Source organism: Spea bombifrons, chromosome 12 (assembly GCF_027358695.1).
Source record: "Spea bombifrons isolate aSpeBom1 chromosome 12, aSpeBom1.2.pri, whole genome shotgun sequence".
In the NCBI taxonomy this organism is placed as follows: Eukaryota; Metazoa; Chordata; class Amphibia; order Anura; family Pelobatidae; genus Spea; species Spea bombifrons.
This window is the reverse complement of record NC_071098.1, coordinates 21,572,684-21,644,772: the sequence shown is the minus strand read 5'-3', so window position 1 is coordinate 21,644,772 and position 72,089 is coordinate 21,572,684. Positions and strand designations below refer to the sequence as shown.

Sequence of the window (72,089 nt, the reverse complement as noted above, 5' to 3'; positions counted from 1 at the left end):
AAGTAGTTATGTATCCCAGGCCTTCATTCCTGCCTAAAGTCTTATCTCAAGCTAATATTAACCAACCTATAGTCCTGCCAACATTTTCTCCAAACCCTATGACACCAGAAGAAAGTGACTGGCACTCTCTAGATGTTAAGAGAGCTCTTACCATATATTTGGAGCATACCACTTCCTTTCGTTCATCTGACCATCTGTTCCTTCAGTTCCATGGAAGATCTTCAGGTCAAGCTGTATCTAAATCTACCCTGGCCAGATGGCTTACAGATGCCATCCGGCTGGCATATGACTCCTGTGGTGCGACTATTCCTCCTCAGATTAAGGCTCACTCCACAAGATCCTTCTCTGTCTCTTGGGCCTCCAGGTCTTCAGTCTCTCCGGAGGAGATTTGTAAAGCAGCAACATGGTCCTCAATGAACACTTTCATTAAACATTACAGACTGGACACTTCCTCTGCTTCGGCAGCTGAGTTTGGACGTCAGGTCCTGCACGCTGTTAAGATCCAACTCCCTCCCTTTTTTGGGGGGATCTTGATATATCCCGCCGGTACTGCCACTATACGCCGGGAAAACCAGTAATTTTACTCACCGTAAATTCTCTTTTCCCAAGTATATTGGCAATACGGGTTTCCCTCCCAAATTCTATCTTTTTTAGTGTTTGTCCCGGGGAAGAGAGCAAGCCACTATACTTGGGAAAAGAGAATTTACGGTGAGTAAAATTACTGTTTTTGCTTGCTACCTGTCCTAGACCCTTTTGAATACTTGCCTGGACTTTTCTACCCTCATATGCATGATATGCCTCCTACTCTGCTGCGATGCTGGTGAGATGCTTGCTTTGCTTTTGTAATATAACCTATAACCAAACCTATAACCAAACATTCTGGAAAACCAAAAATATTACTGCTAAATGAAAAGATTTGTATACCTTGTATGAAAAGAGTTCTACACAAGCCCTTGTATTAAAATATATTATTTTATTCTACAAAAAAATATTAATAAAAAACATATAGAATATTTCATAATATAGACAACAGAGGTTTCTAGGAAACTAATCAGAGCATATGGAGGAAATATGGCTATATATATATATATATATATATATATATATATATATATATATATATATATATATATATATAAAGTGTCTCAAGTGCATGTAAACCATCAGAAAGTCATAAAGTGCTGAGTCATTCAAGTATAGTTGTATATTGCTCTCTATAGAGTGGGGGGGGGTGAGCAACCCCTTGAGATAGGAGAACCGAAACGGCGTAGGGGAAGTGAAGGACAATATGGGTAAGGAGCACAATTCTCTTAGGATACTTTTCTGATTATTTGGACTACCTATATACTTATTACTGATGTCGATAGTGATCTATATGTTTACAAAATTTATAGGTGCACTCCACAGTGAGTAACATCAATTATATTTAAACCCTTCGTGACAAAAGCTGATTTTACTTTTTGTACCCTTGTGACAATGGCCGTTTTAACATTTCTGCGCTGCTCGTGTTTAGCTGTAATTTTCTTCTTTCCCGTTTACTGAACCCACACACATTAGATATTGTTTTTTTCAGGACAAGAAGGGCTTTCTTTAGATGACATTGTTTTGATTGTATCATATTATTTACTATTAAAAAAAAAAGAAAATATGGTGAAACATTTAGAAAAAAATGACTGTTTCTAACTTTTAGTTGAAAAATCTTTTACTCATCTATAAACGGTAATGAAAAAACCTGCTAAATAGATTCTACTATTTGTCCTGAGTTTAGAAATACCCAATGTTTTTATGTCTTTTTGCTTTTTTCTAAACATTATGGGGCAATAAGTACAGGTAGCGTTTTGCTATTTCAAAGCCATTTTTTCCAAATCTGGTAATTCTTCCCCCCATGTGCCATTTCGGGTATCTTTGAACCCGGCCAATGCAATTTACCCCATCAAGTCATATATTTTTGAAAACTAGACAGCCCAGGGTATTCCAAATGCTAGTATTTTAACCCTTTCCAAGCACTTATTCTACCATCAGCCTTTGTCAAACTTTATGGTAGTAATTTTTTTGCATTTGTTTTTTCACACACATTTTACTTCAGGTATGAATAAACAGGTTCTGGTATATGTCACTATCATAAAACACCCCAATATGTGTTTAACAACATCTCCTGAATACAGCGATACCTCACATGAATGATTTTGCCTGGCTGTTTGGGGGCAAAAGGGCCACATTTGGGGTATGCACATTTTTCAATGTTGAACTTTGGCATTTGGGGATCCACTGCCCATGCCCTATTTGGTACATCTTTGAGTGGGGCCATTTCAGTGTGCCCAATAAACCCATATATTTTTGAAAACTAGACACCCCAGGGTATTTCAAATGCTAGTATTTGAACTCTTTCCATGCACCATATCTACCACCAGTCTTTGTCAAACTTCATGGTAGTCATTTTTTTGCATTTGTTTTGCCACACACATTTTACTTCAGGTATGAATTAAAAAGTTCTCGTATATGTCACTATCACAACACACCCCAATATGTGTTCAGCAACATCTCCTGAGCGCAGTGATACCCCACATGAATGATTTTGCCTGGTTGTTTGGGGGCAAAAAGGCCACATTTGGGGCATGCACATTTTTCAGTGTTGAACTTTGGCATTTGGGGATCCACTGCCCATGCCCTATTTGGTACATCTTTGAGCCGGGCCATTTCAGTGTGCCCAACAAAACCATATATTTTTGAAAACTAGACACCCCAAGGTATTTTAAATGCTGGTATTTGGTAGATTAAAAATTATTTAAAGGTGTTACCTATCCCAAAGATTAATAAGGACCAATTAATAGTATTAAACAGACCTATTGAAAAAGTAGAAGTGATTAAAGCTATACAAAATCTTAAAAACCAAAAAAGTCCTGGACCAGATGGTTTTAACGGTAAAAATTTGATAGGGAATATTTGCAAAATACTAACAGATATGTTCAATGAAATTAGTATACAAGGGACAGCTCTGGAAGAACTTTTAAGAGCTAATATACTCCCAATTCTAAAGAATAACAAAAATGCAGAGGATGTTACAGGCCAATCTCTCTCATTAATGTAGACATGAAGATCTATGCAGCAATCTGGGCAGAGAGATTAAAACTGGTGATAACAACCATAATCCATCCAGATCAGTAAGGTTTTATTTCCGAAAGACAGGCATACGATAACATTAGGCGTACTATTGACACTCTGGATTTTGTAAATTTAGAAAAAAATACCATTTATGTCTACTAGCACTAGGCCTTCGATCGGGTAAACTGGGACTTTATGTTCCAATCACTATGTGCCTACGGAATTAAAGGTCAGGTTTTGTCAGCAATTTAGGCTTTGTATTCTAACCCTACAGCAAGAACAACTGGTCAAAACATTAAAGCAGGCTGGTTTAATCTAAAAAATGGGACACGACAAGGTTGCCCTCTATCTCCTGTGCTTTATATAATATCTATAGAAATTTTAGCTATAAGAAATAATGAGAAGATCAAAGGGCTCCGATTTCTACAGGAAGAACTAAAAATATGTATGTACGCTGATGACGTCCTCATAACAGTAGAGGACCCTGATAAATCAATCAGGAATTTAATGCTAATGATAAAAAACTACACAGATGTTTCCAATTATAAATTAAATATAGAAAAGTCAGTAATCCTACCATTAAACGTTAAAACACAAATTAAAAAAACAATTCGATAGGATTATAATTTCAGATGGAAAGCATCAGATCTAAACTATCTAGGATTAAAAAGCACAGCAAAAGTATAGGATATGGTAGAAATAAATTTCTATACTCTTCTATCTGAAACTAACCATTCATTGAAAGAATGGAAGAATATGCAATTATCCTGGATAGGAAGAATCAATGCTTATATTTTCCCAAAATGGATGTATTTTTTCAGGCATGTACCCCTAAAAATTCCGAGACCTTGGATTAATATGATACAATTCAGTTTCAATAAATTTATTAATAATGGTAAACGTCTGAGGCTAGGAATAAAATATTTGACAAAACAAACGAATAGAGGAGGTCTAAACTATCCCAGAGTTGAAAGTGTATATGAAGCATGTCTTCTAACTCATATATATACGTCATGCAACTTCAAATTAACAATGATCAACCCTGGTTTATATTAGAAACATTTATGGCAAAAAATGAAAATTTACCTTCTTATATGTGGCGATTTGATAACATGATGGAATGTGAACTAAGGGAAACAAAAAATTACATAATTAGAGATATTTTGGGGAATGGAAAGGATTAAAAAAAAAACTTAATCTTCGAAATAAGATTTTAGATACTGTGGATCTTAATCTCATAGAAAATAATCTACCTAATATGAATCTTAAAAACTGGCAAAGTGCAGGAATTACAGTAGTAAAAGACGTTACATAAGAAGATAAAATAAAATCTTTTAACCAATTAGTTCTAGAATATAATCTATCTAACTCGGAAATATTCACGTATTTAAGAATAAAATCATTTCTAAATAAAGCACGATATAAGGGTAACAGGGACATTCAGGGGAAACTTGAAGGTATATTTAATAAATGCAGTATTAAAAAAGTTATGTCTAAATCCCTTTAAGTGATTAGAAATATAGATGAGATTCCACCAGAATTATTTCTGGCTAGATGGTCAAGAGATTTAAGATCAGAGATTCTATAACAAGATTGGTATATGTAATAAATATAAATCAATTATTAATCAACAAGGACAACAGCTGGCTCCCAACACAATGGGATTCCTCTTGAGTAAACCAGTTTCAAGGAAAGACACTAGGGGCAAAACCCAAATGTCCAGGAACTCCCTATACATCAAAGGGCTATCTCTCTACCAGGTGGGAACAACAAACAGGAGATACAATCTACAATCTCCTACAACAAAAGGGCTGCAGGAGACAATATCAACATTCCAGAGACCCACCCTGAATTTGCCCTGAGGACCATCAACTTCACTGTGGGGGCAACCTTCAATAGCTTGGTCTTGGTCAATAGCGATCTCTACAGGCAGCTGGTGCAGGTACAAGATTGTGCCTTCCTAAGGATGAGTGGACACAAACTCAGAAGATGATTGGCTGGGACTGTTTGGGCATGGTGGCTATAAAGGTGTTGTGTGAGCAACAAAGAGAAGAGAAGAGAGAAACAGAAAGGAAGAAAGAAGGATAACATCAAGGTGACAGGGACACCCCATCCTTACATGCACATATAGAGTCACTAGCATAGTGTAGTTAGAGTCATAGAGCCTTGTATTTCAGACGCTTCTCTGTATACTCATATATATGTATTTGTTATTTTAATAAACTCATTGTTTTAAGCCACTGGTGTAAGTGGAGTTTCATACGACGAGGAATCCGTAGTAGTGAAAGGAAAGCCAGACGGGTGAAGGTTATAAATCCTGGGATTTCTACAGTATACAGCAATAAAGCGGACATACGATATTATACATTCCATAACTCTTAGGGGAAATTATTCTAAACTTATACATCGATGGTATTTGACACCTACAAAGTTAAAAATCATGTACCCTAATGTATCGGATAAATGCTGGAGGTGTAATAAGGAAAAAGGGGATTCCCTTTTGGAAGACACATATGAAATACTGGAAAAAATAGACAATATACGTTTAAAAGAAACATATGAAGACCGCTTTGCTACATATTCTCCCTGGAAATTTTTCTTTAGAAAGAAAAATAATAACAATACATGCATTCGCGGCTACTAAATTATTAATCGCACAATCATGGAAAGAAATTAAACCTATAAGTAAGATACAGCTGGAAAAACAATTAATGTTGCAGCTGCAAATAGAGAAAGGTATGAGTTGGATTAATATATATATGAGGATAAAAAAAACTACAAGAATTATGAAATTTTTCAATTGGGACTAGCCCTTTACTCGGCTTCATAGGTATTGTTTTTTAGTTTTTTTTGAAGCGGTAATCACAGCCAAATAAGACATTGACCCCTTAATGACAATGGATCTCTTAACCCCTTAAGGACAGGGCATATTTTTTCTTTTTGTACCCTTTGCGACGGAGGCTGTTTTAATACTTCGGCGGTGCTTGTGTTCAGGTGTAATTTTCTCCTCACCCATTTAGTGTACCCACACAAGTTATATATTGTTTTTTTTCAGGACAAGATGGGCTTTCATCAGATACCATTATTTTGATCATATCATCTTATTTACTATAAAACAATAATAAAACACGGTGAAAATTTGAAAAAAAAACACCTTTTATGACTTTTATTTGAAAAAATGTTTACTCACCTACAAAAGCAAGTAAAACACTAGCTAAATAGATTCTACTATTTGTCCTGAGTTTAGAAATACCCAATGTTTTTTTTCTTTGCTGTTTTTTGTAAGTTATAGGGCAATAAGTACAAGTAGAGTTTTATGATTTCCAAACCTTTTTTTAACAAATCTGGTTATTCTGCCTCCATCTCCTCTTTGGAACATCCTTGAAGCCCGCTAATTCAAGTTACCCCATCAAACCATATCTTTTTTTAAGCTAGACACCCCAAGGTATTTCAAATGCTTGTATTTTAGACCTTTTCATGCATGAGATTCTACCACCAGCCTTTGCCAAAGGCACATTGGGGAAGTGCACATTTTTCAACTTTGAACTTTAACATCTGGTCCTACTGCCCTCATGTCCTAATTGGGCCATCTTTGAAGCTGGCTAATTCAATTTACCCCATCAAACCATGTATTTTTGAAAACTAGACACCCCAGGGTATTTCAAATGCTGGTATTTTAACCCTTTTAATGCATGAGATTGTACATGCACATGAGATTGTGTGACAAATTGTACTTCAGGAATGAATTCATAGCTCCTGGTATGCGTCACAAACAACACCCCAATATGTGTTCAGCAATGTTTCCCAAGTGCAGTGATGCCCCACATGCATGGGTTTGTCAGGTTTCTGGGGATTTAAAAGGCCACATTTGGGAAGTGCTATTTCAAAACCATTTTTCCACCAAAGCTGGTCATTCTGCTCCATGTGCTATTTCAGGTATTTCGGCCAATTTACCCCATCAAACCAAATATTTTGGAAAACTAGACACCCCAAGGTATTTGAAATGCTGGCATTTTAACCCTTTCCATGCACTAATTTTACCACCAGCCTTTGTCAAACTTTATGGTAGTAAATTTTTATTGTATTTTTTTCACACACGTTGTACTTCAGGTATGAATTTACCGCTCCTGGTATATGTCCCTGTCAAACAACACCCCAATATGCATACCTGGGAACTCTCTGGGTTTGACCCAGAGATTGCCGGGTGAGCGCTGCTCCTCCGGTTCTCTGGGTCAAGACCCAAATCCTATGGATCTCGGGGTCTTGACATGCCCCGCATCCTGGCCTTTTTTTTCCTGTAAATGGGGGTGTCTCCCACTGCCGTCAGCGGGAACGCCACCAATGTCAGCGTCAGCGGAAACGCCGGTGGCTTCCTTGGATGGTGCAAAGCCGCCGATCGTGGCAATGCAGCTGTTTTACAGCAGCCCGTACATGTATGGGCTTTGTCGTCATTACATTGCACTGCAAGCCCGTACATGTACGGGCTTTGTTATTAAGGGTTTAAATAACCTAAATGTACATATTTTCAGAAAGTAGACAACCTAGGGTATTTTACTGGGAGCTTTTATATTTATATACAGCCATTTGGCTTTCATGTTGGTTAGCGTTTTTTCTACGCAAGTGCACAAAAACTAAAACTGTTTTCAGCTTCCACTCCAGATTACAGATTTTTTTTGCTAGGTGTGGTCACTTTTTTCTATTATGTTTAGCAATATCCTCAGAGCACAGCCCCCACAAGCATAGCTTTGGCATCTTGTGGAGGAGTAAGAGCACCAAAACGGCAACGACTACACACGATTGCTCAGAATGTGAATGTGTACCTGAAGGGGACAATGATAGGTTTAGAAAAGGGTGAAAGAGATGGGTGAATAGCCTGACAAAGACAAGACAGCAGTGTAGTGTGTATCTGATGACAAAGAGCTCTGTTCCCTTGGCTACTGAACCAAAGTGTTAGGATTTTATTTGCATATTTTATTTCTCCTTAGCTCATTGTTCTTCTGTGCAAGAAACCTTTGTAAAACAATGCCTTCTTAAAATTTAATGAGCACCTGCATCATGATGTAATCTGTAAATTCTTTACAGATTACATCATGATGCAGGTGCTCATTAAAGAAGGCAAAAGAAGCAGCAATGTCTGTTATCTGTTATCTCGATACATACCGTATTTGCTCGATTATAAGACGACCCTGATTATAAGACGACCCCCCAAAATCTGAATATTAACTTAGGAAAAAAAGAAAAAGCCTGAATATAAGACGACCCCAAAGGAAAAAAGTTTTACCAGTAAATGTTAATTCATGTAAACTATTTTTGTTAATAAAAGCTATGATTGAGAAAAATATTTTTTTTGTTTTTATTTCTTGTATTTTCCAACCTGTCCCCCAGTTACGCACATCTGCCCCCAGGCTTGCCACTCCAATATGGCACTGTGGCCCATGATATGCCTTTTAACCCTCTATATGCCACTGTGCCCCATGGTATGCCTTTTGACCCCCTATGTGCCACTCTGCCTCCAGAAATGCCTTATACCCCTATATCCCATTCTGGCATTTAGGGGGTTAAAATGCATATTATGGGGCAGAGTGGCATATAGGGAGGTATAAGGCATTTCAGGAGGCAGAGTGGCATTAAGGGAGTTAAAAGGCATCGTATAGAGCACTCTGCCTCCAGAAATGCCTTATACCCCTATATGCCACTCTGGCATTTAGGGGGTTAAAAGGCATATTATGGGGCAGAGTGGCATATAGGGAGGTATAAGGCATTTCAGGAGGCAGAGTGCTCTATTAAATGCCCCCTTAACGCCACTCCAGAAATGCCCTATGCCCCCTTTTAACACACACAGACACACCCTATACCCCCATTTAACTAACACACACACACACACACACTCTCTCTACCCCCCCCTCTCTCACCCCCCTTCCCCCTCTCTCACCCCTCTCAGCCCTCTCTTACCGGTGCTTCCAGCCGGGGCAGCGGGTTGACGTCGCCTTCTGCTGCAGCCGGAAGGAGGTGGAGTTGGCAGCGGGGGTTTGTATGCGGGGGTTTGTATGCGTCCATCGCGTATACTTTCCCCGGCTGTCAGAGATCAGAGTTCCCCGCACCGGTGTGCAATCAACAAGTTTGTGCAGACACTTGCAGCTATTGGATAAATGCAGCTATTGGATAAATGCATTGTGTGATGAGGTCTCCCAAAAATTACTGTTTTCTTTTCTGATTTGGTTCGGGATATATGGAGGACAATGTGTTTTTGTATTTCTACTGTTATGAAATGCACAGTTTGCCTTAAGCAAGGTAAATACTAACCGGAATGAATGTTGACAAGGAGACATTTAAGAAAATAAATACAAAGATGTACACACATGTCTGGGGTCGCATAGCTGTTTTCACTGAAAACAAGGAAATTCGTAGTTGTAATAATTGCAAAAGGATTTTCTAAAGACCAATTAGCCTGTTAAACTTTAACCCCTTAACGACCTTTGCCGGTTCAGGACCGTCATGGAAAAACGGTCACTTAATGACCTTTGACGGTCCTGAACCGTCAAAAAATTAAATAAGCTTAGAAAGTGATCAACGATCACTTTCTTCGCTTAAACGGCATTACTGTAATGCCTCGATGTCGAGGCATTCAGCAAGGCCGAGATCGGCATCTCCCCGGGGCGTTTTTAAAAGTGTTTAGGAGGCGATCAACGATCACCTCCTAAACTTAAATGGTGTCGCTGGAATGCCTCGATCAGGAGGCATCCAGCGACACCAAACACTTACCTGAGGATGGACTGTGAACGCTCCGGAGAGCTCTCCAGACCCTCTAGAGAACTCTGGCTCCACTTGCAGGTTGAATACAGGTACTGCATTCAACCATGCAAGTCAATGGAGCCCAGCTTTCTAATCACAATGTGATTAGTAAAATATTCAAAATAAAAAATAAAAAAAAATGTGCTAACATTTAAAAATAATTATGCAGTGATGTCACTAGATGAACCATCCAGTACCAGCAAAATGTGTAAAAAAAATATTAAAAAAGTATTAAAAAAATAAAGTGCTAAAATTTCTCAAAAATCGCAACAAAGAGTTAAAATAAAAGCACTTCAAATACCCACTTCAAATGGCTGATGGGGTAAATTGGAGTGGCCGTGCTCAAAGATAGGGCAAAGGTACAGACTGACCAAAATGGAGAAAAAAAGCGCACTTCCCAAATGTGGCATTTTAAATCTCAAACAACACGACAAACCCATGCATGTCGGGTATCACTGCACTCAGGAGATGTTCCTGAACACACATTGGGTGTTGTTTGACAGTGACATATACCAGAACCTGTATATCTATAACTAAAGTACAATTTGTGTGAAAAAAAAATAAAAAAAATTACTATTACAAAGTTTGACAAAGTGTAGTTGTATAATTGGTGCATGGAAAGGGTTAGAAAACCAGCATTTGGAATACCCTGGGGTGTCTAGTTTTCAAAAATATATGGTTTGAAGGGGTTAAATTTAGTTAACCGGCTTCAAAGATGTTCCAAAGAGGAGATGGAGGCAGACTGACCAGATTTGTTAAAAAAGGTTTGGAAATCATAAAACGCTGCTTGTACTTATTGCCCTATAACTTACAAAAAACAGCAAAAAAACATAAAAACATTGGGTATTTCTAAACTCAGGACAAGTAGTAGAATCTATTTAGCTAGTTTTTTTACTTGCTTTTTTAGGTGAGTAAAAGATTTTTCAAAAAAAAATCATAAAATGTGTTTTTTTTTCAATTTTTCACCATGTTTTTTTTTTTATAGTAAATAAGATGATACGATCAAAATAATGGTATCTGAAGAAAGTCCATCTTGTCCTGAAAAAAACAATATATAACTTATGTGGGTACACTAAATGGGTGAGGAGAAAATTACAGCTGAACACAAGCACCACAAAAGTATTAAAACAGCCTCAGTCCCACAGGGTACAAAAAGAAAAAACGAGCCCGGTCCTTAAGGGGTTAAGCTCGGATGAGCTAACACAACATGCCATAGGAAGACAGGGGTGATGGTTGCTTATAAAGGACCTGTATGCCTATAAACATATTTAATTAAAAATCTGCTGTTCCCAGCTACCTTAGTCATTACAGGGTTAAGAATGTAAATTCTGATGCATTTGATGTTACTTGAATGGACAAAATGTGATTTTCTTTCAATAACAATGAAATTTTTATGTGGCTCCAAAGTTTTGAAAGGTAGTGTATATAGGTTTCCCTCAGTAAGTGTAAGCTGTTTATGCGGTTGCCTCTTTACTCTAACCATAGAAAAACTACAAATATTGGCCCATCATTCCAAGGAGAAGAATATGCCTCAACCCCAGCAAAAGAAAAACCCATGTTAAAGGTCAAGAATACTATTTAATTGCAGCAGTATATTTGCAGCAATTGAGATACATTCTGGTACATTGGTATGACAATTGTATATATGCTGGCCATTGTAAAGTTTTTTTTTGTTTGTGCAAGGGGCTCAAGATCAACTGGAGACCAACACCTGGCCTGCGACCTGCTTATCAAAATGGAAGGGGTGTAAACCAGAGATGGGCTGCCTAAACACCTTCTCCATTCTGGTATTTTGGTGCTTGGTATATATATATATATATATATATTTATACAAATTATTATATATATATATATATATATATATATATATATATATATATATATATATATATATATATATACACACACACACACATTATTCTAAGTAAATTTCCTTCTAAATGTATTGTAGCAGTAAGGCATAAAGTAAATGAAAACAGCTTCTGTTTCTTAAACTATTTTTGCTGTGGTAATCTGATAAGAACCATTCGACCCATCTAGTCTACCCAACAGAGGTTTTGTCTAGGGCCCCTTGGTGTTTGATCTAGTAGGAAACACTGGTCTCTTTTGCTGTATTGTACATAATGGAATAATTGCCATTCTATTACCAGGGGATTTCAACCTTGGGAATTAAAATGAAATGAAAAAGTTGTTTTATTTTCTTAGACTTCTCATATTTACCATGGATTTATGTAATATTACAATCGGCAAACAAAATACAAAATACACTAAACACAGGCTCAACTACTTACATTTTATGATTCAGGAACTCCAGTTAGTAGCTCCTCTTTGTGTACTTTCGTTCTGGACAGTTGCAGTGTGTCAGGGTTGTTAGTTCTTCGTCTTTCCTCATTCTTCCATCTCTTACTTCCTTCTCTGTGGGAAATGTGACGGGAAATTTTGCGTGCTAATCGAGCAAGGGTTCCATCCTTGATGGTATAGTCTTGTTGTAGGTCCTCTAGGGAGATTTCAATGTTACCTGTGTACCAGAAAATCCAACCAATGAGACTCAGGAAGACAAGGATTGCACCGGTATATATCAAAAGGTCACCAAAGTCTTGGCCATTTAGTTGTAATTCTGCAAAGATCCCAACAAGTAGTGACACAACTCCAGCCATGTCCATTAATATAGCAAAAAGGAGGGCTAATCTACAACGATCTAAAGAATTAGGAGCCATTTTTGTGCAGTACTCAGTTCTAGTTCTTCAATCAACTAAAGGTGTGTTCATGCAAGTGTACAAGCTTAAATGCATTGTGTAAAGAAAAGAAAACCAGTCTAACAGGTTTTGGTCTCTAAAAGAAGAGGGGGAGGGATCCATTTCCACAGTGTGTTTAACTATTTCCTAGTTCTCTGGGAACACCATGGAAGGCAGTCCCTAGTGGGGCAGTATCACATAACCTCCTCGCCTTTTCTGCAATTCATATGCCTTTATATATACATGTAATAATAATTATTATTTAACTTAAATATACATTTATCCAAGTGATGGTTAACTTACTTGCATGCTTTTGGCTTCCCTCCGCATAATAAACCAAAGGCAGTCTGCAAGAGTAACCAGGAGTCTCTGTCTGTACAGTGTCCTGTGGAGCTGGAAGGGGCAGGGAAATATGTATCCCCCTACAGATTGGTGTCCTTAGTCACTCTAACTCCATACACTAACACACACACTTACTCTAATTTGTTACACTAAGACTTCCACACTCACTCATGGCTCATGGCTTACACATATAGTCGTGTGAAAAAGAAATGACACCCTTTTTTAATTCTATGATTTTACATCTCTAGACATAATAACAATCATATGTTCCTTAGCTGGTCTAAAAATTAAGTTATTATAACCTCAGGTGAAGAACAACATGACATATTACACCATGTCATGATTTATTCAACAAAAATAAAGCCAAACTGGAGAAGCCATGTGTGAAAAACTAAGTATACCTTTACTGCTTCCATAGGAATTAAGATGCTAGGTAGAAGACAGGTGCTGCTAATCAAATACCCTTAATAAATTGATCATCAGCAAGTGTGATGGTCTCTATAAAAACCAAGTTCTAGCAGTTTGCTGGTCTGGAGCATTCAGCTGTGTGTTATCACAATACCAAGTAGGAAATACATCAGCAATGATCTTAGAGAAGCAATTGTTGCTGCCCATCAATCTGGGGAGGGCTATAAGGCCATTTCAAAACAATTGAAAGTTCATCATTCTACAATAAGAAAGTTTATTTAAAAGTGGAAAACATTCAAGACAGTTGAAAATTTTCCCATGAGTGGACATCTCAATATTTTTTACATATTATCCGATGGTTTAGTACATATTAGTAATAATATCTTCATACTAATTATGAAGTGAAAAAGATAAAACAAAAAGAGATTTGACATATTACATATCGTTGATTCATTCACTCAGGACTTCATTAAAAGGGTACGGAAAATCGGGATCAACTAATAATCCCATGGGAGGTGGGTAAATTAACATAGGTCTCAGCAACCGCTGAACCAGGCGCCCAGATGCTTTTATAAGATTTTTTTTTATTGTTATTTTTAATAAGATAAATGACATTAAGCAAGACAAAATTTGACATAATACGTATGTAATGTCTATATTAATAAAATTGATTATAAGTATTTATTGGCGAGTAAAGAAAAAAAAAACATCATAAATACATAAATAACATATATATATAACATATGTTTTATAAGATTTTAAACGATCATTCTGGGCAAAAAAGACCCATTCCATATTGCATTGCTAATCTGGGCTAAAACCTCTGACCAATTAACCTGAGGATTTCCAATGTCTAGCTATTGAAATCTTTGCTGCGATAAAAATATGAAGAATAAGTGACCTGTGATCAAAGTGAAATAGGAACCTTTGTGGTTAGATATCCTGAAATAAAACAAACACCTGTTTCAATAATAATAATACATGGTTTTTCAACTGCAATAATCTTTTGCAGTCCCACCAGATGTGTAACATGTCGCCCTTAGCAGATGCACATTGTCAACACTGGTTAGATTTAACTTTGTAGGTACCATCTACCATTGGTAAATCACTTTATAATGTAATTCAGTCAATGAAATACAGTGTCAATTCTTCAGAAGTAAGGATATCCCTGACAGCCAGTCATCCCATGACAATGATCTATCAATGGCCATTTCTGGATCGAAGATGATTTATCTGCTACAACTAGATTTATTATTGTAAGAATTAAGATTGTAATATTTTAAGAATCCTGGTAATCTGCTTTTTTTCTAGGTTCCAAGGATGAGATCCTCAACAGCATTTTCAAATAATAGCTCTTTGGAAGCTGTATACCGGTAACTCTTAATCCTCAGATATGTAAACATTTCCCTTTGAGGTAGGTCATATTGTTATTGAAGATTATGGAAAGTCAACAGTTTCACCATATAAAATATGACTTGTAGTGAAATAATTCATGCTTTACTCCAGTTTTCTAAATCAAGTTTGAACTAGGGAGTTAAGTCAACTTGGGAGGTCATCCATTGAGGGAATGTAGAATCATACAGGCCTCATGTAATTTAATAACGTCTGGAAAAGCTGAACCACCAGATTTTATTGGACGTTTCAAAAGTGGGTAAGAAATCCTAGGCTTTGTGCCCATCCAGATAAATTCTGAAAACATTCTCTGAAATTGTTGTAAAAGCATAGTGTGCACTCTCAATGGAGCTTCATTCCAAGCTAATCTATATAATGTTTGTAAGTTGCTCGGAGAAAGATATGCTGTCAGTATTTGAGTTTTATTGAGATTTATCTTAGAATCAGAATGCTTGGAATATATGTTGATGCCTCTTAAAACTGCAGGAATCAATATCATTGGTTTTGATAGCGTTAAGAGGACATCATCTACATAGATGGTAATCTTATTGTTGTGGCCTACTATATCTATTCCATAAATATTCAGATAATTTCTGATCAAATTAGCTAAGAGCTCTATCGAAATGACATACAGAAGTGGAGCTAACCTTGCAGAGAGAAAATCAATTTGACTGAGGCTTAACGACTGAGACTCTTGCCTGTGGATCTAAGTATAGTAACATGATATTTTGTTTAAATGGGCCTATTATTCCAAATTTCAATTTTTTTGCATAAAAAATGCATTCTGTGGACTTTACTGACCAGCATTTCTGTGTGTCTCATGGCATACACCTGGCTACCAAGCCCACAGTCTACATGGACGCTTTTGACGTATGTCCTCTATAACTGGCTGCAGTGGCTCTGGAGACAGTTCCTCCGTACCTCCATGTGGGTGTCCTCCATAAAGAGATGTTGGTATTCAATGTAATTTCCTCTCCATCTGTTCCTGTGTTGCACATCCTGTATATCGTTCCACCCACCCACAGATGGTGGCCTCTTTTGACACAAGTTTACACTCATAATACCATGAATTTCTTCAATAAGAAAAAGACTGACACTCTACCTCCACATCGTGCCTATGACTGCCCTATACACATGCTTAGTATACTCTTTGTCGCTGGCGAAGACTGAAGTTAGACTGAAGAGAATCTGATAAAGGGATTTATTTGTTGCACCACATTTCCTGTCGGGGCTGTATTCTTTTTTGTTGCCATAAGCGTGGTGGTCTCAGACCTTGTATACAGGGGACTCAATTGTATTACCATTAAGAACATGTAACCCTCCCTGAATTATTGAATAGACTGAAGGGCTCCAAGATCTTTACTAAGCATGACCTATGGTGGCTTACAATCTAGTACGCATCGGCCAAAGGAACGAATGGAAGCTTTTAATACCCCTTCTGAATACCATTATGAATATATGGTCATGCTGTTTGCACTATGCTGTCTTCCAATAGTTTGTGAATGATTGCTTCCCGGGACTATCTCCACTAAATCCTTATTTTATACCTCAATGACACTTTGATCCACTCTAGCAATTACATCTACCCGATACCTTGAAGCCTCCGTGTAGCCGTGTAGTATGTGCGCTCCTGTGATGCATGTTCATGACCTCAGATGAACCCAGCTAACCTAAATTGCCACATTTCCAGCATCCACAATGTTTGGCTACCCTTGATTGGTGTAGCATTGTGTAATTGCTCCTGCTCTACTTTAATTGTGACCCGTTGTGACCTGTTTTTGACCCGGCTTGCTTGACCTCAACCTTGGATCATGATTTTGCTGTCTTTTATGTGCTTCTGATTCCGACTTGGCCTGTTTGACCTAGTTCTCGGTTTTTGATTCAGCTAGTTGTTTTGTTTCCCTGGTACCTTGCTGACTACGCCTCGGCTTTTGCCATTATGGTCTGTAACCCTCTGGTGTATTGGCCTGCTCTGCACTACAGGACCCTCTCCTACAATAATATTACACCAAGTTTTTTTTTACCATTGGAGATACCCAGCTACATTTCTCCGCCCTGGTAAAGGAGAGAGGTCTATCATGTGACACAATAGAAGGTATATCGTGTGACACTTCTTCACCGAATGCTGGTCCAAGGAAAAAAATCAGCAAACGACCAATCACATATTCCCTCCCCTCAGAAGGGTTAAAATGTGTTAATGCAAGCTACAGCCACCCTGGGTTATTTTAATATGTATTGCTATGAACAGAATTAAATACTGAGCATCTTTCCATGCCATTATAGATGGTTCCTAGTTCCTTTCATTGAATGTGGATCCACAAAGAGGATAGACTGACCACCAGAACAAGGCCTGTGTGCTTTGCTGGGTGTTTCTTAGATGTAGATTCAGTTATTTATGTAGAATGAGAGAAGAGCTTGAGAAAACTATTTTATGTAAATCTTTCACTGTGTGTGATCATTATTATATTACCGTATTTGTTCGAATACAAGACAAGGTTTTTTCAGAGAAAATACTCTGAAAATACCCCTTGTCTTATATTCAGCGTTGTCTTATAATCAGACCTCAAATAGATTCGTGTTGCTTTTTGTTCCTGCTATGTTATGGCGGGAGTTTTAAAGATTTCCGTTTTGCAGTCATTATTCAACTTGATGGCATTTTTTCTTTTCATCGTTCAGATCCCCTCACGCAAACGTCAAGCATACGTATCTGAGGAAGCCTTAAGGCGAAACTTTTAATACGTGCTGAGGAGATTTTCTCTATTGTCCCATGTGCAGGACAGATTCAACTACAGCAGGACACAGGACGCCGCAAATTTGAATCTGAACCCAAAACCGCAGAGAAAGGAACAAGTGAACCTTTTTACTCTTTACCTACTATCACATTGCGTATTGTATTTACAAAGAAGCTGAACCACAACATCTTGTTTAAGATGCTTCATTATTATCTCTTGATTTTGATGAGATAAAGTCCAGATGAAAGGCAGCACCTTGATTGCGGAAAGGGTGCATTATATGGGCTTGGGGAAGCCCCATCAAATGTAAGAGTCCACTGATCTTTTAAATAATTCTTTTTGAATAATTACATATTGCACTATTTTTTTGTTTCTGTTTTTATATTTTTCACAGCTGAGCGCTACTTCAGAAAATCAAAATCCAGCGAAGACTTTACTCATTATAAATTCATGCTTCACACCTACAACTCTGCCCTCTCTCTCGCCAAACAGCTCTACTTCTCCACTCTCATATCCTCTCTTTCTTCCAACCCACGACGCCTTTTTTCTACTTTCAACTCCCTTCTCTGTCCCTCCACACCCACACCACAAACCTCTCTCACTGCCCAAGATCTTGCTACCTACTTCAAAGAGAAGATCGAGACTATTAGAAAAGACCTCTCTTCCTTACAACTCCCTCGTACACCACTCACCACCACCCTCTCTACTCCTACTATACTAACTGCCTTTTCCCCTACAACCGAAGAAGAGATAGCCACTCTTCTTTCTTCCTCTCATCCAACAACCTGTCCCCTTGACCCCATCCCTTCACACCTCACAAAGTCTCTATGTCCATCCCTTGGTCCATCACTTACCCACCTATTTAATCTTTCTCTATCATCTGGATCGGTACCATCTGCCTTCAAGCATGCGCTAATCACACCAATTCTAAAGAATCCTTCCTCAGACCCCATCTGTTTGACTAACTACCGCCCTATCTCTCTGCTTCCTTTTACCTCTAAGCTGCTTGAACGGATTGTGTACAATCGCCTCACTAACTGTCAGGATTCCACCCTGCTAGCCCGGACCATGCATTATTATTTTGCGTTCTCTCCGGTTGCTACCACTAGTGGCCACCCTCTTCCTCTCTCTGCAGTGCTCAGGATCGGATTACCAGGTCAGCTGGGTCTGATCACCTGAGTAGTACCTGGCCTTTATTAACCTGCCCTGCCCTGTAGTCAGGGCCTTTGCATTGAAGTGCATGGACCGCTCTGCTTTGGCCCTGTACCGTGAGCTACCCGTGTCTTGTTCCTGAGCTACCTGCCTGTACCTGAGCTAACCGCCAGCCCTGCAGTGGGCTTCCTGCCGTCAGCCCACCCAGTGGGCATCCTGCAAAGAGACTTTCTGCTTTTACTTGCTGTGATATCACCTATACCAATACAGTACCTTTCCTCATATTCTGTTGTGCTGTGTGTTATTGCGCCTGTCCGTACCACACCACTTACCATCATGCATCGTGGGGTACAAACAGAACCCCTTGTATCCCCTGCTACTGGGCTCCTACCCGACCTGCTTACCAGGGTCCTGACAGAATGCAAAGGCCATACCAAGGAGTCCGCGGGGATAACCGCAGTTCTGGAAGTACTGGCGGAGTGTCTTCTCCAGATCTGTAAATCTGTACGGACTGTGTTAGAATGTGATAGCACCAAGCCGAAGCCAAAGACTGTGACCACAGGTAAGAAAGCTCCAAAGAAGAGCTTCAAACGTGAGCCACTCACCAAGGAGGAAAAACAGAAAAGACGAGAGGACAATTTATGCTATTATTGTGGAGAGGCTGGTCATAGGATTACGTATTGTCCGTTGAAACCAGCCAAACCATCTCCAACCCACTCAGACAAACCCCGTGCCCAGGAACCTGCATGTGAAGAGAATGCAGCAAAGCCGGAGCACACCCTGTCGCTTCCCCAGTATGGCGATCCAGGGATTAACCAACTCCCAGTACCTGAACTACCTACGCCATCTGAAGTCATGTCAGATGACCTCCAGGCCATGTCTGACGTCCCTGACTGGTCTGACATGGACGAAGCTTCTTCTGAGGCTGCTATAGCGGACACACCTGAGAACGAGAACACCATGGCTGTTGGTGCGGTTGGGACCACCACTCCCATCACTCACAGGAGTAAGAACGGGAAACTCCAAACTGCAAGACGCTCCCTTGGTGCTCCTGGTTATGTCCTAGCAACCGATGGGACAAGCGTGCACAGAAAGGAGCTGAAATATTATGAGCAACATCTGCGTGATCAAACGGCTGGTAGGTGTTCCTCCATTCCTGCCTCTACCCAGTCCAGTCCCGGTATTAGCCAACACCACTCAGAGGGATACAGTGTACAGGGGGCATTCCTATCCCCTGGCGAATGCTTGCCTTATCCGAGTTCTGTACTTACCGGGACGTTTGCATCAGTGCCACCAGTGGCTAAGGTCCGGAACACCCAGGCCAACACACCTGAGGCGCTGTCACCAGACTGTGTAGTGGCGTCCAATGGAACTGTCATTCGCCGTGAGGATCAGCACGTGTTTGAAGAAGCGCTACGTGCCAGAACTAAGATGTCACGTCACAGACGGTGACACAGCTTCTATGCAGTCCTACGAGCACCCAGAGGTTGCTCCTAGCGGCGGGGGTATGTCAGGATTCCACCCTGCTAGCCCGGACCATGCATTATTATTTTGCGTTCTCTCCGGTTGCTACCACTAGTGGCCACCCTCTTCCTCTCTCTGCAGTGCTCAGGATCGGATTACCAGGTCAGCTGGGTCTGATCACCTGAGTAGTACCTGGCCTTTATTAACCTGCCCTGCCCTGTAGTCAGGGCCTTTGCATTGAAGTGCATGGACCGCTCTGCTTTGGCCCTGTACCGTGAGCTACCCGTGTCTTGTTCCTGAGCTACCTGCCTGTACCTGAGCTAACCGCCAGCCCTGCAGTGGGCTTCCTGCCGTCAGCCCACCCAGTGGGCCTCTGTACAAGTCAGCCTTGCCAGTGGGCTTCCTGCCGTCAGCCCACCCAGTGGGCTTCCGTACCAGTCAGCCCCACCCAGTGGGCTTCCTGCCGTCAGCCCACCCAGTGGGCCTCCGTACCAGTCAGCCCTGCCAGTGGGCTTCCTGCCGTCAGCCCACCCAGTGGGCCTCCGTACCAGTCAGCCCACCCAGTGGGCCTCCGTACCAGTCAGCCCTGCCAGTGGGCTTCCTGCCGTCAGCCCACCCAGTGGGCCTCCGTACCAGTCAGCCCTGCCAGTGGGCTTCCTGCCGTCAGCCCACCCAGTGGGCCTCCGTACCAGTCAGCCCTGCCAGTGGGCTTCCTGCCGTCAGCCCACCCAGTGGGCCTCCGTACCAGTCAGCCCTGCCAGTGGGCATCCTGCAAAGAGACTTTCTGCTTTTACTTGCTGTGATATCACCTATACCAATACAGTACCTTTCCTCATATTCTGTTGTGCTGTGTGTTATTGCGCCTGTCCGTACCACACCACTTACCATCATGCATCGTGGGGTACAAACAGAACCCCTTGTATCCCCTGCTACTGGGCTCCTACCCGACCTGCTTACCAGGGTCCTGACACTAACTTCCTCTCCTCTAATTCCCTCCTTGACCCTCTACAGTCTGGTTTCAAACCCCTTCACTCTACGGAAACAGCTCTAACAAAAGTCTCCAATGACTTGCTCTCTGCCAAAGCTAAAGGTCACTACTCTATTCTAATTCTACTGGATCTCTCTGCTGCTTTCGATACTGTTGATCACCACCTTCTTCTTGACCTACTTGCTTCTATGGGCATTCGAGATACAGCTCTCTCCTGGATCTCCTCATATCTGTCTAACCGTTCCTTCTCTGTCAACTTCTCAGGCAACACATCATCGCCCCTTCCTCTTTCGGTTGGTGTCCCCCAAGGTTCAGTCCTTGGTCCTCTGCTGTTCTCTCTTTATACTTCCTCTCTTGGCAAACTAATCAACTCATTTGGCCTCCAGTATCATCTATATGCAGATGATACCCAAATCTACCTGTCTTCTCCTGATCTCTCTCCATCTCTCATGTCCCGGATCACCAGCTGCTTGTCTGCTATTTCTTCATGGATGTCACAACACTACCTGAAACTTAATCTTTCTAAAACGGAACTCATTATCTTCCCTCCCTCCATCTCCACTCCACTACCTGAATTCTCTATCACCATTAACAACACAACTATCTCTCCTACTAACCAGGCCCGATGCCTTGGGGTCATCCTTGACTCAAACCTCTCCTTCATCCCTCACATTCAGTCCCTCGCCAGATCCTGCCGCCTGCACCTAAAAAACATCTCTCGTATCCGCCCATTCCTCACCCAAGAATCCACAAAAACTCTGGTTCATTCACTTATCATTTCCCGTCTTGACTACTGCAACACTCTTCTGGTTGGCATTCCACTGTCTCGACTCTCTCCACTACAGTCTATCCTTAATGCCGCTGCTAGGCTCATCTTCCTTGCACGTCGCTCCTCTTCTGCTTCCCCCCTCTGTGAATCCCTCCACTGGCTCCCAATTACCTTTAGAATTAAATTTAAGATCCTGGTACTGACATATAAGGCCATCCACAATACTGCTCCTCCGTACATTTCTGACCTCATTAGCAAATACTCTCCTACTCGATCCCTACGTTCCTCCCATGGGCTAAGGCTCTCCTCCTCACTCATCACCTCTTCCTTTTCCCGTCTACAAGATTTCACTCGAGCTGCCCCATATCTCTGGAATCTGCTCCCAAGGAACCTTCAGAATTCACCCTCCCTCCCGACATTCAAGAAACATCTAAAAACCCACTTCTTCAGAGAAGCATACCATCTTAGCTGCTAGAACATCCTTGTCATTGATACCCCCACAATACCTCTCACCCTTTCTCTATGCCTTATGTTTATCACCCATTTTCCCTCTAGATTGTAAGCTTGCGAGCAGGGCTCTCTCCACCAAATGTATCGGTTTGTCTTAGTCTGTCAATTCTTGTCTTGTCATATCCCTTGAATTTATGTATTGTATTAAGCGCTGCGTAAACTGTTGGCGCTATATAAATAAAAGATAATAATAATAATAATGTGAGACTCACACATCGTTCAACACACCTATTAGGTAGTATTCATTTATTTACAAAATATTTTTTTCACTGATTGGATTTAATTAAGCGCAGTCACCTGGTGTTAATTGTATGTTCAAATAGAGGTCTGACTATATGACTAAAATCCAGATCCCCCACTGTGCTGCAGGTGACCTGGATCTTCCTCTTTGGCAACATCCACTGCTGCTGGCACTTCCTCTGGGGATTCTATGATGAAGCGCCGGCACAACATGGTTTTTTCAGTGCTCCAGTACGTCATATTCCGGACATGAAATGCCGGTACCGTTGTCTTAGACAGAGGCCTAGTGGAGGAGCGCAGAACGGTTGCTGAAAACTTATTCCTGAGCGACTTCCGCATCTATCACAGCTTCACAAAAAAAAGACAGCATTTCAATTGGGGGGCACAGCATGATGTAGGGGGGCCATGGCCCCCTCTGCCCTCCCTGCCGACGCCACTGGAGAGGAGGACCTTATGTGATGTGAAAATAAGCATCTTCCCTGCCAGGTGATGGCTGCAGAGATAAAACAGTTGAGGAGCTGCAACTCCAGAAGACTGAGTACATGCTGTGTAGATTAAAAAATGCTTTTTATATGAAAGGGAACGTGGCTAATTAACTTCTTGTGAGAAAGCTGAGGAAGAGGGAGGCAAAGATGAAGATTTTGTATGGTAAAAATTCCAGTGGTCAATCAGTATCTAACCTTAGACATATTGCTAAAGTATTATGATAAACTATATAATTTAATAGTGAGTGCTGATTGCTATCTGAAACAAACATGCCACAGTTAAACACACAAGCTCGGGAGGCTCAATCTCAGCCTATTACTAGTAAGAAGGTATAAAAAGCAATTAGGGAGTTTAAGCTTCATATGGCACCAGGTTCTGACAAGTTTCTGAATCAATATTACAAAATGTTTTAGAAGGTCCTGGTCCCATTTTTAGTTACACTTTTAACACCATTATGCATATTGAGGAATTTCCTCAATAAATGTTGCAAGCTGCAATAATTACTTTGACAAAGCCAGGGTAGGGCACCTGTGGCTTGTCCTAATTACCGTCTAATTTCCTTTCTGAACTCAAATATTAAGGTGTATGCAAAGGTATTGATGGACAGACTAGGTTCTTTATTGTCAAGACTAATGCGAAATTATCAGGTTCGGTTTATAAAGGAAGACAAGCTACTAATAATACTAAAAAATAATTAACCTTCTCTACAGGGCAGAGCAAAAAAAAGATCCCCTGTATAATGTTGTCACTGGATGCAGAGAAGGCCTGTGACAGGTTGCATTTGGGGTACAGGAAACAAGCCTTACAGGTGTTCTCTATATCTGAAATTATTATTAAGGCCATGTTTGCCCTTTATGACTCCCTGTTGGCTAAAGCTTTACATTTGGGGTTTTTTGGGGTCTTCCTCATTATTAATGGCATGCGTCAAGTATGCCCCGTCGCCTATTCTTTACAAAATGGCGCTGGAGCCATTAGCTATACAAACTAGATACCATCTGGAGATGTTTTTTATGGTTCTCCCTATGGGGAAACAGACTATATCTTGGCATTACTTACTGAGCTCTTACTTCAGTTCGAAATTGGTATGGAAAGGTATCATACCCCAAAATACTCTGCTGTGGCATCGCTATCACTATCATTATGAGCAGAGAACCGATTATCTTAAGTACTTAGCAATCAAAATGTCCACAAGGTTAAATCAGTTATTTGCATTTAACTACCAACTAAAATGGGGAGAGTTAATGAAACATCTAATGGACTAGGCCACTTTTGAAATGTCCTAGCTTGGCAAAATTGCAGCCATAAAAATGTTGGTACTTCCCTTTATACCATGCCAATTCCAGTTACACTTAAGTTCTTTAGGGAATGGCAGACTTGATGATTTTTGTATACGTGCACAGAAATTCTGGAGGGTCCCCTAAAATTCACTTTCCAATCAGCTATGGTTTGGGGTTCCATGATTCTTGATTACATATTATCAAGCCACAATCTTATCTCAAACAGTGGAATTTTTATGCACTCAAAGGACAAGTTACATGGGTTAATTTAGAAAATGCAGCATCTGCTCCTAGGGAGATAGCAAATATACTGTGGCTTCCAAGTTGTGGGAAGCCAAAGGACATGGGGTTACTGACAACAACTTGACTCTCCTCACATATGTGGCAGAGGCTGGCCATTTTGAGTTGGGGCTTTGGAGTACTTCATTCCAGATCTTGTAACTTGCCAATAGAGGCTTCTTAGCCAGCTTTCACGATATCAGGAAAAAGTTTCAAATAGGTCTTAAAGAGTTTTTAAATATCTCCAAATCAGGCATTATGTTTAGCATGAATCTAATTTACATTAAATTTACCCCAGACATGAGAGGGGGAATATCAGTATGTTCTATAATATTTCAAAAATGCTCACTTAAGTGTCTGCATGAGAGAGGGAGATAGGGGAAACTTGAGGCTGGAAGGATTAGGAGGTTGCCTTTAAGAACAATTCAAGGGCCTCTCGTATAACACACTTAGAACTGGTGAAAAAGTTTTTGTTTTGGTGGTATTTTTTGCCAACTAGCGTAAATAAGATGTTTCCCTCCGTCCCATCTGGATGTTGGAGGAATTGTTGGGATACAGGAAACATGCTACGTGTGTGGCGGCAATGGCCAAACCAATGACACACTATTGGCAACAGGAGTTTACCGTGATGAATTCGGTACTTCACTATTTCCAGTGTCCTAGTCTATAGCCTTGTTCCATATGTCAGAGACACAAGTTAAGTTAGCGATTTGCCATTTTATAGCTACAAAAGAGGCCATAGCATCCCCATCCTACCCCATCCTACCCTATGATTACAGAAGTAATTAAGTCCACAAAATACAGAAGTATCAAGGATAAAATAGCACATACCATCACCAACTCATTGAAGACCATGATAAGATTTGGAGAGCATGGGAAACAAGCATATATTTGCAATTGTAGCATTTCTGTGGGTGACACCTTATGAATCTGGGACCCCAGATCTGTAAGCTAAAGCTAAATCAAGCTCAATAATGATTTATAATAGTTGTCTTTTGTCTTTTTTATAGGTATTATTTAATGGGTTTTGGTTGTTTGTTATTTGATTATGAGGGAAGTTTGCACATTTATTTCCTTCCGTTAATAACACTAAATGTTGAATACAAGTGGACAAATTAGTAGAGGAGATGCAGATGTTGGATCCATAAAAAGTTTGAAGTAAATGGAGATCTAACGGGAGAGATAAACTGGTCGACATTATCATCTTTCTGTACTGCAGAATGGTTAAAACTACAATGTAAGTGAACAGAACAGACTAACATTCCTGAAAAATCTATGAAGAAAAGTTACAAAAAAAAGTATGATTTTGCTATTTTAATTGACCAAAATGCACCCAAATGAATAAATTTAACCCCTTCAGGACCGGGATTTTGATACTAACGTGTCGCTAAAGGACCATAGCCATTTTTGTGTTTTTGCCATGTCTTTCTTCAACTGTAACTTCTCTCTTATCAATTGGTGCACCCACACAAATCATATATTGTTTTTTTCAGCACAAGTAGGGCTTTCATTTGAAACCACATTAAGCTGGGTAGTACATTGTTTTGTTTGAAATAAACTGGAAAAATTATCCCAAATATATTCATTAAGTTGTCCTGATTTGGAAACCACCCAACATGGCCAGGATTTTTATCTATTTTGACCAGTATAGGGAAAATATTGCAAGGCATGCATCACGTTTTTGAAATGTAATTTTTTTCAAATTTGGCATGGTAGTCTAATAACTGCAATAGTTGTCACAGATACTGATTATCCCCCCAAAATTATATGTTTATGAACAGTAGATAAGTCAAGGTGTACAACTAGGGTCATTTTGACACTTTTCAAACAGGGATTTTATCGCCAATTGCTGCCAAATTTTGAGGTATTTTTATATTTTTTTGTTTTTTTTTGCATATGTTGTAATGTTGCTTTAGATTTTATATTATATTTTGTATAGAATATGTGCAACTGCAGAAGAAAACACCAAATTGTGTTCACCAACATCCCCCGGTTCCAACAAGGCCTCACATGCATGGTTCATGCATTTTTTGAGGAAGCTATGAGGGCAAAACTGGAACATGCGCATTTTACTTTTCAAATTTGGAATTTTCAGAAATTGGTTTCCTGGGCCCATATCCCATTTGGGACATTTTGGAAGCCCCCCACTGTAAATTATCCCATAAAAGTATATATTTATGAACAGTAGACGAGTCAAGGTGTTCAACTAGGGTAGTTTTGACAGTTTTCAGCAAGCCATTTCTTCACTGATGTCTGCCAAACTTCACAGGGACATTATTTTATTGCGTTTTTCACGCATACATTTCAATGTTGCACTGAATTTCTTGCACACCATAAGTGCAACAGTGGAAGAAAATACCACATTTTGTTCACCAACATCCCATGAGTCCAACAAGGCCTCACATGCATGGTTCATGCATTTTTTGAGGAAGTCATGAGGCCATAACTGGAACATGCACACGTTTTCAGGAATTGGTTTCCTGGGCCCATATCCCATTTGGGACATTTTGGAAGCCCCCCACTGTAAATTACCCTATAAAAGTATATATTTATGAACAGTAGACGAGTCAAGGTGTTCAACTAGGGTAGTTTTGACAGTTTTCAGCCAGCCGTTTCTTCACTGAAGTCTGCCAAACTTCACAGGGAAATTATTTTATTGCGTTTTTAACGCATACATTTCAATGTAGGGAGACCGATCAATAATCAGCGACTTAAAATGTCACCGACAAGTGATCAGGTAATAATTAGGATTTTTTCATTTATTAATAATTTGTGTTTTTTCATAATTACCCTAGATGACCCCTCTCTCTTTGTAGAGCAGGGTCATCCGTGGGCTGCCATAATGATCCGATCACTCCTATTGGCCAGGAGCGATCTGATCAGCCCAGCCCAGCCCAGCATTTGACCTGGAAGCACCCTGGACTTTCAGGTCAGTGCTGTTATTTTTTTATTATTATTATTATTTTATTAATTTTTTTTAAATTTATTTATTTATTTATTTTTTAAATATATTTTTTTATTATTATTTTTTACATTTTTTTAACTCTTTCAATGCTGGTGCTCCATTAAAGCACAGCATTGACTGATATTTAGTCCCCACAAGCTTGTGGGGACTAATATTAACCCCTGCAATGCTGCGATGGGGGTCATACACAATCACAGCATTGAAGGGGTTAATTGAGGAAGAGGGGGGTAGGGGTTAACTGAGGAAAGGTGGGGATGGGGTGGGGGGCTGGTCTCCACACTCATGTCTTGTTTTCAAAAATATATGGTTTTATTGGGCACATTGAATTTGCCAGACAGAAAGATGTACCAAACAGGGCATGGGCACAGGATCACCAAATAAACATTGAAAAATGAGCATGCCTCAAATATGGCCCTTTTGCCCCAAAACAGCCAGGCAAACCCATGCACAGGGGGTTCACTGTACTCAGGAGATGTTGCTGAACACATATAGAGGTGTTGTGTGACAGTGGCATATACCAGGAGCTATGAATTCATACATAAAGTAAAATGCAAAACAATGGTTTGACGTTAGAATTAGTGCATAGAAAGACTCAAAATGCTAACATTTGAAATACCCTGGGGTGTCTAGTCTTCAGAAATATATGGTTTGATGGGGTAAATTGCATTGGCCAGCTTCAAAGATACCCGAAATAGCACATGGGGGAACAATTACCAGATTTGGAAAAAATGGTTTAAAAATAGGAAAAATCCTACTTATTGTCCCATAACATGCAGAAAAAAGCAAAAAACATAAAACATTGTGTATTTCTAAACTCAGGACAAATAGTAGAATCTATTTAGCAGGTTTTTCAGTAGCTTTAATAGATGAGTAAAATATTTTTCAAGTAAAAGTCAGAAAAAGTAACTGCCTTGCCTCAGTTCCCATGTTTTGCTGCGGTCCACTCCTGGATTTCCATATGCTCTGTCCTGAACCTCTGATTCCTTGATTCCAGTCTGCTCTTTGCTTCAGCTCCTGTTTCCTTTATTCGGTTCTGTGTTTGGATTCAATGTTTAGTTTATCAGTACTTTCGTATGCAGGGCTTAGCGTTAGGACCCACCGTCATTGGAGTACTTTGGCGTAGTAGTGGGCTAAGCATACTATGGCCATATGATGTGACAGAATCTCCAATTGTTATCTTTTAGTCCTAGGCTAGTTCCTGTATCCATGTGCGTCTGTCTCATATATACCTTTGCCCTTCTTCCTTGAATCATCTGAGGATTCCGGCTCCTCACGCCTTCCCCTGTGTTCCTTGCCTTGTTCCCTGTCCTTTGTTGTGCCCTGTATCATGTATGTCTTGTCTGGTTATGTTCCTTGCTAGGTCTCCCTGCTCTGTCCTCCTTGCTTGCTACGTTTCTGTTGATACTCTGCTTAGCTTCCATACTCCCAGCCTGCAGCATCCTGCACATGATTCCATTGCTATGTTTCATGCCTGCTCCAGGGTGCCTGCAGGATAGATCCGAAGTTTTGTTCGGATTTCCACATCCAGCCAAGTTTAGTTCTGCCTTGTTCCGGACATCATCCGCTGCTATGTCAGGGTGCAGGTATGTGGCTGCTCAACCCTAGATGCCCACCTGGGAGAGTGCAGTCGCCATGCATCAGGCCCTGTCCAACTCCGCTACCGCGCAATGACTCCTGAACATTATCTTTGGGCGCTCTGGGTCTTTACAGTCGTCTGTATTGACCCAGGTCCTGACAGTTTCTCAATTTTCCACCATATTTTATACTTTTTTTAATGGTAAATGATATGACACAATTAAAACAAGCCCTTCTTGTCCTGAAAAAAAACAATATGTAACTTGTGTGGGTTAAGTAAACGAGAAAGAAGACAATTACAGCTAAACACGAGCAGCACAGAAATGTTAAAACAGCACGAAGGGTACAAAAAATAAAATCAGCCATTGTCACGAAGGGATTAAGATAATTAGTGCTCCAAATTTCTTGGTTAATATCAGCTGTGAAAGAAGCAAAATCCACTTTTATTTGGTTTCTTAACCACCTCATAGCGCCTTAAGCTGGGTAAGTTCTAAGCGGGAAAGTAGGGCTAAACGGTTTAGGTAGCCTGGCTCTGGACTTGCTCAACCCAACATTGTGGTGGTATGGGGACACAGCTATTCGGAAAGTAGATAGGGTAATCTGCCGCCAAGACCCTGAACGCCAGTTTGCTGTCTTCCATGTGCTTGGGTTAAGCTATAAATTTATACCCGAAGTGCAATGTGTGAGGGGAAAAAAAACAAAAAAAATACTTCCACAATGGTTGTGGTTGGTAGTTGAGTTGGTGCATGGAAAGAGTTAAAATAGTAGCATTTGAAATACCATAGGATGTCTAGTTCCAGAATGTCTGGAAAACTTAACCAAAATCCTTTGATGGCTGATATTATCTTTGATAGATGAGTAAAGTTTTAAGGCCCTTGATGTAATCTTTCAGAATTTCATTGATGGTAAACCACTAAAATTACTCTTTATATAAGAGCGCCTCTTGGTGGTGAATAATGGAAACATTTGTAGATATGTGTTACATGATTGAGCTCATAATTAAAACAAGTCACACCCAGAATCCTTATTGGCTTTAATCCATTGGAGTGAATTGTAGTGATAAGGTTTGTCTTTAAAGGTTTATGGAAAGACAAAAAAGAATTGCTCATAATTATTTCTTAAAGTTGCCTAAATTTAAGGAAATTATTTCCACTTAATTTTGGATTTAACTTTGCAAAAGCAGCGGTTAAAAAGGGGGTATTTTTATGTATTTAAATATTAAGAATAATTTCATGATGTGGGAGAAATATTATATTTCATTATTGCATATAACGGCTTATGAGACTGGAGTTTATAACCGGAAAATATGGCAATAATGCATTCAGTTTTACTCCTGTAATTTTTAACATATTCTTGTTTGATTTGACATTATTTTTTTGGATACTTCCAAATTTAAGATACATTTAAGTAACCTTCTTTTAAATTGTTGTTTTAGATGCAGTGATTTTTTACCCTAATTAATGCATTCCCACTTTTGTAGCTGTAATGGATTGGAAAACGTTAACTGGTTTGGTTCTATGGTAGAAATATTGGATTCTACTAACACATGCCATTTATCTACAGTGGTTCAGTTTCACAAATATGAGATGTTTATGCAATGTGTTTCATAATGTGTGCGTTATATCCATAAGCCAGTGATTCATATCTGATAACTGATCAATAATACACTGTATTCAATGTTATGATATATTGTCACATACTTTGAAGGTAATGTTTCTGTTTTATATTTTGTACTGCACAGATGATATAGACATGTTATACATTTTGTTTTAACTATAAATGATATCTTGAGCAACTATAGTTGTGGTAGAATATTCTGTTTTGGATTATATATTTTGGCATAGTCGGCAAGAATGTAGAAGATAAAAAATACAGGATATATCTTTATATTAATATTGTGGGGTGTGGTTCCATGAGAATGAATAGTGCCTGAATTTTGCATATTTGATAAAATGTTGGTTTTGCATAGCTTAGATTATAATTATCCCCATACTATAAGTAAAAACAGGTTAATTCAATTACCCAAGAGACAAACTCATTTAGTTGCAATGAAAGTCTTGATTATCTCCTTAGATGCTTTAAGCTCCTATGTTCAACATTGGTCTTTACGTGTAATAAGGTATATGAACCACTTTATTATATTTTCATATGGTATAGGGAACACGTTTTTGCAATTTTTCTTAGATAGTATAATTATTATTTTTATAACTGTGACATTTAGCTGTTACAGCATTATAATATTCATAAACTTAGCTTCTGGTGGGAGACATACAATTTACCACCAGTTGAACATTGTGGGGAGCGTGCTATGTGTACTGCGGTCGGTAGGTCATTACATGGCACTTACGATACACCATGGCGCGCATATACATAGGGGGGAAAAGGAAATAAAACAATAGTGTAATATGTAAACACCAAACAATGATAAACGTGATGTCTAATCCACTCACAAGCGGGCTGAACAAAACGGGCTCATCAAAGATCTCAATCGAAAGATTCTGTTTAATGTCTTCAAAAATCTATAAAAACAAATGGACCGGCAATAGTGCAATATTTTCCACAGAAAAGATGTCAAATAAAGCTGAAATGCACTCACAGTTCAACGTAGCACAACTAAATCAATAGTGTGCAATAGCGAAAAAGGTGAAATGATCTGGATCAGCAGGTATTCTGATGTGGATTTGCAGGTATTTTTTGGTTTGGTGTTTACATATTACAGTATTGTTTTATTTTCTTTTCCCCCCTATGTATATGCGTTCCATGCTGTATCGTTTGTCTATTTTAACACTTTGAGGAAGAGTGTTGTCGGCAGCTGCTAACATTGGGGGAGTATTATTGTGATTATTTGTATATTTTATTCTGCACGTGGAATTTAGTTTTTTTATTTCTTCATTACATGGGACTTTTCTGTGTTGTATATAATTTCATCTTGTTCAGTTAACTGTAAACTATTACCTGATGGTAATATATAACTATAATGTGATACATGCATTGGTTTACTTTGGTACTGTTTCAGTATTCGATTTTAGAATTCCAATGATAATAAAAAATAAAGCACATTAAACTATTTTAATGAGAAAAGGTGCATTGAATGCAATGTGTTTATCAGTTGCATAGATATTTTCAGTTTTATTTTAGTAAGCCAATCAGTATGGTTTCTAGGAAATATAAAATGGAGTAGCTGACCACAGAGGCACAGATTATCATCAAAATATGGGATTTTGGCCTTGAAAAAACGATAGAAGGCCACTGTCGGGTGCTGGCTCCTTTAAGAGCTTCTGGACCTAAAAAAAAAAACAAGAAAAAACCATAAGCTTTTTTTCTTCACTTGTAATTTTATTAAACAAACAAATGCAGACAAAGGTAGATTCTCAAAAGTGAGTGACGTATAGATCCAAGGAATGCAATACCAATACAATATGTAAAAAGAGGTTTACACCAATGACATCATATAGGTAAAACTTGATGTGCAAAATGTTAAGTTGTACAATAACGCCAAGTGCTTAATTCAATTTCTTAATGGCTGACTGCAACCACTGCAGTTAAGTAATTGTTGGTTAGGGCCCATGGAACCCACCTTGAGAACAGAGTAGGAATGTTATGGTAGATGATAACGTGTAGTATAAATAGTTTGAAGATCACGCAAAAATAATCAGACACAATTGCATATAAAGTGGGACAAGTTGATTTTTTATTCTCCTTGTTGCCGATTACGGCAGACATAATGGCTGGGAAGTAGCAAATTCATAAAATGGATGGGAGACACAGGACATGAAGAAGCATTTATAACATTTATCTGAAACTTGCTAGAAGCCTTGCATATCTGTTTTGTCCCTGGTTACATTGGCTCAATATTACCATGGCTGCGAGTGCCTCCATCATTAGAAAACTGTGATTTAAACTATCCTGAAATAATGTTAGCCAGGGCCTCCTTCAATATTGATTGTGCCATCTCTGCCCCAAACAACCTGCCTTGCTCCAAACAGCCTCCTTGTGCCATCTTTGCCCCAACTTACACATCCATGCTATCACACAAATACTCCTTTACAAATTCACAGATACTAATTATTTGACACATTCATTTACACACACTCATTCATATGTGTGAATATAGCACTAGTAAGCTTGGATGACAAATTCATTGAATCGTGTATATTGGTTTGCTTTCTGTTATAGTGGCAACCACTGAGGCAGCAGAGCGATAATAGTCTCTGCTGATTGGTGCATGATTGAAGACTACACAGCAACATACAACGAACTCTAATTTTGTCTCAGCCACCAAGTCTCTAGCTGTGCCTGACACAGCATTTATATTGCACATAGCAAGGTATGACTTGGAAAGTTGGAAGAAAAGCTTGGGCTTGACAATGATCGATGCATGCCTATAATATAGGTGGAGACAGAGGTCAGACAACCACAGACAGGCACTATATATATATATATATATATATATATATATATATATATATATATATATATATATATATATATAGTGATCCTCCAACCACACAAGGTACCATGTCCTTGTAAATAGCACAGTCCTCTATTAAGTTGGCACAGTATTGTGTGTGGAATTCACTACAAAGGAAACCTAGTGTCACAGACCCCGCTGCAGCTCCTCGCCTTATTACCAGCGTCTAGCACAGGGGTGGGCAATTAATTTTCCCATGGGGCCACATGAGAAATTGGAATGGTTTTAGAGGGCCAGACCTCTACAAACTACAAACTCCGAAGCCTTGTCCATTTTGTTAACTTATGTGCTGTTTAATAAAGTTATTCAAGCCTACGTCATTGGTAGAGGTGCTTGAATAAGTAAGGCCTGAATAACTATTAGCACAGCACAGAAGTGAACAAAATGAACAAGGCTTCGGAGTGCATACCGTATTTTTCGCTCTATAAGACGCACCTGCTGATAAGACGCACCTAGATTTTAGAGGAGAAAAAAAAGGAAAAAATATTTTGAGCTAAAAAATGGGCTAAAATATTTATTACAATAACTGAATAAGCTATGAACACAGTAAGACACACGCAGTAAGACACACACAGACACAGTAAGACACACACAGACACAGTGAGACACACACAGACACAGTAAGACACACACAGACACAGTAAGACACACACAGACACAGTGAGACACACACAGACACAGTAAGATACACACAGACACAGTGAGACACACACAGACACAGTAAGACACACACAGACACAGTAAGACACACACAGACACAGTAAGACACACACAGACACAGTGAGACACACACAGACACAGTAAGACACACACAGACACAGTAAGACACACACAGACACAGTGAGACACACACAGACACAGTAAGACACACACAGACACAGTGAGACACACACAGACACAGTAAGATACACACACACACAGTAAGACACACACACACAAACACAGTAAGACACACACACACAGTAAGACCTCCCTCCCTAACCCCCCTTCTCAGTATCTCCCCTCTAACTCCCTAACCCCCCTTCTCAGTATCTCCCCTCTAACTCCCTAACCCCCCCTTCTCAGGATCTCCCCCCCCGCCCCGGTCACTTACCTTAAACTCCTGTGTTGGAAGCGTGAGGCGTTTGTCTCGGGTGCCGGCGCTTCACTGCTGAGCGCCGGCGTCTGACGTCATATGCCGGCGCCCAGCGTAAAGCGCCGGCACCCGAGACAAACGCTTCCAACACAGGAGTTTAAGGTAAGTGACCGGGGCGGGGGGGGACACCGGACTCATTGGTGAGTCACCAGGACACTCTTTGCGGGCCGGTCCGAGCTATTCAGCGGGCCGGATGTGGCCCGCGGGCCGTGCTTTGCCCAGGTCTGGTCTAGCACATACCCGACACTTACCTCCTTCTCCTTCTCTCCCCGTCCGTCGCGGGACTCCTCCACGGAGCTGTTCTTCAGAGCACCCGCGTGTAGTGTCTACTCACGACGTTCCTCCTCCTGTGCTGGCCCTCCCAGCGCGCTCACAACCCCATGTTTCCAGCACCTTATAGAAAAGTATGCCACGAAGAATGAAGGCAGTTCGGAAGGCAAAAGGGGGTCCAACCCGGTACTAGCAAGGTGTACCTAATAAAGTGGCCAGTGAGTGTATATCTATATTTGGAATTGCCAGCATTTTTCCATAGACTTGCATTGGAGATTGCAATCTACAACTTACTTGTTCTCCCTTCTTCTTACCTTTATTCATGGGGCTCTCTCTTGATGGCTGCTCCCATTCCTTATACAAGCTGCATCTATGGATGGGGCGTGACACAACGTGTGTTACTCTCATGGTTTCATTGCCACACTTGAGATTTCTCTAGTGCTGTGAGCTCCCTGTCTTTTCACTGTGTGCTGTGGGTGATTCTGTGGAGCTCCACCCTGCTCTGGCCTATACAAGTCTGCAGCCAGCAGGATTCCTTTGCTTCCTGATACCAAGTGCATTCCTTTGTTCCTGAGTTCATGCGTATGACCTGGCTTTGTCGGACTACCCTCCTCACTCCTAATTCCTGTCATTTGTACCCTGACTTTGCTGATCTCCATACTCCTGACTCTGGCTCATCTGACTACCCTCTTTGGTTCCTGCCCCAGCCTGCCTTTTGGTATATGATCCTGGATCACGATTTGGCTTTGTTTGCTTGGGTTTTACAATAAAAGGTGTTTTGCATTCTACGTTTTGTGTCCGTCTGGTATCTGAAGAGGATACCTCAGGCCTTCCCATCAAATAGGGGTAAGGTGGGCTTCCTGATTATACTCAGTGGTGAGAGGCCATGGTCACATCTTGCCATGGACTTCATAGTTCTGTAGTCCTGTAACATGGTTATCCTCATGGTTGATCCACGGCATACCATTCAAAACGCTCCCATCCTCAAAAGAGTTAGGAACAGTCTTTATCTAAGAGGTCTATCGGCTACATGGGGTTCCCAAAGTCATCATTTCTGACCAGAGGTAGCCAGTTTGTCTCAAGATTCTGGAAGGCCTTCTGTGCACAACTTGATATCCAACTCTCCTTCTCCTTAGCCTACCACCCGCAAACAAATGGGGCTGCAGAAAGGGCCAATCAGGCCTTGGAGCAATTCCTACTGTGCTCCATCTCGGACCATCAAAAAAACTGGGCGGATCTGCTGCCCCAAATGGAATTTCTCATGAAACTGCAGTCTCGATCTTCACCCGGCACTCTCCTTTCATGGTGAATTACAGGTATCAGCCCTTCATGATTCCCGATACTTTCACTTCCGAGGGAACCTCCAGATGCCATCCCAGAAACTGGCTCCCTCTTATGTGGGGCCTTTCCTTATCCTCTGACGGGTAAACCCTGTGGCCTATACCCTGGACTAGAGGACTGCATCGGGACCCATAAAAAAATTTGCTGGTGCGGGCGGTATTCTGTGTGTAGTAGGCCGCCACACAATATACCTGCAGATCCCGGTTATCCAGCACACTTCCACTTCTTCACATTTAATTTCAGTCTTTTATGAGTCACTGTTTTCATAGAGGCAGGAGAGCCAGGATAGCGAAGAAGCGGGAGTGAGTGACTCATGTATGCAGTACTGAGCTGAGGACAGGTTGATCTTACACATCCAGCCCATTTTGAATCAGGCCCATTTCAGGCAGATTTTTGTAAATACCAATTATCAGTAAATAAATGTATCGGAATAGAAGCTTGTAGATTGGCCAGTTTCAGATTATCTACAAGCTTCTTTTTTGTAATAAAAAAAATCTTGCAGCTGCTGGTGTCTCTCCCTTGGGACACCCTTTTTTGGGACATCCCTCTTTCCTTTCCTTTTCCGCTTCTCCCCTTTGCTCTTTCTCTCCATACCTCTTCTCACTCTCCTCTGCTTATTTCCCCTCTCTTCACGTGGTGATCATCTACTTTTCATACTGTACTCGGCTTTTTTCATAACATGTTGCAACTGGTCATATGGTTGTATAAAAAGTTTAAATGAAACTAAGTGTTTTAAGGAGCCATAAAATGAAATAATGTCAAAATACTTCACTGCCATTGTCATATTAATGTTAATCAGGTTGCTTACATTAATATTTGGGTGTTCTTAACCCCCTTAGAGACCGGGACGAACCTGGTACTTCCTGGTCACGTCACCCTCAGATCGGGACGTACCAGGTACGTCATCTCAAAAAATGCCCCAACGTTGCCACAATCGTGGTGATCATGGGGGCGCTGCTGCTGTCTGCCCGGGTGTGTGAGCAGACAGCACAGCCACCCAGAGCCCACCCCGAGCCTACCCCGAGCCTTCAATCACTCCCACAGAGTGATTTTGTCGGCTCAAAATCTGTTTCAGGCAAGTGTGGGGATCTGATACAACATTCCTGCTGCCATGAGAGCGTCAGTGCAGCGTTAACCCCCTTCAATGCCGCAGCATTTTAGGGGTTAATACCTGTTTTTGTACGGGGCTCTGCCATTGTGGTCTGCCAGGCAGACCAGCAACAGCAAAAATGAGCCCACACAAGCCATTTGATCACTCTACAGGAGTGATCAAAGAGACTCCTCCCTGCAATCTCTGGTCTACGGGCGATTGTGTCCCAGCTGCCAGAGGCACCTTCAGAGACAGGGGGAGAGGGTTCTTCGGTCACATGAGTGTGTGGATCGGCCAAGTGAATCTTGAATTTTCAGTTTCGGTCCAGAATTTTGGTTTCGGTGCATCATGGCATCTGTCCTGCACATATTTAACAAGATACTACCGAGAAATGTGTCGCACTGGGAAACACTGACATTCCAGGTGCTGATGACTACTATTCCCATCATCATCTAAGATGAAGTAAGTTGCACTATTTAGCAGCTGGATTGAGACTTGGTTTATCCCTTATATAAGCATCTGCTGCTCAATATCCTGTTTATATCACAGAGGGCCACTTTCCTGTTCATGGCTTTGACTAAATGAGCATGATGGGAGTTAGTTTGCTGCAACTGGAATGCCAAAAAACAGCTTATCCTAGCAGCTGTGCATACTTGTCTTGCTATTATTAATGAGATTTCATTAAGCAGAAGGAGCTGCAAAGACACATATATCAGGTATACCATATGAGGCAAATATATGTACAATTCTGTACAGTTCACGTACCTATTTCCTACATAACTCATAATGCTTAGAAATCCAGAAATGTAATGATCGTATATGCACGCCGGTAATGGTAGGAAATTCAGCGGGAGCAGGCAAGAGTGGGATTAAGAGAACAGTCTTGCGCAGGGCTCTACCCTGGACCTTCTCTCCAATTGTGCATCCACAATGTGTTCCATGCCTCGCCGCTGAAACCCCTGGTTGGTAATCGTTTTGCTACGGTTGTTCCCCACCCCCATCCGATGTCTGTTGACAACCCTGAGGCGTTTGCGCTCCATAATAGACTCTGGTTGGTTCAGTGGAAAGTTTTAATATTTGGTTCCATGGAATGGGTACGGTCCAGGGGAGAGATCTTAGGTACCAGCCCCAGATGTCCATGCTCCTGCCCTTCTCCGTGCCTTTTACACACGTTTTTCCTGCAAACCCTGCCCTGAGGGGGTGTCGTCGTGGAGGGGTAATGTCATGGTTTCACAGCCACACTTGAGATTTCTCTAGTGTGTGCTTTGGGCGGTTCTGTGGAGCTCCACCTTACTTTAGCCTATATAAGCCTGCAGGAATCCTTTTGTGTTTTACTTCTTGCTACCAGGTGCATTAGTTTGTTTTTCAGTTCTTTTATATGACCTGGCTTCATCTGACTACTCTCCTGGCTCCTGATTCCTGGCATTCGTGCCCTGACTTTGCGGATCTCAGTACTCCTGACTCTGGCTGCTCTGACTACCCGCTTTGGCTCCTACCCCGGCCTGTCTTTTGGTATATGCTCTTGGATCATGATTTGGCCTTGTTCACTTGGTTTTTACAATAAAAGGTGCACTCACTGTACCTGCACAGACATGGTTTAATGTGAACATTTTCATAGTTGCTAGAGTCATTGAAGGACACCATCATTTTTTAAATGTATTTAAAACAGAACCCCTGGGTTAAAAATGTGTTTAAATGAATTCTATTCATTTTAGGCTCAAATAGTAATAGATCAGCCATAACATTATGACCACTGACAGGTGAATTGAAGAACACTGACAATAAGGGATGCACCGATATATCGGTGCCCGAAATATATCGGCAGAAAAAGGCATTATCAGCAAAATGCCCGAAATAAAACGTCCAAAAATAATCGTCCGCAGAGGCGTTGGTCACGCAGAGTGCGAGCAGCGTCTCTTGTACTGGCCAGGAGAAGCAGGAAACCAGTGGAGTCACATGAATGCACGTCACATGACTCGGCTCTTTTCCTTCTTCCCCTGGGAGCGGAATGAATGAGTATCTGTGATCTGTGATTTTGTCCAATTTTCGTGTGTTAACCACACTTTTATTAAAAGTAAGTAACACACCAAAAAATTCAATAACAATATATATATATATATATATATATATAAAATTGTTAACAGCAATCACACTCCTATCATGCTAAGTCAGCCAGTACATGCTGGAATCTGGGTATGACAGGAGTGTGAGACGATATTAATATTGTTATTTTTTTGTCCAATTTTGGTGTGTTACTTACTTTTATTAAAAGTGTGTTTTTTTGTTTGTTTCTTTAAAGGTGTGTGGGTGGTCATTTTCGGTTTCGACCAAGTGAATCTTGAATTTTCCGTTTCGGCCCAGAATTTTCGTTTAGGTGCATCCCTATCATGGCACCTGTCAGTGGGTGGGATATATTAGGCAGCAAGTGAACATTTTGTCCTCAAAGTTGATGCGTTAGAAGCAGGAAAAACAGAAAAGCCTAAGAATCTGACCAAATTTGACAAGTGCCAAATGGAGTTTGCTAGGGTCAGAGCATCTAAACAAAACTGCAGCTCTTGTGGGGTGTTCCCGGCCTGCAGTGGTCAGTACCAAAAAGTGGTCAGTGATCAAAAGTGAACCAAAGAAGGAAACGCGGTGAACAGGTAACAGGGTCACAGCGGCCAAGGTTCATTCATGCAGGTTCGAAGTAGAAGGTTGATTACATCCAACAGAGGAGCTACTGTAGCTCAAATTGTTGAAAAAGTAAATGCTGGTTCTGATAGAAAGGTGTCAGAACACACAGTGCAGATTCCACAATTAATTGCATATTGGAGGGAAATACTGGGATTTTATAGATACATGACAAGGAGATTATGGGTCACAGTTCAGTGTAGAAGTACAGTGAGCTTACCCCCTCCACTAATTGTATCTGTATGTCTACCAACTCTTTATCCCTACTTAGACTGTAAACTTTAAAGTGTCTCCTTTTTAATCTATTCATCCCTATTTTCCCTTGATCAAAACATCTGTAGACTGCTGTATTTATTATATGACTGCACTTCTCTTTTTATTACACTATAAACTGTAAAGCGCTTAATAAAAATAGGTATACATATACAAAGAGATATAGGATAATTATAATACATTACCTCTCTAAATTTTGGATGGGAAGCATCCTGAAGCAGTTGCAACATGACTCCTTCGCTGGTAGTTAGAAATGCTCCACTTTGCCTCATTCGTGACAGGGCAATAAGACGATCCACCTGGCTGAGGGACACAAGTAGCAAAATGCTTATTAGACATAACATCGGTCACTAACCTTGGTCTGATTTTTGTGAAGCTGTTAGAGTAAAAAACGTTTAAGGATATATAATATAAAGATCTATAAAACCTTGTGTACAAAACCATTTAATTGCATTTCAATTAAATTTTTACATTTTTTGTACAACGATGGCAATTTACATTCTACAGAAGTATAGCGGTTCAAAAGTGATGCTTCCATTTAGTATGAACTCAAAATCTTAATTTAGGAAAAAAACAAAAAGCCTGAATATAAGACGACCCTATAGGAAAAAAAGTTTTACCAGTAAATATTAATTCATGTAAATATATTTTTTAAATTTCCTTTTATTTGCCAACCTGCCCCCCCCAGTTATGCCACTCTGCCCCCAGAAATGCTTTATACCCCCCCTATACCCCCCCTATTTGCCACTCTGCCCCATGATATGCCTTATACCCCTATATGCCACTCTGGCATATAGGGGGTTAAAAGGCATATCATGGGGCTGAGTGGCATATAGGGGGTTAAAATGCATTTCTGGAGGTATATATGCATATCATGGGGCTGAGTGGCATATAGGGGGTTAAAATGCATTTCTGGAGGTCCAGAAATGCATTTTAACCCCCTATATGCCACTCAGCCCCATGATATGCCTTTTAACCCAGCATGTACTGGCTGCCTTGGCTTGATAACAGCAATCACACTCCTATCAAGCCAAGGCAGCCAGTACATGCTGGAACCTGGGGATGATAGTAGTGGGATTACAGCGTCCCTATGCCATGCTACAACCCCCACCCCCCTTACACATCCATGCTATCACACACAAACACACATTCACAAACATTTAAATACTCATTCATTCCATTAATCACACATACACACACATTAATCACACATACTTACCCAAAAACCCTCCCCCACCCCCTTACCTGAACTGCAGATCTCTCACTCGAAGACTTCTGCAGGGGACCGGCTGTACCAGCAACTTCTCTGGCCCCGCCCCCAGAGGAGGGAGGGGGAGATAGAGTTCTGTGAGGAAGCTACAAGCTTCCTGTCCTCCTGCTTCTAACGGAAGAGACGCTGCTCGCGACCGGTAAGCAGCATGGCCCCAGCCATTTTTTGGGGGTCTGATTAGAAGACGACCCCGATTATAAGACGAGGGGTATTTTTCAGAGCATTTGCTCTGGAAAAAACCTCGTCTTATAATCGAGCAAATACGGTACTTAAAAAAATAGATACTTGCACTGTATAGCTGAACATAAGCAGAATATTAACCTATTAAACTCCAACCTGAAAATATATGTCCGAATGCTAAAAAAATAGAGACGGTGTCACGGAAGCCTCTGTGACTTCGGCGGGGGGGGCCTGGAGGATGCATTTCCCATTATAGACGGTGGACCCCTGGATTGCATTACAGTTGACACTAATTGCAGTGCAATACCTGGTCCCTTTGCTTGGATTTATGTTTAAGTTATCCTGTACCTGATTAGGGGTACAGGGTGACAACAGTGAGACAGCTGGAGCTCTCTAGATCCCAGTTTCACACGTCCCCCTGCCTGTCTGACCAGTATTATTGGTTCTGATGGCAGGAGTGTGTTTATGTGCTTTTTGTGTGCTGTTGTGCCTAATTTGCATATGATCTGCATATTGTGTTTTACATATGGTGTGATGCATGCTGGTTGTAGCTCACCACCACGCTATTGAAGGCTCTTGGAGGCTGGTGGTGATCGCTTCCTCAATCAAGTTCGATCCTGATTTAACTCAAAGCGAGTCTCGTCTTGTTATTGGGGTAAGCCTCGGTGCTGCCCTTGTCAGGGCGGTAAAGCACTGTATTGCTATACTTCTGTATACTACAGCGCCGCGGAGCTACCCGAAGAGCTATGAATCAATAGCTCCGACGCTAGTCCTGCCTGACAGTTGAAGTTCTGTGTTCCCGGAGGCCATTGGGAGAAGGAAGGATCGTCTAGCGGGTGTACCCAATCGGGGTACAGTTTGTTCCTGTCACAGAGGGTATTACTAAATATGAAACATATGAGAGATTACTACATGGGCGATAAATCAGTGGAGATAAATCTCAGGATAAATTGCCAGGAGGAGAGAATCACAAGTTCCTCCAGATATGATATTATAACAGTACGTCTTGATATTTATTAGTTGGAAATAGCACAATCCACAACTGCTTCCAAAATTCTGCTACCAAAAAGTATATTAAGGTGTAAAAAAAAAAAAATGACGAATTTATTATGAAAAATCTGTTCAGATATATTGTATGCACGTGTGTCTGTCCTATCCCTATCCTATATGGCATGTACATTTTATCAAGAGAGGAAGTAAGGACAGGAAAGAAAACTCTTTATGTGAAAGAGACTATGATTTTAAGCCACTTAACACAGAGTAACATGTTTAACAAAAATGCTCTATATACAAAACACATACTTTATAGGGCATTTTTATAGTCAAGTTATTTAATCTAAAAATAACTTGACTATACAAATGCCCTATAAAGTATGTGTTTTTTATATAGGGCATTTTTGTTAAACATGTTACTCTGTGTTAAGTGGTTTAAAATCATATTTAAGAGCAACATAAAAGTACCATTGTGAGGTTGCACATTAAAAAAAAAACTGCAAATATTACCTTCGAGATGAGCAGGCATCTGCAATAACATGGACATCAATACCCTTATCTAGGAGGTCTAGTGTGGTACTCTAAAAGGAAAAAAACAAGCCATTAGCACTCATTGATAGTACGTAGACACAGTGATTTTTTTTATTGTACTATAAATAAAACAAACCTAAAATTCCTACTTTTTCCATTTTGCACTGTGAATGAACAAGATGTGTTCAATAAAAAGATGAAAACATATCATTATAGGTGTGATGAACCACTGTCTCTATGGTTGTGACTTTTTTGAAGATCAGTCACTTTCTTAAGACTGAAAAAAAGAATGTTAATGCTACCTTAAAAGGGAACCCTCAGTGTTTTGTTATTTGCTAGTATTATTTTTTTTCCAAATATTGTGGTTAGGGCTGCAACAACTAATCGATAAAATCGATAATCATCGATAATGAAAATCGTTGCCAACGAATTTCATTATCAATTAGTTGAATCGATTTTTATCGATTATAAAATGAGAGCAAATGCTCTGAAAAATATCCCTCGTTTTATAATCCGTTTAGTGTCTGACTCACAGCAGCAGCTCCTACTTACAGTTCCTCCCTGCAGTCACTGCCGATTGGCCCACCCACTTCCTTTTTCCAGTCCCTCCCTACAGTCACTGCCGATTGGCTGCAAGGAGGGACAGTGAGAATGGGGCGGGGCCAATCGGCAGTGACTGCAGGGAGGGGCAGGGAGAAAAGGGGTGGAGCCAGAGTGCAGGTTGGCTCCGCCCATTTACTATACCGTCGACATGGCTCATGAACTCACTGGTGAGTATAAAATTTATATTTGGGCTGCTGAAAGTTAGGGGCAGTTATAGTTAGGGCGGTTTAGGGTTAATTTAGGGGCAGTTATAGTTAGTGGGGTGTTTAGGGTTAATTGTGGTTGATGGGGTGTTTAGGTTTAATTTAAGGGCTGTTATAGTTAATGGGGTGCTTAGGGTTAATTTAGGGGCAGTTGTGGTTGATGGGGTGTTTAGGGTCAATTTAGGGGCAGTTGTTATTAAATAAAGTTAACTTAAGGTGCAGTTAGAGCTAAAGGGGGGCAAACTGACGGGAATCTAAATCCTGGGGGTAGTGAAGATTAGCCCAGTACTTATTTATAAAAGTATTGTCTGTGAACCAGTCTGCAAATCTATGAGTGCACTATGGCATAGGGGGGTATACGGCATTCCTTGGGAGGACGGAGTGACATATCTGGGCGTATAAGGCATATAGGCTAAATAAGACATATGTGGGAAGGGCAGTGTGGCATGTCAGGGAGGGCAGTATGTCTGGGCTCAAATGTGCATAACTGGGGGGGTCAGGTTGGGAAATAAAAACAAGAAATGCATTATCATCAGTTTTTTTATTCTGCTGTTTGTTTCTTACATCCTTCGTTACTTTATTAAATGATTTTAAATAAATGAAAATTTGAAAAAAAATTTATCCAATTAATCGAAAAAACTAATCGACCAACTAATCGATTATGAAAGTAATCGTTAGTTGCAGCCCTAATTGTGGTGTTTTCTTACTTTAACCCCTTCAGTCCCCTATGGAGGTACCAGTACGTCCATAAAACGCATCCCAAGAAACCCCTATGGACGTACCGGTACATCCAGCTCTTCTTGCAGCAGCAGGGACTCCACCCGCACAGCAGAAGCCAGCATTGCTGGCTTTCTGCTGCCCGATCTCCTGTACCAGCTTCCGGCGCGATCGAGCATTCCGTTCCGGGTCGCGTCACTTCTGACATCACCCGGAAGTTCACCGAAGGACAGGATATCACCTGCATGGTCTGTATGTATGAGGCACTGATCACAGACACTGCAGTCTCTATGCAAGTCTTGCATTGAGATCACAGACTGATCGGTGCAGGGGATCACAGGGATGCTGAAAAACAAAACCAAATAAAAAGTTAACAATAAAAAAAAATCACTAAAATAATACAATAAATAATTAAGTGAGCTAAGTCGATGTCATTGTGACATCACTGGCATTAATAACATGTTCAAGAGGTCCCTAAGAGGACCTCTTACCATACTGCACTGATATCAGTGCAATTTTAAAAAAAAATTCAAAAATTATAAAAAAGAAAAGAGAAACACCCCTAACATCTCATTGCCCTAACACAACATCTAAAAAGGTATAATCCTCCTGCCCCCGTTCACAACCCCCAAACCCGTTAAGCCATAAGCATAAAAATTCTACACCTTATAGTATGTTCCCTATAAGTGCTGGAAAAGTATGGAAATTCTATATAAATTAGGTATTTCTGAAATCAGTACGCCTCAATTGATAAACTTGGAGGGGATTTTCCATCAACTAATTTTGTGAGGATTCACGGAAAATATATAAAAAATTAGAGTTTTTTTTCTCACTTTCGCTAGTTTTTACTAAATTTCTCATCCTAAATTTTCAGCTAATTTTATAACTATGGTATCAAAAGAAAGCTCGATCTCTCCTTGAAAAAAACAATATATAGTTTACATGGGTACACGATTCACAGGAAAGGAGAATAATTGCCAAACCGACATACCGCAGGGGGGACTGAAGGGGTTAAACGGCGCTAGCTTTTAGATAATGTTTTCAGAGAGCTTCACATTTGCCACTTGTATCAGCTCTAGCAGCCACAGAGCTGCACTGTATGTATTTTACGATGGGTATTTTTTTCCCCCATGAGCCTTCCCCTTTAAGATAATATTCTGTAGATGCAGTAGTACCATGATGCAAGCTTGCGTCTCAATCCCACAGAGTATAACAGATCGCAGGTTCGGAATTGGCTGAAGTGCCTCCCTCACTTCAGGAGTCAGCATGCTAAAGCAGGTCTTTGAGTACTTCTGCAATCCTTCCACTCCAAGCTCTGGCACTGTGGGTCCAAGGCCTTTTGGGTATTGCTCTGTTACAATAACTGGTATTTCCAATATCCTTGCAGCCTTAAGGAAAACATGAACAAGATGTGCACGGATTTAAGCATGAACACATTTCTATTCACTTAGAGGCACAAAATGACATAAAATATATACCACAAATATTTTCTTGTACCCTTCCCTCCATCATGCTTACATTCAGTTGGGGGTAAAGTGAACCAGGCAATGAGTAAAACTAATATTAGTAATATTAATAATATTAGTTAGCTATTCCTGAATTTCTTGTTTTTGCTTTGACTCTCAGCTAACTAGATGTATCCCTCAACTGCTTGACTCATGCTTTGACCTACATCTTACCCTTAACTACATTTAGAGTATGGCCCTCTGCAATAGCTACATTTCTGTAAAATATTTTTGCACTCTGTTGACTACGATTCCACATCCCCATCTAGCACCTTAAGCAGTATTAGGAAGCACAGTTATGGTGACCTCCGAGTACCCATCAGCCTCAACCCCCAAAAGGGACTGTCATAGGGGAAAAGCCCTACGTCTGCCTTTAGCACTGTAATTTTCTAAAGCATATTATTAAGAAAAGAAAGGAAACTACCTAAAATGAAAGAAATATGACACAAAATGCCCCCCTCCAGCACCCATAACAGCGAAATAACATTAGCATAACATAGTTATATAAAGTATTTTCTGTTTTGTTGCATATCCTTGGTACTGAAGAATATCAAATCTTCAACCAAAAACTAACCTTAGACAAAACAGAAGTTATCAAGCAACAAGTCGTTTTGAGTTTATTTTATTTGCAGACCGGAAGGTGAGAGGGGGTTAATGAGGGGACTGAGGAAGTTAATGATGGGAACCCAGGAGCGATCAGACCAAAGGGTAGAAGGGGTGGGGGGTTATTTTATTTGCAGAATGGAGGGTGGGAGGGGGTTAATGAGGGGACTGGGGGAGTTAATGATGGATCAAGAGAGAGAGAGACTGGGGACCAGATCAGACTGAAGGGTGGGAGGGAGTCAATACATACTTTACACCCGCCTGCAGTCTGGCAGGTCTTCTCCACTCCCGAAGTAGCATCTGTATGAAGTAAGTTAAACTCTAACTTTAGAACAGTAGTGCGTGCTGTACCCAGATCAACTAATCGAATGACTAACTAATTGATAAAGAAAATCGTTGACAGTTTAAAGACAGTTCAGGACCTATCCTCTTTAGGTATAGGACATGGACAATAGGTGGAGCAGGAATAACTTGAGGGCCCAAGCATAAGGCTTCAGAGGCAGAAGATTTGCTACAAGTGGTTGGAGATTGTCACGGGTCCACCCTGCCAGCCTGTACTATGTGATACTTATTACACGTCATGTTTACTTGCAACTTCTAGAGGCCACTCTATGGTATGTGGAATCTGAAAATCATATTACCTGATCAGCTACACTTGCTTAACTGGGTGTTACCCTATCTCCATAAATACCTGCTAAGCTCCTCAGTTAATGCCTTTGCGTTGCTGGTTTGCTGTCCTGGCCTTATGCTGTTCCTAGCAGCTCTCTGTTGAATTCTACCCGATTTGACCCGGCTTGTCCTGACCTTGCTCTCGGCTTCTGATTTGGCTTTTGCTCCTTTGATCTCCTGGTATTAACCTGGCTTGCCTGACTACGTGTGCCCTGCCGTAGGGCTCCCTGCCGTGTTTCCAGTGCCCTGCCTGTGGTCTTCCAGCCATGTGCCTTGTCTAAGGAGTTCCATCTTTGTGCTCTGACAGAGGACTCAGTCTGCCTTTATCACGGTTATTGACCAGTCCTGTTTATATTGTTCTGCCAGCACGCTATTTGTGTGTGATAGATAGATTTATATATATACACACTTGTGACTTGCGTGTCTTTATTTGCCTGTTTGTACCTACCAGTCATGATACATCGTGGGTACCCAGAATAGGGTACATAAAGTACTGAGACCAAAAAAGACATATCTAGAGATGTCATTTGTTGCAAACTTTCATTCACTTTGAAAGAGAAGATTGTACAATTGACCTTTAGGGGTGCACATTTCTTAGTTTTTCCATATAACCTGTGGATGCAACCACAAGGCACTGATCCCATACCGGAAGAATAACAATATTATTTTATGCTTTCTGAAAGGCGAACACTGGCAAATTATTTTATTTTTAAGTACCCAATATACTATGGTTCCATCTGGTCATACGTTTGTCTGCCGCATTTGGCATGCAACACCTGCATTCATATACCTTATTATATATGCTTCATGCTAAATTACACATATACAACTGGGACTTGACACATGTGCCATGAACCAGGAAATCTCCTTGTTGGGCTTTACGTGTTGATTTTATGGATACAAGCATATGTTGGTCCTGTTTAACTAGAAGGCTTAGGAATTCTGTTGAACTCTTAGGTGCTTTCAGTCATTAAATAGGATAATAGTGGACTACAGAAAGGTAAGGGTTCTCACATCCTCCCCAGAGCAAAATACAGCTTGAAGTGTCACAGCCCTTGGTCACCCTTTTAGTTAGCAGGGATATGCACTTATGTTTTCATTGCTGTGAGTTATGCCATACAATATTGTTACCATTGTATTATGTAGAAGAAGATAGTCAACAATTTACTGTCTAAATGCTAAGGGGTTATATACAACATAAAAGCAGAGACATCTCCTCTCTATCTTGGGATTTTTATTCCTACACAAAAAGAAGGTATTCTAGGTTGGACTATACCTTCATTTCTCATCACCTTCTGTAATCCCTGGCTGATGCCAAGATTGGCACTATGGCATGGTACAGCCACTCTCCATTTTTAATGTTTTGAACATATCGATTGGACATGCGGCATTAGACTATATAGGAGAGGAAATTTACATCTACCGCTCAGTATAAAGATATGATAGGGTGAATCGTTCCATTTGTATATCTATAACACTTAATAGGGAATGATTTCTGGCACAAAGTTGTCTGGCACAGAAGGGCTTCCCTTGTTAATCAGGTGCCACAACCGGGTCAAAGCTGTGTTAGGTATCTTTTGCAACACAAGATTTGGATAATCCAGGATATACAGAGTAAATAAAAAAACACTTAATAAAAATTAACATTTTTTTATTAATTTTCAATACATTATTGCTAAATATCATTGTCTGATTGCTAATTACTGACACTTTGAATCTCACTGATCAACATCATTGGTCAGCACTAGTCTCTTACAAGTAATCTAACCACTTGTTTTTTTTCAATATTGCAATAATTATTTTATTTTTAACATTTTTTAACCTAAACAGGTAACAGCACTGATTTTTATCACCCTTTTGGTCCCTGATCATTGATTGGTCCCACTGATCAATAGCTAGTGACTTAATCTGATCATTTTCCCTATCACTAACTCTTACAACTAACTAGATTTGGCACCATCACTATACACCAACAGTACCACAAAACGTTCTCTTTACACTATCCTTGAACCTAGCCACTAGATATACTCACTAAGCCGTTTTGTTAATTAAACAGATCTGTATGCCAATGAGAGTAAAGGTGATTATACGGTATTAGGTATAGCTTGGTTATTCACTGAAATGTATCTGTAATTATTGTTATAGTTAACAGAAAGACAACAAAACTGTGTACTCTATATCTGCTGAATATCCGGCACAGAGCTAAATAAAAAAAAAAACAACACAGGCTGTTGTAGGGAAGAGTTCTATTAAAAGTGATAGGGGGTAATGATATAGATAAGAATGGACAAATCCTGATGAGCATCTATTCCTAATGCGTTTCATTGTTACCAATAGGGCATCTACACTATATGGACAAAAGTATTGGCACACTTGACCATTACACCAACAGGGGCTGTCATGACATCCGTTCAAAATACATAGACATTATTGTGCAGTTGATCCCCCTTTTGCAGCTTTAACAGCTTCCATTTTTGGGGGAAGGCTTTCCACAAGATTTTGGAGTGTTTTGTTGGAATGTGCCCATTTATCCAATAGAGCAATTGTGAGGTCAGACACTGATGTTGATCAAGATGAAGGTAGGGTGAAAAGTCAAACTGGCTGGACCTCCCTAGCCCTCTTCCAATTCCAATGGAGAAATCGAGTGCATGTCAATGAATAAGTTATAACTGTTACTATTTTCTCAAATGTGAAAAGCTGTTTTGTATCCACGTGTATTTTATTTAATTTGTAACATGAGCCTTGTTCCAGGCAACTATTGTGGCATTCCTCTCAGTCTAAGCTAGCTATAAGTGGGTAGTCGCTCCAGTTCGCTCTGGGGAAAGTATCCTAAAGAGCCATGCCACCAGATGACACACAAATCAGGGTGCAAAATAAAACAGAATTTATTAAAATTGGACATGGTGACATAAAACAGGACACAGGTACAGATTAACAGATTTAACATAACAACAATGGTAAATATACAACAGTAACAAAAAGATTACAGAAGTAACACAGACCAGGCAGTGAGAAATTCTAAAGACACGCACAAATGTTGACAAGCAGGCAGCAACACAAAATGCTACAACAGTTAACCCCTGCGGGCCCATGTAGTTGCCATTTCAAAATTTTCCTAAAAAAGGGGTCAAGCATCTATTAAGCTATTTTTTCCACCACCAAAAAAATATCTAACTTCAAAGATATCACATATGAGATGGGCGCAAGATGACAGGTCAAAATCCCAAGTTGGAAAACATGGGATTGTCCCAAATGTGGCCTTTTAGCAACCAAATAAACCTACGCATAGGTGGTACTTGTGCGGAAAAAAAATTACCACCACAAACTTTGACAAAGGCATGGAAAATGTTAAAATACCAAAAAACACACAAGGTTTGATGGAGGTAAATTGAATTGGCCATCATTAAAGATATCTCAAATAGGACATGGGAGCAGGAAAGTTGAGAAACTAAAATGCCCGGCTGAAAGTAATGAATTTATTTAATAAAGCATTTCAATCATTTAATTAGACAGTTAAATTTAATGATTTTATGTATTTTATGTGGAAGCATAAAGACCACGTAAAGTGACAAAGGTGGGTCAATGAGAGATGAGGCACATGGTGCATAAAAGTCACCAATGCTCTGCTGATTCCATAGCTGAAGAGATCCAAACTTCCACCGGCATTAATATCCGCACAAAAACTGTGCGGCAGGAGCTTAATGGAATGGGTTTCCATGACCCAGTACCAGCATGCAGGCCTTAAATCACCAAGAACATTGCCAAGCGTTGGATCGAGCGGTGTAAAGCATACCGCCAGTGGAAACGTGTTCTAAGGAATGACAAATTATGCTTCTCTGTTTGGCAGAGCCTAAATTATCCGACTGCATTGTGCCAAGTGTAAAGTTTAGTGGAGGAGGGATAATGGTAAGGGCTGTTTTTCAGGGGTTGGGCTAGGCCTCTTACTTCCAGTAAAAATAAATCTTAATACTTCCACAAACCAAGGCATTTTGGACAATTCTATGCTTACAACTTTGTGGGAACAGTTTGGGGAAGATCCATGTTATGTTTTTTATGTAACCGTTATAATAAAAAGTATAGTGGGAGTTACCAACATACACACACTTTAAATTGGATATAACTTGATAAAAATTTTATTTATATTGTATTACCTGTAGCATTCGAGCAGCAACAGATACAATCTGTGGAAAGAAGACTATACTTTGGCGGAATTTCTCTTGTAGATCACATAGGAATAGGACGCTGGAACGCTGACAAATTTTTCCTATACGATAGGTTGACATCTTCTCTATCTGTACCAAAAGAAGAAACATAAATAAACTGTATGTGAAGTTGTCAAACCCTCAAAAACTATATGTTTAGTATTAGAAATTGTGAAAAATTGGATCTTCAGTCCTACATGGATTGAAGCTCATAATAAGAAACTGGTTTTTATGCTATTCAAAAGTTATGAAATGTCTTTTTCTATGCTGTCTTGTTCAATGCTGAGTGTAGATATGACTTATTTTCATTTAAGGAAACAGTGTGTATAGTCCCCAGTCTTACCACTGGTGCATTTGGTGCTTCAAGTAGACAAAAGTGGGATTGTGCTGCAGAGGTAACCTCACACATGTAAGCTACCAAAACATCAGTTGTCATATAGCATACTTTGGAAGTGACATGTACCACAAACTGTACATTTATATCTGGAGTACAAGGTATGTGAAAAGAAAAAAAAATCTACCAAAACGGTGGTAAAAGAGTTAAAATACTAGCATTTGAAATACCCTGGGGTATCTCGTTTTCAAATATAAATGGCGTGATGGGGTCAATTGAACTTGCTGGCTTCAACAATGTCCCAAATAGGACATGGGGCAGAATGACCAGATTTGGGAAAAAATGGTTTTGAAATACTGATATGCTGCTTGTACTAATTGCTCTATAACACGCAAAAAGAAAACATTGGGTATTTCTAAACTCCGGACAAATATTAGAATCTATTTAGCAGGGTCATTAGCCTTTGCAGATGAGTAAATTATTTTTCAAATAAAAGTCAGAAAAAGGCATCTCAATTTTTTTCACCATATTTTTTATAGTAAATTAGCTATAATCAAAATAATGGTATAAAAAAGGCTTTTGTGTCATTAAAAAAGCAATATATAACTTGTGTGGGTACATTAAATGAGAGAGAAGGGAAACTACAGGTAAACACAAGCACCACAAAAACGTCATGACTCTTTATCTTTATGACATGTTAATCTGTTTAGAAGGCTAGTATGCTTCTATGACAAATAAATGAAATTAGACCTCTATCTTGCCACCAGGGGTGCCACCGTGTATGGCATGTATAACAGATTTTGAACATCCCACATTTTACAGAGTAAAACATCACATGTAATGGCCATTGATGTTAGGACTTAGACCTTAATTCAGTAATTAGTACAATATTAGATTCTGGATAATATATATATATATATATATATATATATATATATATATATATACTGTATTTGCTCGATTATAAGACGAGGTTTTTTTCAGAGCAAATGCTCTGAAAAATACCCCTCGTCTTCTAATCAGGGTCGTCTTCTAATCAGACCTCAAATAGAGGTCTGATTATGAGACTAAGATCCAGAGCTCCCGCACCGCTGCAGGGGACCTGGATCCTCCTGTCTCCCCCCCCCATACACACACTTACAGGTGCTTACTGCTGTATTGCCGGGGCAGCGATCCGCGTAGACAACGTCCGCTGCAGCCGGGAGGAGGTGTGGCTAGCAGCGGGGGTTGTCTGCGTCCCTCGTGCATACCTTCCCCGACTGTCAGAGATCAGAGTTCCCCGCACCGGTTCGGGGAACTCTGATCTCTGACAGCCGGGGAAGGTATACGCGACGGACGCAGACAAACCCCCGCTGCCAACTCCACCTCCTTCCGGCTGCAGCGGAACTGTGCGTAACTGGGGGACAGGTTGGAAAATACAAGGCAATAAAAACAAAAAAAATATTTTTCTCAATCATAGCTTTTATTTAAAAAAAATAGTTTACATGAATTAACATTTACTGGTAAAACTTTTTTCCTTTAGGGTCGTCTTATATTCAGGCTTTTTCTTTTTTTTCCTAAGTTAATATTCAGATTTTGGGGGGTCATCTTATAATCAGGGTCGTCTTATAATCGGGCAAATACGGTATATATATATAGATATATATATATATCCCATGTATATTTAAATTCCCTCGCTGTATTTGGCCTCTACCACTTCTGCTGGGAGGTCATTCTCTGTAAAGAAAAACGTCCCTACATTACATCTAAACCTTTGATTATAGCCTCTTGTTCTACCATTTCTCCCCCTTTGAAACAAACATACACCCTGTACTTTGTTAAATCCAAGTTGTATTGAAATGTTTCTTTCACATCTCCCCTCTATGTTTTCCTCAAAGTTATACGTAATGCCACCCAATATAAAACACCTGCAGAGAATATCAGTGTCTAAACACATCCACTCTACAAATTCTGCAAAGGCTGCATGCAATGCATATAAAACGTCTTTATTTTCACCTTCAGCCTCACCTCTCATGTCCTAACGAAAACTTTGTCCCTGCCTAGTAACTGAGTTCTAAACCGTAGAGTCCCTCATCTTCGCATTTGTTTCTCTGTGTTAGAGGCCTTTGAGACAGACCATGATCTTGTCGTCGGACTATAACACGGTACTGGTTGACTGCTTATAGGACTCGTTTTTATGACGTTTAAGCTTTTATTGCTTGATAAACCGGAAAGTATATCAGCGCAGACAGGTTTATTTGTCATGCAGCTGACAGTTTTTGGAGTACAGGCTAAGCGTAATAGAAAGCAAATATCACCGCGAATACGAAAAAAAACCAGCCCAGTTTTTAAGTAGCTTATATATTTCTCTTTGATGTTTCTGGTATGGAGCAGTTGTTTATATTGTGATGTGCTGCTTTGTTTTTATCTTAATTTGGGGACAAGAAATATACGCCACGCTCCTTTTATAACGTATGCATTGTTTGTTAGCACAACCCCTTCGCTTAAGAGACATACAATTCTCATGTATGTTGGAGGCATCAAGATCTAAACAACACCCTGGAACTCATTATCATTGCCAGCCCCACCAGTTTAAAAAAAATCGCTAAGAGTGTCAAGCAAAACGGAAAGGCACTGTTGTATACCTCTATGGAGCAGTACTAGTCGAAGAGATCTGTGATCTCGGTGCTATCTGGCCCTGCATCATTTGAAGAAAGAAAAAACAGGTACTGTACCTTTGTACTAGCACGGACGATCACACCAGTACTCCCTTTCACTATATGCAAGTTTATGATACTACTGGTCGTTGGGATATCCCTGCGTAGGTGACACATTCAACATATACGCCCCCTGCTGTTTGTCAACATGAGCGCTGGATCCCCAGGATCGGCCCTGCAGAGCCTAATAAAACCGGAACACACTTTTAGTATTTAGAAAAAGCTGTCACAGTTTGCATGGGATTTGCAGCAGAACTAAATTTCTGATTTTTTCTTTTCTGTATAAACTCCAACAAATCACTGCTAATGCCCCGTTTATCCATTTTACAGCTCTGTGGAATATGCCATATTAATCAATAAATAATAATACTCAGTAACCAAACCAAATGTGTAATCTACTGATAGATAGTATAAAACCTACCAGAACCTACACTCCCTTACCCTTACTACCAAGTTGAAGAACTACCCCCAAAACAGAACCATGGCATATAACCTGAGATGGGTCTCTGCTCATCCAAGGATCTCTGTCTGTCCTTTTCTCTGGTTTCTAGTTCGCATGCACACTTAAGACTTTTCAAGGGCTCTCGTATCCTTTGCCCCGGCCTATCTGTTTAAGACTCACTTTTTTAAGGACGCCTATCAACCTATACCTTAACACCCTTCCTCCCATATTCCATTAGCTCACCTTTCCTTGTCCCTTTCCTGCAATACTTATACTAGTGTGGCTGGTCCATCCCTAACAGCTGCACTTTTACCTCTTGTATAGTATACCCAGCTACCTCTACATTGTAAGCTCATTTGAGTAGGGCCATCTTGTTATATTATATACTAGTTATGTCCTGTCTACCCATTGTACAGTGCTGCGGAATCTGATGGCGCTATATAAAACAATAAATAATAGACAGTGGGTGGCTTTTGATGATTGCACAAACCCCAGCACTGTTTTTTTAAACTTAAAATTGCCAGTTACCTGTTCCTTTCACTTACTCTAACTCTTCCATCAATCTATATTCCTCTATCACCACCTGTAATTTGCCCAGCTTCTGGACATAAATGTTCATGCAAAATAATCTACCTAGACAGGTATTACAGATAATTCTGGTAATTCAGTGTTGCTGGCCAGCACCAGTAAATTGGTAACCCTACAGTGTGATGAATGTATAATTTAGTAATTAATTCCCTTTTGTGATTGTATACATATATTTAATATACAGTGGGTTAGCACATTACATGTGTTGGTCTGTGACAAGGGGAATGTTTCTGCTTCCCTTATAAAATACACATTGTAATCACTTTATGACAGTAATATACTTAACCTATCCATGTCAAGTCACATGTATGCACCTACCTATGTGTATCTGCACTTAAGGGTAAGTGAATACTGGATTTCTCTTCACACAGTAAAAATAAATACTCTATGAATCAAAAGAAAAAAAGCCTAAATAGTATAGTCATTTGAGATACATCCACTTAAATGAAATTATAGCAAAAACAAGGGTTAACGTCAATTGATGTGCCAGGACCGTCATGACTTTAAACAGGTGCAGAAAGCGATCTACATACGCTTTCTGAATCCAAACGGTGTTGCTATAATGCCTTGACGTCGAGACATTCAGCAACACTGCGATCGGCATCAGGGGCCGTGTCTGGCCCCTCCCCGGGGCATCAATGTCCTTTTTAAAAGTGTTTAGGAGGCGATCAACCATCACCTCTTAAACTTCAATGGTGTTGCTGAAATGCCTCGATCACGAGGCATTCAGCAACACCAGACACTCACCCCAGGATGCGCTGTGATCGCTCCGGAGAGCCCCCAAACAGAAAGGCAAAGCCATGCATGGGTGGTATCACTGTACTCGAGAGATGTTGCTGAACACACATTGGGTTGTTGTGTGACAGTGACATATACCAGGAGCTAAAAATTTATACCTAAAGTACAATGTGTGTAGGATAAATACACAAAAAATACTAATGCAAACTTTGACCGCCATCACGGCCTCCCAAAACGGTTTTACTAAAGGACAATCCCACCAAAGGTGCATGTAGGACCCCACCTAAGAACCAACACTGAGGAGGAACATGTGGCAGAAAATGGTGAAGCTCAGCAGGCACTTTGTACCATCTCGTTACCAGTTTATACGCCGACTCCTGTATTTTATTAGAGATTGTCCCTTTATGAATAAGTAGTAAGACCTTTTCCCATTCCTCAGGTTCTAAAGACTTGCCCAAGTCTCTCTCCCACAATCCCGAGAAGTATGGTTTAACGGCGGCTTGCTGGGTCAATAGTATTTTATATAATCTTCAAAGGTGATGAGATGCCAATATGGTATCCATACATATAGTTTCAAATGGTGTAAGCGATCTACTTATTAGGAATCAATGAAGAAACAAAATGTTTAATTTGATGGTAAAGGAAGCGTGCACTAAAAGGCATGGGGGTCATCTGAACCACCTCAGGGAGTTAGCGAAATACACACATAGGAGTCTTTCCCCTACCCGCGAAATGGTCAACATATTCAGGAGGGAAGTCTGGATTGGAGGAGATAGGCAGCAAGGGTCTAGGAAAACTGGCTAGACCATATTTAGCAAGGGTCTTCTTGATGACCTTTGGGGTAGGAATAATAGTTGGATGCCCCGGTATTGTAGGGCGTCGGTGTTGCTGCGCTAGCCAGGGTATTGCGGAAATCTGAGATGAAAGGAGGGAATTTTCAATCTGAACCCACTGTTTTGGGGCATTATGTGTCCATTCCACTGCCCGCCTAAGATGCAAAGCAATCCAATACCCCTTGATGTCCGGGAGGCCCATACCACCTTGCGCTTTAGGTCCAATCAAGTGTGAGAATGCCAGCCTAGGAGAGCAATTACACCAGATATATCTGGTGAAGGTCCAATGCCAGGCCTTGAAAAAAGATTTGGTAAGAAAAACAGGTTAAGTAAGACTAAATGATCTTAAAATTTTTGATTTTTGTAAATTTATTCTATAGTTGGATAGAGTATGAAATAGTTTCAGCTCCTGTCAGGGACCTGGTCCATACAGACGACTAATGACCCAGAGCGCCCAAAGATGGTGTTCAGGAGATATTGCACAGTAGCGGAGTCTGACAATTCCTGGTGCAGAGTGACTGCACTCTCCAGGGTGTTGAGCACCTAAGGTTGTGCGGCCTCATACCAGGGCCCTGACATAGCAGCAGATGTTGTCCAGTTCAAAACAAAACTTGGTAATATCCTATAAGCACCCTGGAGCAGGCATGAGACATAGCTCAACACAGAAATGTGCAGGTTGGGAGTAGGGAAGCTAAGCAGAAACATAGAAAGCAAGAGGGACAGAGCGAGCAAGGAACAGGGAGACTGAGCAAGGATAGGATATTTTAAACTGGGACATGGGGAGAGGAGAGAGGAATTGAGATCCTCAGATGATTCAGGGAAAAGTGGGCAAAGGTACATAAAAGACACATAAATACAGGACTAGCCTAGGATTATATGATAACAATTGGAAATTTAGTCACATCTTATGGACATAGTATGCTTGGCTCACCACTACACCAAAGTACTCCAATATTTGGTGGCGCGAAACCTGGCCTACTAAATTACTAATAAGCTGAAACTAAACATTGACTCTAAACAGAACCAAGAAGGACATACCTTTAGACTGCAGATACAAACATAGCAAACACGTGGGGCACACCTTATAAAGGAAACAGAAGCTGAAGCTAAGCAGGACTGGAACAAAGTATCAGAAGTAAATGGCAGAGCACTGGGAAATCCAGGAATTGATTACAGCAAAGGGGGAACTGTAATACGAATATGAAGTAATATGAGAGAGAGAAACCAGTGGGTTTGTCACCATACAAAGCAAAGAGATTTATGATATTGAGCTATTGCCATCATATTAAGAACCTTGATAGTGTTATCCCTGGCCTCTCTCCCGGGTACAAAGCCTACATGATTACTATGAATTAATCCAGAAATAAAGGGTTGAAGTCTAGTAGCCAATATCTTTGCCAGAATCTTCAGATCAGAGTTAATAAGAGAAATTGGATGAAAGCTGCTACAAAGTTCAGTACCGGCAAAAATTTTGGGTAATGTAGGACAATTAAACCACCAGACCGATAGGAGAATCAAGGTCAACCCTATCCTCATTAGAAAGCCTTTTATATACAGTATATATTTACCTAAAGTGAGGGTGCTGACTCACCAGAACTCTCCCCAGCGGATATAAAGCTATCTCATCCGTCTGATATTGCAATTTATCAGTGCAATCACAAATTTTAGGAATAAAACTAGCCACCTTCTTAGCCCTCGCTAAAAGTTTCCCAGGCTTATCCCCTAGTTCATAAAAGTGTTTCCTGGTGATGAGAAAATTCCTCTTAAGAAGGGGGGATACATGAGAGCGTAGGGCTCTCAGTCGTTCTAAAGTCACAGTAGATAAGCACAAGGTAAAAACCATATGGGGACATGGCTTTGATGGCAAAGGAGTAGGATTTGTGGTGGTGGTGCTCCTCCAGTCTATTCTTATATTGTTATTATATTGTGTATCTTTTTTCAGCTAACTGTCCTCCAGCAGTACTAAAGTGACACCTAACAACATACTTACCATCTTCTAACCCAAATCGAGGAGAAAGGTGTCTTCCTAAGCTCTCCTGTCACTCCGCGACGGAGAGGAGGATTCAGATGCCAGACACTGCTCATCCAAATTCTTCCTCTCCGTCAATCGAGGATCCTGAAACCCAAAGTATTACAATTGGCTCCATGAAACTGCTTCTCGGGACATTAGGCAGAAATTCAAACAGGACATGACAGACATGCTCTCTGCAGTTCAGAAGGAGTTACAAGACCTTGGCGAACACATCATTACACAAGATGGCATTTTCCTCAGCACACAACACGGTGGTGGACAACTGCAATGCCTTGTAATCAGAGTTAGACCTTCTTCGCACCAAACTTAGCGACTTGGAAGATTGTTCCCGCTGCAATAATCTGCACCCTTCAGGGGATTGCTGAGGACATTCACACGGATGCTTTACTTACCTTATCTCTCGTCGTCGGAAGATGTTAAAATTGATCGTGTCCACAGGCTTCTTAGTCCTAAGTCTCTCCAAGGTTCACCCCCGTGTGATGTTATCCTTCGCATTTATTTTTTTGACCTTAAAGACAAAGTTATGCTGAGGGTGAAAAACCACCGGGATATTCCAGACCAATACAAGCATCTACAGTTCTTTAATGATCTTTCACTCCATTAAATCTCCCAAGGATGGGCTTCAACTGCTATTGGACTGGGGTTTAACTATTTCATCGCCGAACTCAACTTTCTCCACATGATCACCTTCAATCTCGCACATCCCCTCCTAAATGACTTGCCTGTTAATGGATTACGGTCGACCCTAAATGTGTGGTAGGGGTTTAACAGCCCTGTAGTTGTAGTACATGGATCACCCCCCCCCCTTTTTTGGGGGTCTGGTAGCAACGCAACCACTCACACCCTCAGTTGGAGAGTGTCCAATCCTCTTTGGGTACTAGTATTGACATTTCACGCAAGTCTAGCAGATCTTCTACACATTCTGCTAGATGACAGCCTGATTATAAAACAACACCCCTAAATCTGAATATTGATTTAGGAAAAAAACCCTGAATATAAGACGACCCTATAGGAAAAAAAGTTTTACTGGTAAATATTAATTCATGTAAACTATTTTTTCATATTTAATAAAAGCTATGATTGAGAATTGTTTTTTTAATTTCCTTGTATTTGCCACCCTGCCCCCAGAAATACCTTATACCCCCTATATCCCACTCTGCCCTATGATATGCCTTTTAACCCCATATATGCCACTCTGCCTCCAGAAATGCCTTACACATTAGTTTCTTTTTACACACCAAACAAATCACAATCACATTTTGCCATGAAGTTGCTCTCGGTTATAGTAGCTCTCAGTTATAATACATGGACAAGGGCATTAGCTGACACCCTTACTAAATCATTTCACTCCTTCCGGTTATATGATGTGTGGCGTCTCCATCACCTTTCAGAAAGGGACTTTTCTTTCTTTCTTTTTTTAGTTGACAAGGTTACCCTACAGTCTGGGACTGTTCTTTGGGTGTCATTAATTGGACGGATCATGCTCCATTATACTCTCTCTCTTAAAACTGCCCACCCCTTCATTGGTAGAGGCTCCTGGCACCTTAATAACACTTTGGTCTGAAAGTCCATTAAAACTGAAATTGAATCACACTTTTTTTTATACAAAATCTAAATCCTGAAACCTCTCCTTTAACACTATGGAATGCTCATAAAGCGGTGATTAGGGGCAGATTTATTAGCGTTGCTTCTCATCTCAAAAAACAGAGAGCCCAAGAGGAGTATAAGGACTCCCTGCTTCTTAACCCCTTAATGACAAAGCCCGTACATGTACGGGCTCAAAATGCATTGTTTTCAATGGGCTTTGGGACCGCCCATTGTCCTTAAGGGGTTAAATTATATGATCTTGAAACCCTTAACAAACAAAGCCCATCCGAGCAGCATATTGCTGCTATTAGGGGTCTTAAACTTAAGCTGGCTAAAATCCAATAAGGGCAATAAGGCTGACACTATGTTAGCAAAGACAATCATTACCTTAACTCTATATCTTTGCCAGCTCTAACAGAAGACATGAAATTTAACTTGGAAGCTCACGGAACAGCTGAAAACCTTCGTGCCAATGTAGTTACAAATCCCGAACAGGATAAAACGCCTGACAGGTGTGAAAACGTTAGACCCATTTCTCTCCTAAATAATGATATTAAGCTGTATGAAAAAATCTTGGCTAACATGCTTTCACTGATTCCCCCCCCCTCTTCTGCATTTAGACCAAGTACTTTTTGTTAGGAACAGAAAGGCCACTAATAATACTCGTAAATTCATAAAAAAATCTCAGTGTCTGCTGATCTCCTTTGAGAGAAGTAGTCCGCACAGGGCGCCTTAACACCTAAGGCCGGCCCTGGTTTGCGGATGATATCCTGGCCGCCATTACGAATCATTTAATCTCTTTGCCTGTGCTGCTGAGTCAATTTAATCAATATGCGTTGATTTCTTACCAGAAAATCAATATATACAAAACCCAAGCGATGCACATTAATTTGCCTATTCAATTGGCGACATCCCTCCAGGATTCTTATGGTTTTGATTGGTGGAGAGACTACCTCTTGTATTTGGGCATCAAATTTCCCTGAACACTATACAAATTAAATGATTACAATGTGATTTCGCTATGGAAACATATCCTGAGCGACATTCAGAGATGGCGGTCATTGGAGTTGTCCTGGCTTGGACACATTACGTCAGTTAAAATTATGTGTGATCGTAAGCTTCTGTACGTCTTTAGAGCAGTCCCGACTACTATCTCTCATAGATTTTTTCTTCAACTACATTAATGTTATGGGGAGATCGTGGATCTCCAAACAGTCCTTTTATTCCCCTAGGTTCAGGGGGAATTTGGGCGCTCCAAATATTTGTGCCTATTACAGAGCTACTATCATTTCGCAGGCGGCCATGTTTCATTGTCTAGGGGACCATCCCCAGTGTGTTAGGCAGGAAAATTCTTACTTACATCTGCACAATTGATTTGGGTGCACGGCTACCACTACTTTCTCCCACCACAACCTGTATGTTTCAGATTTGGTCCATGGTTGGCAAAAATATGCCTTCTCTCCTCCATATCACTAAAGCCACGCCACTTAGTGCCTTGGAGTTCATTCCAGATTCATTCCGGATTTGCATGTGTCCCGATGGGGTGCTCCTCTGTCCCTGCAGGTAGGTGATATGTTTGAGAAAACTACTCTTCGTGCTTCCTCTGATATATAAGCGGCATTCTTGATTCCTTCTTCAGATTTTTATAAATTCTTGCAGATTAGGCATTTGTTGCAATCTAGGTCTTCTACCATCCCGGTAGATGTAGTCTCGGCTAATCCTATTGTTAAGATGACTGTGCTCCAAAACTGCCTCTCATGGAGGTAAAATTTCAGTATGTTACATCTCCCTTTTATGTCACCTTTGGGAAAATAAACTTCCCCACATACATAGTACATAAGGTTGAGAAAAGGCCTAAATCCATCAAGTTCAATGGATCAATACACAAGGGAGGAGGGCTGGCTGGGGACATCACATAAATCAATACGCAAGGGTGTTGGTGTCGCGGTCGCGGTCCCGGGGTCGGTCGCGGTCCCGGGGTCTCGTGTGCGGCGATCCGCTCGCGGGTCACGGAGACCCGAGCTGGAGAGCTCGGGCTCCGTCTCCGTCTCCGGCGGGCGGACGTCCGCACGTAAGTGCGGTGGGGCCCGGAGTTCCCGATCTCCCTGCACTGGCGATCCGCAACCCGATCGCCGGTGCAGGAAGCAGGATGGGCAGGTTTGGGGGATTCGGCAGCGATCAGAATGAAAACCGCTCGCTGCCTTAGGAATCCCCAGAGAGGTTTACTTACCGGTTCGCCGGTCTCCACTGGGGGCGCAGCCAATTCTCACGGCTGGAGCCGTGAGTCAGAGGGACGTCTTAGGGGGCGTGGCTTTAAGTGGCGCCAGATTCAAAAACCCTGCAGATCTGTCCACAGGCACCCTGTTGTGTCTTATCTCTGAATTGAAGTTTGAGTTTGCTTTGTTACTATTTGGTTGACCATTGGATTTCCTGACTACCCTCTTGCCTGCTGATTTTGTACCTCTGCCTGAGACTATCGTTACCGACCCCTGGCTTGGCTGACTATCCGCATTGTGTATCCGACCCCTGGCTCGTCTGACTTCCGGCATCGTGTATCTGATCCCGGGCGGTTCATATAATCTACTGCTTCTGCACCTCGCTGCTTCAGCTCAGTATCTACCATTTTCAGCTATCACGGCGGCTTCCTCACTGTTGGGATCATCCTGAGTTCCTGGTGATTCCTTATTCTGAAGATCTCCTGCGGTGAGTGCTTTTGGTGCTAGCATACGTTACATTACAACAGGGTCATGGATCCCTCTGAGCTTAGCAAGGTGCTGTTGTCCCATAGTCAAATTTTGGACTCCCATGAAGCAAGATTTACGAACATGCAAGATACTCTGGATCATATGGCCAGAGCCCTGCAGGTACTGGTTGTCAGGTCTGACCCGGCATCCGGAGGCCCTGCCTCGTCTTCAGCCTCAGACACAGCTTCCCCAGCCATGTGTTACGGTCAGGTAGACGAGGGATCCAACAATGCAGGTAAGCACAGCTAAAGAAAGTCCAGAACACAGTCCGAGGTCGAGGGCAACGGCAGGCAGCAAGGTCAAAAAACAATCCGAGGTCAGGGCAGGTAGATCAGGTGCAAAACGGTAAACAGGTCCGGGTACGTAGGCAGGCAGAGAAGAATCGTGGTCGTATAAACAGGCAAGGGTTCGGTACACAAAGCAGAGATCAAACTAGAAGAAGAACAATAGCACACCCAACGCTAGAGAACGTTAGAACGGGCAAAGACAAGGCAAACGAATGGGGTTTAAATAGGAAAGGTAACACTCACGTCATCAGCCGCGCCGTAGAGCGTGTCGCGCCCTAATTTGATATTAGGTGCGATATCTGGAACCACCACCAGATGGCGCACTTCCGCCGGTTTCCCGGCGTGTGCGCGTGGCGACGTGCCTCGAGCGTGAGCGGGTGCGCGCGCCCGACGAAGAGGAACCACGAGCCCCTCGAGTCACCGCGGCAGCACCGGAGGCGGAACCACCGACGTCGGGGGACCCAGCGGCCAAGGTGAGTGCAGCGGCAGCGCGTGTCACCCGTCGACAACCCGCATGCGGGACGGAGGTGGGGTTGCCGGCGGTAGCCGGAGAGGGAGCCGCGGCAGCGCGCGTAACAGTACCCCCCCCTCCAGGAGCGCGCACCGAGCGCGACGGAGCGGGACGAAGGGGGCAAAGAGCATGAAAACGAGCGACGCAGCGGGGAGCGTGAACAAAACGAGCAGGCACCCACGTCCGCTCCTCAGGACCGTACCCCTTCCAGGCAACAAGGTACTGGATACCATTCCGCACGCGACGGGAATCGAGGATCCGCTCGACAACGTACTCGTCATGGCCCCGGACGACAAGCGGAGCAGGGGGCTGGAAAGGAACGGAGTGACGGTTGGAGACGCAAGGCTTGAGCAGGGAGACATGAAAGGACCGAGGAATCCGCATGGTAGGGGGGAGGTCAAGGGACACGGACACGTCGTTAAGACGTTTACTGATGCGAAAGGGCCCGATGTAACGGGGACCCAAGGACCTGGATGGTTGACGCAAGCGGATGTTGCGAGTCGACAACCACACCATGTCACCCACTTTGTAATCCGGGGGAGACGATCGTTTGGCGTCAGCCGCTCGCTTACAGCGATGCTGTGCATTGGAGAGAACATTGCGAAGGGAACTCCAATGTTTCCGCATGTCAGTCACTCGACGGTCGACCGCCGGCACAGCAGAGGAGGAACGAGAAGACGGAGGAGGCAGGATCACCGGGTGGTAACCCAATGCCGCAAAGAACGGGGTACTGCCGATGGATTCGTGCAGGGACCCGTTGTATGTCATCTCAGCGAGCGGGAGAAGAGATGACCAGTTGTCTTGTCGTACATTGCTGTACATCCTCAGGTATTGCTTGAGGGTTTGGTTCGTTCTTTCCGTTTGCCCATTGGTCTCTGGGTGGTAGGCTGACGACAAGTGGAGTTGTATGCCGAGCTTACGGCAAAGGTGTTTCCAATAGCTGGATACGAACTGCGTGCCTCGATCGGACACCATGTGTAGAGGAAGACCGTGTATGCGGACAATGTCTTTGATGAAGATGTCGGCCAGTTGCATAGAGGTAGGCAGGCGCGGCAAAGGGATAAAGTGAGCCTGCTTGGAGAAGCGGTCAACAACCACCAGGATGGTGGTGTTTCCTTGGGACCTAGGTAGATCCACAACAAAGTCCAGAGAGACGTGTGTCCAGGGAGCCGTAGGAACGGGAAGTGGATGCAGGAGGCCCTGTGGACGCGTCCGGGGGGACTTCTGTCGTGCACATGTATGACAGGCAGCGAGATAAGACCGGATATCCCTGGCCAGGGACGGCCACCAGAAGGAACGACGGATGAGGAACATCGTTTTCCGGAAGCCAGAGTGACCCGCCAGGAGGGAATCGTGAGCCCAGCGAAGGACGTCCGTGCGATATTTGGGAGGCACATGGAGACGACCTGGAGGAGGACGTTCATTGGCCGGGATGGTCCTTTGGGACATACGGATTCGGCTCATCGTGTGCGTAGATAAGCTGGCGATGAGCCGCGTGGAGGGTATGATGGGGTCGTTGCAGCGCCGATCGTGTTGAGAATCGAATTGACGGGATAGAGCATCAGCTTTGATGTTCTTGGTTCCTGGCCTGTAGGTGATGTAGAAGTTGAAACGTGTGAAAAAGAGCGACCACCGTGCCTGGCGAGGACATAATCGTTTAGCACTTTCAATGTACGCAAGGTTCTTGTGGTCTGTCACAACGACCACAGGTTGTTCGGTACCTTCTAGTAAGTGACGCCACTCCTCAAATGCCATTTTGATGGCCAGAAGCTCACGGTTGCCGACGTCATAGTTTTGTTCGGCTGCGGAAAAACGCTTGGAGAAGAAGGCACAGGGATGGTATTTAGTGGTTTGTTCTTTGCGTTGTGACAATATAGCCCCGGCACCGGTTTCAGAGGCATCGACTTCCAGGAGATACTGTTTTGTAGGGTCCGGACGTAGAAGGACAGGAGCCGAGATGAAGGCTTGTTTCAGGTTCTCAAATGCCTTTCTGGCTTCTTGAGTCCAGAGGGTTGGGTCAACCCCCTTTTTAGTCATGGCGGTGATGGGAGCCGCTATGGCGGAGTAATTCCGGATGAAGCGCCGGTAGTAATTAGCAAAGCCAAGAAATCGTTGGATGGCTTTGAGAGTACGAGGGAGAGGCCATGCTGTGATGGCCTCAAGTTTAGCCGGATCCATATGGAGACCGTCGGAAGAGACTATATATCCAAGGAAGGGCAGACTGGTTTTCTCAAAGGCGCATTTCTCGGCCTTGGCGTACAGACCGTTCTCCCGTAGTCTCTGTAACACGGCCCTCAGATGATGTCGATGGGTTTCAAGCGTAGGAGAGTACACGAGGATATCGTCTAAGTACACGATGACGTGGGACAGGAGCATATCCCTGAAAACGTCATTGACGAAAGTCTGAAATATAGCAGGAGCGTTACATAACCCGAAGGGCATAACGGTGTATTCGTAATGCCCGAATCTGGTGTTGAATGCCGTCTTCCATTCGTCTCCAGACTTGACACGGATTAAATTGTACGCACCTCTGAGATCCAACTTGGTGAAGATCTTTGCTCCTTTTAGGAGGTCATAGATCTCTGTGATGAGGGGAAGCGGGTAACGATTTTTTATAGTGATGCGATTTAATCCCCGGTAGTCGATGCATGGCCGCAATGAGCCTTCCTTTTTGGCCACGAAGAAAAACCCGGCTCCAGCAGGGGATGAGGACGGACGAATGAAGCCTTTTTCCAGACTTTCTTTGATGTACTGTTCTAAAGCCTTGTTCTCCGGTTCAGACAGCGGATAGGTGCGGCCCCGTGGTGGATCGGAGCCTGGCAACAGGTTGATGGCGCAATCGTAGGCCCGATGTGGAGGTAGTCTCTCCGCGTCTTTTTTGGAGAACACATCCAAATAGTCCCAGTAGTGTCTTGGAACGAGAGACCTGGGGTCAGTAGGAGCGATCTCGAGTATGAGATTAAGGCGTCGACAAGGTATGATGCAGTGGTTGTGACACTGGTGACTCCATGATAAGATCTCGTCTCTTTGCCAGTCTATGATCGGGTTGTGGTAACGGAGCCACGGATATCCCAGGATAAGAGGAGCGTGAGGTGATTTGATTAACTCAAACGTGAGTCGTTCCTGGTGTGTGACCCCTACTTGCAGGGTCAATGGTTCGGACTCTTGAGTGACGATCCCTGTTCCCAAGAGAGAGCCGTCGACAGAAGCCACCAGAGAGGGTGCTTCCTTGGTGCGGAGTGGTATGTGATGTGTCAGTGCCCATTGCTGGTCCATAAAAACGCCAGCTGCTCCGGAGTCAAGGAAGGCCCTTGTGGCCACGGAGTGGTTCTCCCAACAGAGCGTTATGGGTACTGTCATGCGTGTTTTGGGAGGAATAGGGAAACGGCATGCGCTTAGGGAGCTTCCTCCTGTGATCCCTAAGCGTTCTCTTTTACCGGTCTGAGAGGACAGGTAGGCAACAGGTGATCGGCTTGACCGCAATAGAGACAGAGTCCTTGTATTCTTCTGTATCTTTTCTCGGCCTCGGAGAGTTTGCGGACGGTTCCTATTTCCATGGGCTCATCTGAAGCGGAAACGGACGGAAGAGGAGACGAAGAAGATCTTGTGGGGCCTGGAGTGTAGGACCCCGGTCTTTTTCCTCTGTTGTGTTCTGATGACCTTTCCTGGATTCGTTTGTCCACCCTGAGACAGAGGGCGATGTACTCTTCGAGATCCATAGGTGTGTCGTGGTACACTAGGGCGTCTTTGATCTTTTCGTTGAGCCCTTTTCTGTAGGCGGCCTTGAGGGCGCCTTCTTCCCAGTTGGTCTCATGGGCAAGGGTGCGAAACTCCACAGTGTATTGGGCCAAGGTTTTACGGCCTTGCTGGAGGTCAAGCAGAGAGGACTCAGCGGTTTCCTTACGACACGGAGCATCAAAAACAGTTCGTATGGCTTCCATAAAAGCGGGACAGTCCTCAAGCAGATAGGATTCTTGCTCCACCAGAGGCGAGGCCCATAGCAATGCATCACCCTTAAGTAGGGATATGATAAATGATACCCTCTTGGATGATGTTTGGAACGCCTGGGGATGGTTTCGGAAGTGGAGCATACACTGGTTGAGGAAACCGCGACATTCCTTCGGGTCCCCGGAATACTTCTCGGGTAGCGGGAACCTAGCAACAGCCCCCATGCCCTCGTGGGAGGCCTCCCTATGAACCGACGGGAGGGCGGTCAGAGAACGCAGAAGATCGGTCATGGCGTCGACCTTTTGTTCCAGCGTTTGGAGCTGTGTAGACTGTGCGGCAAGACGCTGGTCTTGGAGATCCTGTCGGGCTTGCAGCCGTGCCATATCCGCGGGATCCATGTGTTGGCCCGTTCTACTGTTACGGTCAGGTAGACGAGGGATCCAACAATGCAGGTAAGCACAGCTAAAGAAAGTCCAGAACACAGTCCGAGGTCGAGGGCAACGGCAGGCAGCAAGGTCAAAAAACAATCCGAGGTCAGGGCAGGTAGATCAGGTGCAAAACGGTAAACAGGTCCGGGTACGTAGGCAGGCAGAGAAGAATCGTGGTCGTATAAACAGGCAAGGGTTCGGTACACAAAGCAGAGATCAAACTAGAAGAAGAACAATAGCACACCCAACGCTAGAGAACGTTAGAACGGGCAAAGACAAGGCAAACGAATGGGGTTTAAATAGGAAAGGTAACACTCACGTCATCAGCCGCGCCGTAGAGCGTGTCGCGCCCTAATTTGATATTAGGTGCGATATCTGGAACCACCACCAGATGGCGCACTTCCGCCGGTTTCCCGGCGTGTGCGCGTGGCGACGTGCCTCGAGCGTGAGCGGGTGCGCGCGCCCGACGAAGAGGAACCACGAGCCCCTCGAGTCACCGCGGCAGCACCGGAGGCGGAACCACCGACGTCGGGGGACCCAGCGGCCAAGGTGAGTGCAGCGGCAGCGCGTGTCACCCGTCGGCAACCCGCATGCGGGACGGAGGTGGGGTTGCCGGCGGTAGCCGGAGAGGGAGCCGCGGCAGCGCGCGTAACACCATGATGTCGGGGTCTTCTCAAGCTACAGTTCCTCTTAAATGACCGTCTCCGAACAGATACAGCGGTGAACCAGAATCATGCCGTGGATTCTTAAATCAATGTTCGATTCAGTTTGAACTCACCCCTCATATGTTTGCCTCTGAAAAAGCGAAAGTGGGCTATATCATTTCATTGTTGTCGGGGAAAGCCTTGGCCTGGGCTTCGCCGTTATGGGAAAAAGACTCTCCTAAAGTTTATAACAGTGCATCGTTCATCTCTGCATTTTGTAGAATCTTTGATGTTCCTGGAAAAGCAGCCACAGCTTCGTTGTCGTTACTACACTCTTCTCAAGGCTCCCACTCTGTAGCTGAATACGCAATTGAATTCAAGACTTTAGCAGCAGAGGTGAATTGGTCGGATGAGGCTTTAATTGCAGCATTTTATGACAGGCTATCTGAGCGTCTTAAGGATGAACTGTCTACTAGAGATTTACCCGGTGACCTAGAAGATTTTGTTTCTTTGGCTCTGAAGTTGGATAGTCGCATTCGTGAGAGACAATCGCAAAGAGCTAAAAGATTTGAATACAGATCCTGTCATCAGCTACCCTCCAGCCCACCCCCCAGACCTTTGTCACCTGTTTTACCTCCAGAAGAGCCGATGCAACTGGGAGCTACTAAATTGTCTTATACGGAAAAGAATCGTCGTTGGGCAGAAGGGTTATGTCTATATTGTGGCAAGAAAGGTAATTTTGTTCGAACCTGCCCCAACAAGCCGGGAAACTACCGTGCCCAGTCCAAGTAAAGGGGCCTTGTCTGGGTGAGCATATTTCAGCCCCTAAATTTAAAGATTGTTTTCATGTTCCTGTGTCCCTGGAATGGGGTGGGATGAAGATTTCTTCATCAGCTATGATAGACTCTGGAGCTGCTGGCTCCTTTATTGATAATAATTTTGCTCTCTTTCATAAGATTTCACTTGTCAATGTGTTTCCACCTATCGCCATTTCTGCCATTGATGGTCGACCGTTACAACCTTCGTTCATTACACAACAAACTTCTACCATACTGCTCTCCGTGGGATTATTTCATCAAGAAACCATATCGTTTCATGTTATTTCGTCTCCTGCATGTCCGGTTATTTTAGGCCTTCCTTGGCTTCGGCTTCACAATCCCTCAATTAACTGGTGTTCCGGGGATATCCTGGGATGGGACCAGAAATGTTCTACCCAATGTTTTTCCAGAGCTGTTTCCAAGACAACCTCCATTCGATCTATATCATCTACAGCGGTGCCTTGGGCTTATCAGGATTACCAGGATGTATTTGATAAAAAACAGGCCGAAGTGTTGCCTCCTCACAGACTGTACGATTGTCCTATTGAATTGCTGCCCGGCACTATGCCCCCGCGGGGTCGTACCTATGCCTTGTCTTTACCTGAGTCACAGGCATTAGAGGAATATATTAAGGACAATTTGAATAGGGGATTCATACGTAAATCTACCTCCCCTGCCGGAGCAGGTTTTTTTTTATTACTAAAAAAGATGGAGGATTACGACCATGCATTGACTATAGAGGTCTGAATCGTATAACTATTAAAAACAAATATCCGCTTCCCCTCATTCCGGAACTTTTTGACGTGGCTCTACTGTTTTTACGAAACTAGACCTTCGTGGGGCATATAACTTAATACGTATTCGAGAAGGTGACGAGTGTAAAACTGCCTTCAATACTAGAATGGGGCACTACGAGTATACGGTCATGCCCTTCGGACTCTGTAACGCTCCGGCTGTGTTTCAAGAATTTATCAATGATATATTTCGCGATATTTCTCTCCAATTTGTCATTGTCTACCTGGACAACATCCTGATTCACTCGCCGGATCTTCAATCGCACCGTACCCATGTTCGGGTTGTTCTACAGCGCCTTCGTCATAACAGACTGTATGCTAAACTCGAAAAATGTTTGTTTGAAGCTGCCAGTGTTCCGTTTCTGGGATTCATAATTTCTGCAGCAGGATTTGAGATGGATCCCAACAAGTTGTCTGCCATCTCCGATTGGCCTCAACCTCAAGCTTTACGTCCCCTGCAAAGATTTTTAGGGTTTTCTAATTATTATAGGAAGTTCGTTAAAGATTTCTCTAAAATTGTACACCCCCTGACCGCCATGACGAAGAAGGGAGCCGACTGTAAAAACTGGTCTGCTGGATCCATTAGTGCTTTTACCCTCCTTAAAAAAGCTTTCGCATCTGCTCCAGTGTTACGACATCCTGATGTCACTAAGCCTTTTGTCGTTGAAGTGGATGCCTCTGAGATTGGGGTGGGGGCTGTGCTTTCTCAAAGGAAAGACTTTAATGCGAAA

At 42.0% G+C, this 72,089-nt stretch overlaps 2 protein-coding genes across 3 annotated transcripts in view; both read right to left on the bottom strand.

Annotated features, from left to right (window-relative positions):
- The window catches only part of TMEM238 (transmembrane protein 238), an 18,639-nt gene extending 5,946 nt beyond the window's left edge, over positions 1-12,693 (bottom strand). The window contains exon 1 of the mRNA XM_053451481.1: positions 12,186-12,693. Within this exon, the coding sequence (XP_053307456.1) occupies positions 12,189-12,611 (423 nt within the window). The 5' untranslated portion in view covers positions 12,612-12,693 and the 3' untranslated portion in view covers positions 12,186-12,188. The remainder of the gene's footprint in view (positions 1-12,185) is intronic.
- A 19,565-nt stretch (positions 12,694-32,258) lies between these two features.
- Positions 32,259-55,101, bottom strand: ISOC2 (isochorismatase domain containing 2). Of its 2 annotated transcripts, XM_053451476.1 has the most exons (6): positions 54,983-55,101; positions 51,884-52,024; positions 46,131-46,343; positions 43,412-43,482; positions 40,644-40,761; positions 32,259-32,492 (listed from the first exon to the last, which is right to left on the bottom strand). In XM_053451476.1, exons 1-6 carry the CDS (start codon positions 55,079-55,081, stop codon positions 32,415-32,417), a joined length of 720 nt encoding a protein of 239 aa, XP_053307451.1. In that variant the 5' UTR covers positions 55,082-55,101; the 3' UTR covers positions 32,259-32,414. The 2 variants fall into 2 exon arrangements, with proteins under 2 accessions (XP_053307451.1, XP_053307452.1); XM_053451477.1 differs by lacking the exon at positions 51,884-52,024 and having other exon boundaries at positions 54,983-55,094.
- Between the last annotated feature and the right edge of the window lie 16,988 nt (positions 55,102-72,089).

Coding starts and splice junctions, on each gene's coding strand:
- ISOC2 (XM_053451476.1), bottom strand. CDS start 55,081: ATGTGTCACCTACGCAGGGATATCCCAACGACCAGTAGTATCATAAAC. Junction 43,483..46,130: donor AGACGCAAGCTTGCATCATG/GTACTACTGCAT, acceptor TTTTCCTTTTAG/AGTACCACACTAGACCTCCT. Junction 32,493..40,643: donor CCCATCCAAAATTTAGAGAG/GTAATGTATTAT, acceptor TTTTTTTTTTAG/GTCCAGAAGCTCTTAAAGGA.